We start from the raw sequence: 72,089 nt of genomic DNA on the forward strand, positions 1-72,089 counted from the left end.
TGTATCTTAAATTCCACATATGAGCGAAGTCATATATCTATCACAGAAAAGGGTCCTGTTTCTCTGAATCCTCGCCAACATTTGTTGTTGCCTGCACTGTTAATTTTAGTCATTCTGATGGGTGTGAGGTGGTATCTCATTGTGACTTTGATTTGTATTTCCCCATGATGGGTAATGTTGAACATTTATTCATGTTCAACATGTTAGCCATCTAGATGTCTTTGGAAAAGTGTCTATTCATGTATTTTGCCCATTTCTTCATTGGATTATTTGTTTTTTTGGGGGGAAGGGTGTTGAGTTTGATAACTACTTAATAGATTTTAGATACTAACCCTTTATCTGATATGTCATTTACAAATATCTTCTCCCATTCTGGCAGTTTCATTTTAGTTTTGCTGATTGTTTCCATGCTCATGAATTGGAATAAGAATATTATTAAAAATATCAATACTACCCAAAAAAATCTACATATTCAAAATATGTATCAAAATATCACCAACATTCTTCACAGGGCTAGAACAAACAATCCTAAAATATGTATGGAACCAGAAAAGACCCTGAATAGCCAAAGCAATCCTGAAAAAGAAAACCAAGCCTGGAGGCATCACAATTCTGGACTTCAAGCTGTATTACAAAGCTGTAATCATGAAGATGGTATGGTGCGGGCACAAAAAGAGACACTTAGACCAATGGCACAGATTAGAGAACCCAGAAATGGATTCACAAACGTATGGTAAACTAATCTTTGATGAAGCAGGAAAGAATATCCAATGGAATAAAGACAGTCTCTTCCCCAAATGGTGTTGGGAAAACTGGACAGTGACATGAAAAAGAATGAACTTGGACCACTTTCTTATGCCATACACAAAAATAAACTCAAAATGGATGAAAGACCTAATAAACATAAGACAGGAAACCATCAAAACTCTAGAGGAGAAAGCAAGCAAAAACCACTTTGACCTTGGCCACAGCAACTTCTTACTCGGACATATCTTCAGAGGCAGGGAAACAAAAACAAAAATGAACTATCAGGACCTCATTGACATAAAAAGCAGGCCTACACTTTTAACAAGGTGTACCTCAGGCTTTTGCAGAGCCTCCTGCAGCTGCTGCCACTGCCAAGACCAAGACCCTGCGAAAGGGATGGGTCCAGAGAAGTAGTGCTGGCAAGGTTTGACAGGTCTTCAAGGGAGAGGCCTACAGTGCTGGAACTGAGATGAGCATGACTGGAAAGGGTGAATATGCAGGAGTATGTCCTGGTGTTTTTCAATCTGCTGGTCCTGTGCTGTTATCTGCTCAGGCTGCTGGTCCTTCTGCCTCTTTAAGGGAGGTACCTCAACTTCCAAACATCTTCTGGGTTCTTCCAGATCACAGCAGGCTGATTTTAAGAATTCTAGGCTTTAAATCCTATTAGCTATAAGAACTCAAGAAATCCAGCCCCTCTTGCTTTCAAAGCTAACTGTTATGGGGGTCCAATTTTCCTATGCAGAGTCCCTTGTGTGATCATGAATTTCCCATCCGTCACCTCACTCCTCTTTCTCTCCCTTCTACCAACAGCCATGGTCCCTTTAGGTCTCAAATCATGTCTCTGCCTTTTGATGTGGCCTCTTCTCTACGTTTGGTTGTGGAGTCTTCAGATTTTCTGGGATATTTAAGCTCGGAAATTTAAGCTGATAGTAAGTGTTATGCAGTTGTATTCATGGGAGGAAGCGAGCCTAGAGTTCTCCTACTCTGTCAAATTCCTATTCTGTATTTGCTTGATGTTTTCCCGGGGTTTTCCATGTCATACCAGAAATCAGTACTTCATTCCTTTGTATTTTCAAATAATATTACACTTTGTGGATATATCACATAGTTTCATCCATTCATCAGTTGATGGACATATGAGTTGTTGCCACTTTTGGCTCTTGTGAATAAGGCTGCTATGAATATTCATGTATAATTTTTGGCATGGACATATCTTTTCAATTCTCTCATGCTATCCCAAAGGATGAAATTGCTGGGTTATATGGTAACTCTATATTTAACAATTTACATGTTTCCAAAGTGATTGTAGAATTTTATGTATTGCAGTAAAATATGATATAAGGATTCCAATTTTTCTGGAGATTCAACAACGTGTTATTGCCTCCCTTTCTCTTTTTTAATAACCATCCTAGTGAATGTAAAGTGGTGTTTTATTGTGGTTTTCATTTCCAGTTTCCTGATGGCTAATTATGTTGAACATCTTTTCATACCCTTCTTTGTCATTTTATATATTCTTTCAAAAATGTCTTTTCAAATCCTTTGCCTATTTTTTTAATTTGAATATTTGTCTTTTTATTATTCAGTTGTAGGTTATTTATACATAATGGAGATAAATCACTTATCATATATATGATTTGCAAGTATTTTCTCCTCTGCTTTGTGTTGAAAAGTATTGTTTGATGAAGTATTATTCTTAAGATTTGTAAGGAGGTAATTATAAGGTACCTGATATTTTTATCTGACTCTGAATTCAAATAATCTCTTCTGTCATTGATAATTTGAGAACTTAAGAACTTTGTTTTTTCTTTTTTGAGCAACTGCAGTATTTTTGATAGTCAACTTCAGATTTTGTTTCAAATAAATAATTACCATTCTTTATTAATTTGATAAAAAATCCATTTTATAGGTGGTGACTACAATGCAGAAGTTACAGTTACTAGTATCAATTTCAGTACTATATTCATATTCCACTTGCTCAGAAAATCTGATCTATATCAATAATTCTTAAAATAGAAGCTTGACTTATTCATTGTTATCTTATCCTCTTAAGGACTATAAATATATAAAAGAAAGTTTTTATAAAAATTTGATGAGCATAAGGCTCTTCAGGTCTAGAAAATGTATGTTCAGTAAGCGTATTCAACTAAAATTGAATTATTGACTTGTTAACATCAGCATCAGAAATTAAGTAATTTTTATTTCAGATCTTTATTCTACATTTATTTTGGTAATTTAATAGATCTACTGAAGGATTGCCCTTCCTGGTTTTCACTGCTTCTTTTGACTTTTTTTTTTAAGTTTATTTATTTATTTAATTTGAGAGAAACAGAGAGAGCACAAGTAGTGTAGAGGCAGAGAGAGAGGGAAATTCCAAGCAGCTTTCATATATCAGAGCAGAGCCTGATGTGGGGCTTTATGACCTGAGCCAAAATCAAGAGTCAATTCCTTAACTGTTTGAGCCACCAAGCTGCCCCAACTTCCTTTGACTTTAATCCTCTTCAACCAACCTTCACCCTTAAAATTGGTAAATGATGTATCTGTTTTTCCCACTGGGAAGGATGGGTTTGAGTGAGATACATTGAATAATAAGAGAGGCCAGGGGACATCTTAATAGTCTTAGGATGAGCTTCAGAGAGTGGTTTAGGGAAAGGAATAGGAAAGAAAAGGAAAGAAAGGGGATTGGCAAAAGAACAAAGAAGAGGTAAATTATTTGAGTTACTCAAATCCAATAAAAGACACCACCATGATGAACCCATTTATGACCTACAAGTTAGAAACTAATCTGCCATAAATTTTCAAAGAAAATTTCTTTGAAGCTGCAATAAGATGATAAAATAACATGTATCCACACATTTATAACATTACACTTATGCATCCAATGCTGTTGCAGAAAATAGAGTATATTTTATGTAGGTCTTATTTATTAAGAAAGGTCAAGAGTCAATTGTGATCATAAACTAACTTTGCTCCAAAAGGGAAGATTAACTTTAACAAAATAGATCAATCTTCATTAATATTTCCAAGTGACTTAGTGTATAATCAACTTTGCAAATTTGATAAAATTTTTTACAATTAGAAAGGAAGCTATTTCCCAGGTTTAGGGCATAAAATATTTAAGTCTATTATTTTTTAAAAGTTATCATCAGGGCACCTTGTAACAGTTGGTTAAGCATCCAACATTGGCTCAGGTTATGATCTCGCAGTTTGTGAGGTTGAGCCTACATCAGACTCTGTGATGACAACTCAGAACCTGGAGCCTACGTCAGATTGTGTCTCCCTCTCTCTCTCCCCCTCCCTTGCTCGTATTCTGTCTCTCTCTCTTTTTCTCTCTCTCTCAAAAATAAACATTAAATCTTTAAAATTAGCATCTATTATTGCTGTTAGTAGCATATCTAGACATATTCACTATCAGTTTAATATACTTTCAGTCACCTTCTAAGAAAGCTAAAATGGATTAATAAATGTCTCCTAAATCATCTGTTATTTTTCGTGATTGGAGACAATAGTCATGTGTACAATTATATTAAATGATTTGATAAATGCAGCTAAAAAGCTAATTTGATTGATTGGATTCGCAACACATTGCTTCAAAGTAAGTTGAATAATTTATCATTTACTTTATTAGGGCATTAAACTCAGCCAGTGATTATCATATATATCAACTTTAAACTTCATTAATAAGCTCTCACATACATACATATTTATTTCAAATAAATAAATTAATATAATATAATATGGCTCCTAATTTCCCACCTATTTCTCCTACATGGTGTTTTTCTGGTTTATATTCTGCCAGCGATTTTTCATCATTTATCTAGTTCATCAATCTAAAAACTAGAGACCATAATTGACTCTCCCTAAGTATTCCATCCTGTATAAGATATCACACAATTCTGACAAAATTCTTTTCAAATAATTTAGAATATTTTCATTTATATCTTTCTCCACTAGCACCATTTTAATCAGAATTATTATCATTATTCCTTTAGATAAATGAAATCAACTAATGGCCACCAGCATCCATACTTCCTCCCTCAACCCATTCCCCCACTCCATAGTTGAAGTTAACTTTCAAAATGTGAATCTGATCTTATTACCCCTCTCACTCCTTCAGTGATCATCATTTTTCTTAGAATATGGTCCTTTCCTTTAACTTCACTTTTAAAGCCCATTCATTATTCACTTTCCCTTGTATTCCTTGCTAGCCTCATTTGTGTATGCTTCTTTCAGTTTCACCAAAAGGTCAGGATACCTTCAGTGTTAGATACTAATATGTGGCTCTGCCTGGAGCATTTTTCTCCTTCCTCTTCACATAGTTAAAGCCCTCAGCTTCATATTTCATTTTTTTCCAGAAAGTTTTAAATCAGCACCCACTACAGAGGCTGATATACATAAATTTCCATATTTGATACCTAATGAACTTTCCATTGAACTGTGCAGTTTTCTGTGAACATGCCTGTTTTCTATATCATATCTCTTAGTGCTTACCGGTAGAGTGAACACTTGTTCAAGACTCAAATACTTTTGAATGGATTTATGAAAGAACGAATGTGTACATTTTAGCTTGGATGTATGTTTAAATAGATCTGCTTCTCATTCACTGTCTATTGTGTGTGTGTATGTATGTATGTGGTTGTTTAGCACACAGACTGTCAACAAACTTCAAATTATATGTACCTGCCAACTTCTTACCCTAACAATTTGAAATAGAATAAAAAGCAATTCATCAATTCCTTTTATCATACTATTGAATAAAAACAAGAGATTTCTTTTTTTTTAGTTAACCTTATAAAATTACATGTTAAATCTATGGAACATGAGTACATTTCAATACTAAAACAAGAAGCCAGCTTTAGTTGTAAACATGAGTATTTAGCCATTTCTCTCTTTATCAGTGTCATTAAAAAGATGTACAAGAACATTCAATATTACTGATTTCTTTATAAAAATATGTAGGGGGAAAAGTTACTGCAATATGAAAGAACTAATAAGAACTTATTTTCACTTTCCTTATCATGCAAATGAGATATCAAAATTTTAAATCATAACTTATTCTCTGACAAACAGCAAGTACTAAATTGGAATATGTCAACTCTTTTGAAATATTTTTTTATTGTTTAGCTTCTCCTGTTTCTCTTTGGTGTCAAACAAAGTACACAAAGGGAACACAATTGATAAATCAGTTGTCAATGTTAGATAATTAGTTCCATTATTCCAAATTTAAGTTTTAAAGTTTAATATATCCATTACAAAACTATGAAATAGTAATACTATGAAAATTGATGTTCATAAATATAGTGCTTAAATGAAAGTTATAATAAAAATTTTATGGAATAATTTAGAAGACTTATAATGTCCCAGATGTTTTGGGTAAAGATTTTGATAATTGTTCTTGCATTTTAGAGATTTAACTTAATTTTTAAATTTTAATATTTATTTATATTTTGAAGGAGAGATAGAGAATGAGCAGGGGATGGGCAGAGAGAGAGGGAGACACAGAATCCAAAGCAGGCTCCAGGCTCTGAGCTGTCAAAACAGAGCCCCATGTGGTGCTTGAATCCACGAGCAGCAAGATCATGACCTAAGATGAAGTTTGATGCTCAACCTACTGAGCCACCCAGGCATCCCGCATTTTAGGCATTTTGTTTTTATTTATTTATTTTTTAGCATTTTAATTTTTTTAATTTTTATTTTTTATAGTTTATTGTCAAGATGGTTTACATTTAACACCCAGTGCTAATCCCAACAAGTGCCCTCCTCCATACCCATCACCTGCCTTCCCCACTCCCCCACCCCCCCTCAGCCCTCAGTTTGTTCTCAGCATTCAAGAGTCTCTCATGATTTGCCTCCCTCCTCTCCCCAACTATTTTTCCCCTTCTTCTCCCACTTCATCCTCCGTTAACTTCCTCCTAATCCACTTATATGTGCAAACATATGGTATTTGTCCTTCTCTGCCTGACTTATTTCACTCAGCATAACACCTGCATTTTAGGCATTTTAAAAGAAATTCTCTATAATTTATTCTGAAAATTGTCTTCATAAAAGTATATCTCATATAATGAAAACAGAATTTTACTCTCTCTCTCTCTCTATATATATATATATATATATGTTTTTTTTGAGAGGTAGAGAGTGAGAAAGCAGGGAGAGAGGCAGAAAGGGAGAGAGAGAGAATATCTTAAGCAGGCTCCATGCTCAGTGCAGAGCCTGACATGGGTATCAATCTCAGGATCAAGAGAGGATGACTTAAGCTTAAATTGAGTCAAATGCTTAACCAACTGAGCCACCCAGGCACCCTGGAAACAAACATTTTGATTGAATAATTTTTCAGTGAGTTATTAAACAAAAGGATTAATTATTTTTGAAGTAAAGCATTAAGCAAATAAAAACATTTTCACAGAGCTAACAGAAGTGTTTCTTTAAAATCTAAGCAAGATGTATTGTTTCTGTTTAATTTTTCTTTCAAATGAAATATTTTAAAATTCATTTTAGCATATTTTTATTGTCTTCAGTTCCTTGATTTCTGTGTTTCTTGATATTTTTTTTCTTTTATCTTTATGAACATTAAGAAAGCTACAAAAGGTGGACTCTGCTTCTACATGTACTAACTATATACATGACTTCCAATTGTTGTCTTAGGCAAATGACACTTGGTAATTTATTGTACCTCTCTGTTCTTCATTGTTCATGTCAATGAGATGGGGGCAAAAAATAGTACCTCCCCATATAGTTAATAGCATTAAATAAATTCATACAAGTATAGTTCTTAAACATAATGAAGTTAATTCTTAACATTTAATGGTCTTTTTATTTCATTACATTGGTGAAGGAAATGAAAAATGCAATGAGTGGGATGAGATGGAAAATATAATTGATAACTTTGCAAGTAATTTTTAACCAGTTAGGCTATTTCTCAGTATTGGATACTCATTCTTCAAGAAGCATAACAATAATGAATGCAAAACCAACTAAGTTGTATAATAGCATTAATGTCTTATAAAATACAAACAGGCCATTGCTTTATTCTAAAAATACAATGAACACTTTTATTTTTAATACTATTCTTATGAAAGCCAGTCATTCATTTGGTAACGAATAGGAAGCAGGCATAGGATTTGTAGGCAAATAGGAATAAAGCGTGGGTAAGTGCTTTAGAGTGCTACCTCTAGAATCAAGTGTCTTGAGCTAAGCATCCAATTTCTGCTATTTGCTAGCTGTATGCTTTCTCAACTGTGAATTATGAATAAACAGAGTTTGTACATTATTTTTCAGAAAGTACATTCTTATACTAAGCACAGAATATGCACTATTATTATAATTATTGTATGTTAATGATGAAAACCACAAGATGAGAATCACCACAGTAGACCACCAAAATATAATGGTTTTGATTTCTTAGTTGAAGTGCTTTTAAAATTCTAGAGGTTAATTTGTTTAATATAAATAGGCAAAGTAAACATAATGAATTAAATATTCAGTTATGAAGTGTTCTTACCACAGAACCAAAGCAAAAACAAAGGGGCAGGAATAAACATTTGAAAGTAATGGATATGCTTATTACATTGATTGTCATGATGGTTTCATTGTTTTATGCATCTTTCCAAACTCATCAAATTGTATATATTAAATATGTTCTTTTTTTGGTAATTTATTATACCTCAATAGAGCTGTTTTGAGAAATTTATTTCTCTGACTCGGTAATATTACTTACTTAAGTAAATATAAAATTTCCACTTTGCTTGAGTGTGTATCTCCACACACTATGAATGTATGAAAGAATAATTCTTTATTAGGGCTTACTGTATTCTACTTTGGTAGGATTAATTTAGGTGTAAAATTTTGAATTTTGAATGGAAGATGTTAGCAGGTCTAATGATACTATGGAATCCATTCCATGAATTTGAATTGCCCACCGCACATTTGAAAATAAGTAAATTGAGAAAATTATATGGTGATAACTCAATAAATTAGTGAAAATTACATCAAAGGAACTAATAATGAACTGACTATATTTCCCAAGAGTGGACAGATAGTCATTTGAATTTTGTGTATTTAGAAGAGACTTGTAATAGCATTTTTGTCAGTTGGAGTTGGTAAGAAATAGTCTTTGGTTGTTGAGAGATACTGACATTAACTTTGCTTTTCTAGAGATAATTTATTATTATTACATAAAGGAGGATTAACATTGTGTGATCTTTGTTTTGAGATGAGTGCTTTCTAGATAGAGTAAGGCACCCTCACAGAGGGAACAGTCAAACGTGCACTGCCACATACAGACAACTAAATTTGTGCTACAGATCTGACTATTTGGTTCTGTTATTCAAAATAACCCAGAAGAACAACATTTAAGTAGCACCCTAAAATTTACCCATACCTATTGCTTCTGGGCCTTGTTACTCTTTTCTTGTACAGAAATTTACCATCAGAATAAAGAGCAACTTTTACGTCCAGAGTAATAGGAAGAAATGATGTCCTAAAATGTAACACTGCTTGTCATAGCAGTCTTGTGAAATCAACATTATTACCAAGCAGATGGAAAGTCTGAAGTACAAAGAGGGTAATTGTCTAATGACACAAAATTAATAGCTGAAGAGAAAAAAAGACCATGATCACCTAACTCACTAGACCTCATGACCAATAAATTAAAAAGAACTACTGAGTACTTTCCCTATTTGACATATCTATTGCAATTAATTAGTACTAGTTACCACTATTCTTTCATTTTGCAAGACTTAATGCATTTTTGAAAGTCTTGTCATTTATAAAATTTAGTGTTTGGTATTACTTGAAGATATAGCTTCCAAGAATCTTAGAACAAAATGATCCCCAGCAAATTACTCTTCTATTCCTTGGGGTTACCAATGAGCTGTACATATGAGGTAAAACAATAGATTCAAACAAAAAACAAAAAAAGCAAAACAAAAAACAAACAAAAAAACCAGTCAATTCAAAATACTCCTTTTAAAGTCTTTCTTCAAGGGCCCTTTTTCTTCCATATATTCATAGCTCCACAATAGAAGCCTGATTGCTGTGTGTAGTGTATATTTAAAGCTTAAGGAAAGACTTATATCTACTCACAAATGCAAAATGTCATTTCAGAGGATACATTTTTCCAAGAAAGGAAGTTAACAGAGTGACAAGGCATGTCCAGACCACTTCACCTACTCTTGTTCCATTGAGGAGAAGAGAACAATGATAGATCACTTTTACTCTTCTAGATTTCCTTACCACATGAACTAACAAAAAAAGAAAGTACAAGAGAGGAAAGAAATAACGTGAGGATAAAATATGCATTGAAAATTGATAGGGGGGGCTTATGTCTTTTACTGACATAGGAAAAACAATTAACATGCTAATTCTATTGTCTTAAGAGTCTTTAAAATCACCTGTAGCCTCAATAATCACCTGAAATCATAAGATTCAAAAATGCTATTGTAGTTGCATCTGGATGGCTCAGTCGGTTGAACGTCCAACTCTTGATATGGGCTCAGGTCATGATATCACAGTTCATGGGGTTCAAGCCCCACGTCAGCTCTGCGCTGACAGCATGGAGCCTACTTGGAATTTTCTCTCTCTCTCTCTCTGTCTCTCCCTTTCTCCCTCTCTCTTACTCTCTTTCTCTCAAAATAGATAATAAACATTTTTAAAAATTGCTTTTAATGCTTATTTATTTTTGCATGTGAGAGACAGACAGAGCATAGGCCAGGGAGGGGCAGTGAGAGATGGAGACATAGAATCCCCAGCAGGCTCCAGTCTCTGAGCTGTCAGCACAGAGCCCAACGTGGGGCTTGAACTCAAGAGCCGTGAGATAATGACCAGAACCGAAGTAGGAAGCTTAACCAACTGACCCACCCAGGTGCCTCTAAAGAAACACTTTAAAAATGCTATTATAACCATGGTTATGGTTTATTACACTGAAAGAATACAGATTAAAATCAACAAAGGGAAGAGGTAGCAATATGTGGGTTGAAAGTTAGTGGAGCCAAGATGCAAGCTTTCCGGTGACCTTTCCCAGTGGAGTAACATAGACACGCATTCAGTACTCTATGAACTATGCATGATAAAATGTATGAAGTGATGTCAAGAAGGTAAATTCAGCTGAGCCTAGTTATCCAGGATTTTTTGAGGGATTCAGTCATGAAATTGACAGAAATTAACTACTATTTGTGTCTAAGTCTTCCCTTAGAAGTTGCGTGTCATCAATAGATTCTAGAGTTACAAAATAGTTACTCTATTTTGTCCTTTAGATGGAGAGTATTTTTTTAATAATTTAATTTAATTTAATTATTTTTGAGAGAGAGAGAGAGAGCACGTGCACACATGTGAGCAGGGGACTGGGAGAGGGAGAGAGAGAATCTTAGGCAGGTTACAGCACAGATCCTGATGAGGTGGATAGGGGGCTCAATCTCATGACCTTAAGCTAATACCTGAGCCTAAATCAGAAGTCAGATGTTTAAACTAAGACTGAGCCATCCAAGTGCCCCCCTGGAGAATATTCTTAATGCTTCCTATTTTGCTTTTTTTGCAGAATCCTCTATCTTAATATTTTCACTGAGTCTTTGTCACTTCCTGCAGGTTTGACTCTCCCTTTTACACTGTAATTATTTGTTGGTATGATATCAACTTTTTTTAAATGATGAACATATATTTCAAGAAGATTTTATTCTTCAGAGTTAATTTGCCCTGTTCATTTTTCTTTATAACTCTGTTTTTAAAAATATTCTCTCATTATTGATGCTAGAGAGACTGCTACAGTGTTTGAAGTTTGAAGAAAAACATATTAGAGTGACAAGCAGTGGCACACACAAAAGTGAAGTTGTCAGATAGAAAGTCAAAAGCCAACATTAAGTGAATAGAGACAGAAACAAAGTTATAACCAGCTTCAGATACATCCAAAAAAAGAAGAGACCAAAATCAAAGAGTTGAAAACAATGTTTTTGCTCTTGCTGTTGAAAATGCTATCATCTTCACACAAACATTCAATTAACAGCATGATGACAGCAGTTGAGGGGTATCTAGGTCTGGAAATAGAAACTGAAGTTCTATGTGTTCAGTTTAGTAAGACTTTCAGAGTTTTAAAATAATATTTCAAAGATAATATAGTTAACATAAAAATCAAGTTATTCAAACAGGGCTCACTCTTTGAAATTGAATGTTTTCCCAGTTATTTTTTTCACCTAAAAACTTTAAGTGTACATTGATAGTAATTTTTGCACATGAAAAAGAAAAAAATTACATTAAAAGGAAAGATGATATCAATTATTTCACAATAGTTAACATATTTGCCTTGAACTATACAGAAATCAGTAGGTAAAATTATAGGTTTTGCCTCAAAGTTAAATGATAAAGCAAAGGACATAACATGAGGTTTTAAGTAAGAATCTCTCTCTTTCCCTCTCTACATGTATATATGTATATGTACATAATATATGTTATCAGATATATAACATAATGTAATCAGAACTTTTACATACACTTCTTAGTAGATCATCTGAACTACTGGGTTTTAGATACTGATAGACCTATGTTAAAACATTGCCTTTAACATTTACTATGTGTGTGACATTTGATGATTACTTAAGTTTTAATCTTTTGTCTTCTCTGATGAACAGGAGAAAATAATATTTCAAAGTTACTAAAATATTAAAAATATATAATCTATGTAAAGTGGTTTTTAAAGTACCTAGCTTATGGGAAGTTCTCAAAAAATGGCAGATTTGATAGTAGAACTAATTTCCTGACTCCATATTCTATACTAAACAGTGTTCAAAGTATATCACAGAAATTAACTCACTTAATCATCACAATAACTTAGAACTTCTGACATTTCACTTCTTTTTAAATGTATCTGAAATGAAAATAGCCATCAACTCTTGCACAAAACCAAGGGTATTCATTCATTTCAGCCAACTAGTCAATCATTATTGGCCTTAGCAAGAGAGGTAGTTACAAGTTCTGGAGTCAGTATGCCTCAGTTCAAATTCTGGCATAGATACTCATTCAATGAAGAAGCTTAATTGTTTTAACCTCTTCTTGTCTCATAAATTGCATGTAACAGAGTGATGAGTTAGTAGAGTCACAGTTCTTCAACATTTTCTGATGCATTATAGATACTCAGTAAGTGGTAATTATTATTACCTGTAGATGCTGGGAGTTGAGTTTGTTGATCAACATATTACCATAAGGATATCCAATCTGGTAAAGCAAAGTAAGTATATTAGCAAATAACAGCACAACAAGTTGGTAATGGAAAAGGATGTGTGAGAAACATGGGAGATACACATAAGAGAGTAGGAAGTTTTACTGAAGAGGCCAAGATTAAGAATTGACATATCAGGACAGTTTTTGAAGCAAGAGAAATCACAGGATTTGACAGAATCTGAAGTTGCTAGGGAAATTTATTTAGTTGAGAATAGCAAAATAGAATGCAAATTTAGCAAGATACAAAGCTTGTAGACAAAGAAAAGAGCTAAATCTTGGGAACCCCCATAGGATATATTGAAGAGTATTCTCATAGGCATTTATATGCCATTGATGTGTTTTAATGTAGAAAATTACATAACCAATTTTAATATTTTCAAAAATTTGATTTTCATAGAGAAGATACATTTTCAGAAATGTGAATGGAGGAAGATTAATAATTTAGGAACTGGAAAAGTTTGTATAAAAGATAAGAACCTGGAATTTATCCATGAAACTAGTAATAGATAAAATGGAAAATCTATTTTAAATGGTATGGCAGTAGAATCAAAAGTTCCTGGCCAATAATTGATAGCTGTGTTATGGTGAAGAGGAGTTTTCTAAGATGGTCACAAAGTTTCTGATGTTGATGGGTGAAAGCAAGTTGCATCACACACTAGTTGAGTTATTTGGGAGAAACAGGTTAGAGGATAAACTTGGGCTGAGGCATACAGGTATGGAGGTAGCGGCTTGCAATTGGCTATAGTCTGTAATTCAGGAGAACAGTCTGGGTTGGAAATGCAGGCTTTTAGCCATATACAAATAGAAAAGTCATAAACAAGGATGCAATCTTGTATAAAGATGGGAAGAGAAAGAAGATAATTTACAATAATTGTGTGATGCTGGGATAGTGCTAAAATACCACTGAAGTTCATCCAAATTTAAATTTCCAGAAAGAAGAGTTCCCTCACTTGGGATTATTCTCAATCTTGGATTGTACCTTTCTTAAATCTACCTGGCCTATGAAAAATGCAGCTAATTTTGGAAAAAGAGATGGAATATTTTCTTTTATTTTTAAAAATTTTTCCACTGGCATTTAACATTTTGGCTTTAAATTTGAACTTTTTACAAAAATTGTTTTTGTTTGTATAACATTGCCTTGAAAATGAGATCCATTTTGCTAATTCAATTTCTAAGTATATTTTAAGATTTAAGATGTATCTGAAAAGTATGTGTAACATAACTGTCCCATAACTTTTATGTGGACCTCAGATTGTGAGAATCAACTATTGTAATGAACAGCAGCTAAAAAAAAATTGGGTAGATTGGGATAATCTAAAAATAAATAATGAGAAAAGTATAATCTGCTTGCTTATTTTTTAAAATCAATTTAAATAGAAGCTTCTGGGGTCAGGTCTATTTTCCCCTTGCAAAATGATGAACTTTTAAAATAACACTTCTTATGGTTTAGTTATATTATTACTACATTCATGTTCATAGTTGTTGGGCATTGATCACCTGTATATATATAACAATAAACTTAAGGGTTCCAGGTCTTGAAGATGTCTATCTGCTCTAGGTTACAAACTGCCATCTAATACAGAAATTGTTCCTAAACTGAAGCAAGTATCTTAAAATGCCAACTATATCCTGTTAAGACGTTGATGATAGCTTTCTTTATCATCTATCACTTGTGAAGTCTCTACTATGCCCAGGAATTGTACTATGCATATACCATTCTCGCAAAAATTTTATCACATTTGTTTTAACACATACTACAGAAGTAAAGTATGAAGGTGAAACTAAAGTTGCTTAAGGTTTCCATTTAGTAAGAGCCATACCAAAATAGAAGCCATTTCCAAATTCCAATATATTTCCTTTATGCTTTTTATGTACTTTAAATGAAAATTATTTAAAATAAACTTTGTCCCTCTCAGCAGATGAAATAAAAGATACAGTTATTAGTTATTCACACAGTTATCAACCAGAAATCTGAGACAGTCTAGATACCTGCTTTTTTCTGTACTGTCAAATCCATTTTAATTTTTTTTCTTTTTTCTTTTTGAGTGAGAGAGAAAGAGACAGAGCACATTCTACACCCAGTATGGAGCCCCACACAGGGATCAGTCTCACAACTGTCAGATCATAACCTGATCCTAAATCAAGAGTCAGAGACTTAACTGACCCAGGTGCCCCTCAAATCCACTTTACGAACAAAGTCATGATATTTTACCTTCTAGAACATGAATGGCTTCCTTCCTTCCTTTTTGACATGCTATTTTGGGACTAGAAGAGTTATTATGTCTTCTTTATTTTATTTCTATTTTAATTGCACTTATATTAAAATAATCTTTATAGAAAGTACCACTTCTTTTGTAAAGTCAATTTATCTCTGTTGCTTTGAGTATAAAGTTAAAACACATCACTTATGTGATAGTCAAATTCCACCATTTCTAGTACTCACACATCACTGGTCTTGACCCCCAAACCTGCACGATCCAGTTTCACAAACTACTTCGTTCAAAATATAGTTTTTCATGACTTGAAGATCTTGTTCATGCTGTTTCAACTACCCCAAGCATGATTTCTCCATATTTTATATTTGTACATATCTACTTACATTTCAACTCAGGTTCTATCATCCGTGAAACTTTCCTTGCCTCATCCTTGACTTCAGGTGGAAGTAATCACTCTTATTTGCCTTATAAGTATTCTAACATTTTTAATAAAATATTTATATTTTAGTATCTGTACCCACATAATTTATTATACATTTCTTGAAAAAAAAGTTTCTTTTTCTGACTGCCTTACATAATCTTTGGCTATGGAAACAATTAATTACATGTTCTTGAATGAATGAAAGAAGATATCTTAATTCCAGGTTAATCTCTTTTTCATTGTTCTTTCTAAGGGAAGATTTATCAGTATTATTTCCATGTCTTTGGAAAATGTATACATACAATAATTGAAAAATTATTTTTATATTCTCAGAGGGAATGTCAAGATACATGTATCTTGAATCCTTCTTCAAGAATTTTATAATATAGTTGAAATTTGGATCTGTCTATAGCAAAATATAACAAAACAAAGCTGATATACCTAGTGGATAAATAAAATTATTATCATTAGTAAAAATAATCAATGTAGATCATATGGTACAAACAGATGAAAGTGAAAGTAGATTTGTTACTATGTAAACTGTCTTGAAAAAACAGATTAGTCAGTTGGAGACGTAAAGGGATAATATTAATCTAGGGATAAAGAAAAAAAAATCAGAACCAAGCAAGAAAAAGGAAAAAGAAAAAAAAAAAAAAAAAGAAAAAGAAAAGAAAGGGGAAACGATCTAGTAAGACTGCATAGGTGTCCAGTGAAATGGAAGATAAGTTTAAAAAGTTTTTTTTTTTTTAATGTTTATTTATATATTTTGAGGGGGAAGGTGCAGAGGTGGGAGGGAAATCCCAAGCAGGTTCTATACTTTTAGCACAAATCCTGACGTGGGGTTCAATCTGAAGAAGGCTTAGATTCTGTAACCAAGAATCAGATGCTTAATTGACTGAACCACCCCTGCAACCAAATTTAAATAGTACTTAGGGCTAATTTTGGAAAAGCTTGCATGTACACTGGAAAGTTAGACTTAATTTGAACATGTTTAGAAGCCATCAACAGTATTTCATCAAAACAGTCAAAAGTTTGTGCTTTTGTTTTGAAATTATACTATTTCATAACACTGAGTGGAGAAAATGGAGAGAAGAGAAACAGGAAATTGAGTGATCTATTAGTTAAATATTGCAGTAGATGAGGCAAGGATTATTAGGACTTAAGTGACAAAGTGAAAAATAGTAATAAACAAGCAGAATAATTATAGAAAATTATTGAAATTGAGTTGATATTTTGAATATACATTGAAGATATAAAGTGAGAAAAGTAAAGATGCAGTGATTTTTCAGCCTGTCCAACAATTAGTTATTGATCGTCTATATGCAAGACAGATTGTCAGCTCAGAGATAGATAATGTACACATCAATGCCATACAAATAAAAGAGTGATGAGTTGAAATGAATGATAAACTGAAGTTTTAATATTTTGAATTGTAGTTTCAAATGGGTGCTGATGTCAAGTAAAAAATTTAAAAAAATGAGGTCACAGATAATCAATTTGCATCCAGTACTTTTATCAGCACAACTACCCATTTCCTTAAATTTAATAAAAATTATAAACACATTGTATTTGAAGTTTTGCCAAAGAAAGTAACAGTTAGATTTTATATTATATGTCCTTGATAGTAGATTTTAAGGTAAAATATATAAAAATGTGAATGAAAATAATTATGAGTAACATGAAATCTTTTGTCTAAGAATTCCAAGGTAACTAGTTTAGTAAATATTGGCCTAGAAGAAATGATAAGAAGTTGAAATACCATGGCATAAAAGTTTAAGAACTTTCCACATTGCTTCTTCACAAAGAGTTGAAAATTTTAAGCCTCTATATTCTGTTTCTGTGATAAATCCTATAACCACTATCGTTTGCCAAGAGTTATCTCTGGGCCATCTATTTCTGATAACCAAGTGATCTCCTTCCTCCACACATCTTACTTTACTGTTTTCGTCACCCATTTTGTGACCAAACTAAGTGTCTCTAACATGTAGCATTTCTGCTAAATATTAGAATGTCAAATTTACCCTTTTCCAAATAGTGATAAAGTTTTCTAAGTGTTTGCCTGTTTTCTGGTGGTTTTACTCCATGATCTCCCATAACGGAGTGTTGATAAGGAAATGAGGTACCAGAAGACATATTCTGTGTTTGGGTCGCTTGACTCTGCACTTGAAATACACACATGAAATAACACATAAGGAGCTGAAATTCCATGTGGGTCTTCATATTTTGACATATTAATTGACATTTTGAGGGATTATTCATAAAAGTAATACTGTAGCTCACTATCCATTTGCTCAAATATTATTTCAATGAGAAAGTAACGCAGGGTAGAACTAAAACACAGCACTTTAATTTTGAGTTTTAAAATATAAAGCTTCGTTCTCTTATAGACATAATCGTGTGTAAACTCAAAGCTTTTTTGATTTGCAAGAGCTAAGCTCTAAGTATGGAGGGGATGTCATGATATTAAAAACTTCATCTTGATCCTGCAATATGAAGGGCAAATTTATGATGGGCTACACACGAGTAGGGGCATTTTGACTTAATTTATAATAATAATTCTTATGCTTTATATGGAGAAAAGAAGAGCTAAAAATGGCAAATTTTAATTAAGAGGTTTGAAGTAATATTTGAAATTTTCAAATTGGAAGGCTGGGAGGAAGATACTTCTATTCTTGCTTATAAAATTTTAAAGTTAATTCACATGAGTGAATATCAAAGAATAAAGCAGCAACAAAACAACTCCAAGAAACTCCGTTCTTTAAAAATGTAAGTCTTTGAAGTACTTTGCTATTTTAAGTCAAATAATAAATTGCAAGTCCAGAATAAACTGACTGATGAGATTGCTAAAGCATCTCCCTCTGGTCCAAAAGCCAATCAGAATTATTCCCGCTTCTGTTGGAACCAATGAAAATTCTCAATTGCTGTGTTCTTTAATGGTTATAAGACCTGTTTCAGCACTGAGAGAGGCAGTCTCTTGACCAACAAATTTAATAAATTATGTTTTGATTTAATTAGTTTCATTAACCTTCTTTAAAACATTTTATTTTTAAGTAATGGATGTGAGGGTGATCTGGCTGCAACATCTGTCACCCCATTGATCGCCAGGGTTGATTCGGCTGATCTGGCTGGCTAGGCGGGTGTCCCCTTCCTGCGTCTCTCCCGAAGCTGCGTGCTCTTTCGAAGAGGACGACCTTCCTGGATAGAGGACCGTTTTTGGTCAAGGGTATACGAGTAGCTACGCTCCCCTGCTAGAACCTCCAAACAAGCTTTCAAATAATCTCTATACCCAATGTGGGGCTCAAACTCACAACCCTGAGATCAAGAGTGGCATGTTCCACTGACTGAGCCAGACAGGTGTCCCTAGTTTAATTACCTTTAAGTTGTTTTTTTTTTTTTTTTTTTCTTGAAGTAATCTTGACTCTCTCAGGCAAACTCAGTCATGCATTTCTCTAGATTGGCTATAGCCAACCTACATATTTTAAATGCTTCTGTTAAAGTTACTACATAGTAACCACAGTATCATTGTAATAGTATGATTATATATTATGTCTTTGAGCCTCCATTCAACATAAAAATAATATTAGCATGCATATAAATATAAGCCTATGTCTAACACATTTCTAGACACATATAATAAAGTAGTATTTGTTGAAACATGCATGTACTTATATATGGATGCATTGCAAGGAAAGCAAAGAGACCTGATAACTTTGGAGTGGCATCTCCAATGTAGGAGAAATATGAAAGAAGTAAAACCAAAGAAGAAGAAAAGTCAGTATTGTCACCTAAGTGGAGGAATGAGACAAGAGTATTATGTCATCAAAGATGAAGCAAGTGTCAGGGACCGTGTGGCCAGTCATGGCTGTAAGTCTAAAGATAAATAAACGAGGACCATCTGATTTGGGAAACTATTGGTGGTAATTTTGAGGGAGTGTTTCTTGTAGAGTCATTTGGGAAAAGTGGAAATACAACTGATAGATGAGTAGAGTTAGTCTAGGACAGTAATTTGTGTGTGTGTGTGTGTGTGTGTGTGTGTGTGTGTGTTAGAGAAGAAAGGGAGATTTAAAAAAAGAGTGTAAATGGACTATTTTATTAAAAGATATTGAAAGGGCTTTTTTTTTTTTTTTTATAAATGGGAAAACTAGTAAAGAGGCTAGGAGTACCCAGTTTAATTCAGGAAAACAATTTCTTAAGCAAGAAGCAGAAGCAGAAAACGGCAGGAAGAGGCAATCTTTTTTGTGGTAGATGTGACCATGTGAGTAACTTTTGGCTAATGAGGGAAAAAGATCAGAAGTAGGACTTCAAGGATGTCTCCTTGAAAAGATAGGCCCATAATCATCTCCTCCCTCTTTCCTGTTGATAAACTGAGCTTCTGTCACAAAGGACAAAAGCGAATATTATAATAGGTTAGACAACAAACAGTATCTGCAAGATCGACACCTTTGCTGTTCACATTTCCACATACATCCCTTTTCTGATAAACAGAACTGACTTACAATATCAGTTGAATGAAGAGAATGATTTCCCCAAACATCCCTCACACCAAACTTGGGACAAATGAGTGTCAATGTAATCCGCCCCCATCAGGTATGGATGTGGGATATTGTACATCCTAAGATCAACTATCAACTAAAAGTTCAGTTATGTATCCTCATATACCCAATAGATTAAATCAGAAAAGGAAAATGATAATTAGAATTTTTAAAAAAAAACCCACTTTTGTTTGGAAACAAAGAATTGGAAAATCATAGTGGTCAGAGCTTTTAGCAGTAATAAGACCCTGCCAGCAGGAATGTGGCAACAGAATGAGGTGCTCAGCTTGTCCAGCAGTCTCTGGTTAAGCTCTCCAAGAAGGACTGACTTTTGTCTTTTGTTGCTGGCTTTGTCTTCATGGAAGCTATTCCCTGACTACCTTTCTCTGTGTTGACATCTGAGGTAGACTTTGGGAATTCTATGCTTCCTGGGCATAGTGCTTTGAGCAGAGTGGGGACTGCTTTGTGAGTTGTACAAACTGCATAGAAGTTCCTTTGTTAGTATAGTTACCTCACTACCTCAAAAGCAAAAGAGTGTCTCTTTATTACCTTCAATCCATTCCATGGGGAAGTTACCACACCCAAAGACCTGAACCTTGAATAATCTTGTTTTTTAAATGTTGTCTCTGTGCCCTGCTCCCTTTCCCTCTCTTCAAATGAGTGACAGCTCTCATAAAGCCTTGGAGGGAACATGGCACATTTCATCTGATTTAGTCAGACTGCTAGCTCCTATTGTCTTTCTGCAAACATTTGACAGAAAGCAAGCACAAGCCCAAAAGCAAAATAAAACTGTGCCTCCAGCCTTGATTTCTACTTAAGTGTAGTTCTGCAGCCACTTTTCATTACTGCTTCAGCACTTTACAGTATAGCTGCAATTGGTTTTTAAGGCATAGAATGGTCCAAATCATGTAACTTCTGGGCAACTTGGGCTGCAGTCCTCAGGATGTTTCTAGCCATGTACTTTTTCCATCTCTGCTTAAGAGAAAGCACTTCTAACTTTTTTTGAAACATCCCTTTCTTTGGTATCTTTCTAAAAGCCTCAGGAAACAGCCTAAACATGCCAGTATTATTAATTTTCCATCTATTTCCCTGACTGCCTAAGCACACTGTCTGCCTTCCAGCTTACAGCAGGAAACAATCTGACAATTTTTCCACCCCATGCTGTGCATCAGACATTTTCTACCCATAGTATGTGAACCCTTGCCATCCACCTCCTGCTTACCTTCACCAAGCCAAAGCATTCGTTTTTGTTTTGTTCTTCCATTAATTCATTGGAAATATATCCACTCTTTTAGGTTGCAACTTAAGTGTACATACAGATTATCTGGGGAACCTGTTAAAATTCAAGTTCTGAATCAGAAGTTCTGGTGTGAGACCCAAAACCTATTATTTCTAACAAAATCCAGGTGATAATCGGTACTGCTATTATAAGATCACACTTTTGATTAGCAAGATTAGTGTGCCACACTACTTATATCTAATTACTTTATCAGTATCTCAGTTTAAGATAGCTAAATTTACTCTGGCCAGTTCAAGTAAAAGAGAATGCAAAGTCAGAGCATTCTCCCAGGATCATCTGGAGGACGGTTTCCGCAGATAATCATCTGTGTCTTCAAGAACAAATTCCAAACCTCCATAGCGCTTGGTCATAGAGGGAATTGCTGTCTTTGTAGAAAGATCAGGCAGACTATTGCATTTGGCACCACAAATACTGCTTCCAGCCCTTGTTTGTGCCTCTTCACAAATCAAGAAGCTGCTACCTGAGGTCCTGGCTCCTAAACATCACTTCTGCCATAATCTGTAACAGTAAAATGGGTTTTCCACTCACTGTGCCTCTTAGTGCATGACTAATAATGAATGTCAGTTTTTTGAGTGCATCTGATCGGCAAAACTTAAGTAGGTTGTCCTTCTAGACTAAACAGCCACAGCCCTGATTGCAAAAACAAACAAACAGGATGAAATATAATTTTTACCTTTCTTCTTTCCTCCCACTAGGAGATTGGCATGAAAGTGTGATAGACAGTTCATAATAGTAATCCCTCACAGGCAAGTTTTTCAAGGAATAGATAATATTGTATAGTTGCTTAAATGGTTAATTTAAGAAAAAAATGAGAAAAAGTAAAACGGATTGATATGCAATAATCCATAAATTAATATAAAAAGATAAGCAATTTTACAAGTCAAACTGAGAAATCTATATTTACAAATCAAAAAAATGGAAAAAGCAATCGATTATTTTAATCAAAGAGGTTATTCAAGGCAAAAGTAGTAAATAGATTTATTATCTAAATACAACAGCTTAAAGGATTTTTCCCCTATGACAACATATTGCCAGTTAAGTTTTCAAAACTAAAACATTACCAATTCAATCTCTAGAGTTACAGTTTGTATAAGCTTGGGTTAAATAAATGATCTAGATTCAAATCTTGAGAGCTCTGAAAATATTAAACATTTGTTTTACATACCAGATACTTACAACCAAAATTTGCATGTCTTCACCCAGAGAAGAGGGGCTATGAAAAGCCAATAGTTGCTTTATGATAGTTATTCACGAGCATATGCCATGAGGTTTGGTGCCAAAAAGATTATACATGTAGAACAGAAATGTAACCTAAAATTCAACATTTTGAAGTGTTTTCTTCTAATTTTTTTTTTCTGCTTTTGGTTTACGATTTTACACATATACATTGCTTAATTTGATAAAGAGGATGACACTGTAACTGACAGTAAAACACAACAGTTAATTTTTATGATTTGCTACTAATTAACATATTTATCAAATGATACAGTTGGTGAAAATTTGGACAGCAGTTTTGAGATTTAAACATTTTATAAATTCCCTTTATGTCAGAGTCATATTTTATTTTTATAGAACCAGCTGCATACTGTTTAGTACCTAAGCTGAATACTTCAACTGTTAGGTTTCTGCATGCTTTACTGATTGGAATGAATATATTAGTAGTTGAATTTGCATATACACTGATTGCTCTGATTATTGTGCAAGTGTAAATGTTGTTAAGTACAAAAAAAATTTAAGTAGTTACTTCTATTAAGGGAATTTAAAGCCTATGACATAAAATTGACCAGACATGAAGAACTGGTGAGATTCCTTATTACTGTTCTCTTACTTTGTTATTAATAGGAAAGATTATTCTTTAAAGCCTTTGAGTAGCATTATTGGTCACTTTAAAATGAAACTGTTGTTTTGATTATCTGGTGTTTTTATTTTATTATGAGTGCCTGATTGTTTCAAAGAAAAGAAAGAAAAAACCTCATTAGCAATACATCTTTTGTGATAGTGATATAATGGACATATAAGGTCTATTATTTTACTTTTTTTTTGTTAATGTTTATTTATTTTTGAGAGATAGAGAGAGAGACAGACAGAGTGCAAGCAGGGGAGGAACAGAGAAAGGGAGACAAAGAATCTGAAGCAGGCTTCAGGCTCTGAGCTGTCAGCACAGAGCCCTATGTGGGGCTTGAACTCACAAATGGTGAGATCATGACCTAAGTCAGATGCTCACCCGAGTGAATCACCCAGGTGCCCCAATTTTATCTTTTTTATATAATATAGTTTAACTGAGATGTTTACTAATATAATTTCTATAAACGTATTACATGGAAGGATTGAAATAATATTTAGTTTGTACTATATACCAAATGACCAAAAATATGTTTTGTTTTAATTCTTTCAGCAGCTACCATCATTCATTTCACAGATATAAGACTCTCAGAGATGTTTATATAAAGTCCCTGAAGATTACATACCAACTAAGTAGTAGATCTTGAACTATAATCTGGAACAGTCCAAAATAAAATCCTCTGTTTTTGAGTGTATTATTTATGCCCTAGATTAAAAGAGAGTCTTAGAGTCAAATCTCTATTACTTACTAGGTATATGTTACTGAACAAATCACTTACTATGTGTCTACCTCTGAAATTAAGATAATATTTACCATTCACACCTCACTTAATTTCTTAAGGGGAGTGAAATAGACCAAGGTGATACTTTTTGAAAATCATAAAGCACTCTTATTTTAAGGTATCTTGAATATGTTAACTAGTCAATTAATTTATGTCATAATATAAAAACATGTTTTTAGTGAGGAAATATCTACTAAGAATGAAGAGTACAAGACCTTACCATGTTCTCCAATCTCAATGAATAATTTAAGGACAGGGAAGCAATGATTCACCTGCAGAAAGATGCTCCCATGTTTACCATGATTCTTGGCATTGTTGCCTTCTCATATTCTGTTTCCTTAATTTGAAAGATCTTTTCTGCCTTATGCCTGGCAAACTCCAATAATTCTTTCTGTTTGTGTCCCCTTATGCCCTGAAAAGACTTTTCTGATCAATTCTAAGTCTGTATTACATCCCTATTGATGAAGTGCTTTGGGCATATACTATCATGGCATTTATAAAACTTTCACATGATTGTTATTCTCTCTGTCTGTAAATCTTGCCAGTTAGAGCATCTCTGGTACATTGTAAATGCCAAAAGATATTACTTGAATTAGTGGAAATGTTACTATCTCTACTATAATATGGCTATAATTAGGTTGTGTTTGTTATTGTTTAACTTTATGATACATTTTCTTGTGGCAAAAAACATATAACCTGAAATCTATACTCCTAATATAATTTTTTAGTGTTCAGTATAGTACTGTTAACTATAAGCACAATCTTGTATAGCATATCTCTAGAACTTTGTAGTTATATGTAAATGAATTTTTATACCTTAAAAAGGTTTTGTGAAGAAAATAATTTGAGAGTAAAAAAATGGAACATAATATTGGATAAATCAAATTTTTAAAAATATTTTTCTTTGGAAAAATATTTACGATAGTATTGTGCAATATTACAATTGAATATGTATCATAAATCATTATATATGCATTCATATATATGTGTATATATATATACATGCATACATGTGTATGAATTTTCAATTTAATTTTGATTGGCCAGATACATTATATGATTTTTAAGAATCATAGAAATATATCTTGGGAGTAATAAAATAGAAAAATATTACAAAGATACTTAAATACACTAACTTACTGTATAATTATAATTTTATTTTTGTTTGACAAAGTAATTTTATTTTAAAATTACAAAATAATTTTATTATACAAAGTAATTTAAAAAGTGATATCACAAATTTGGCACTTAAAATTCTCTTTAAATTTTAAATATTAATTAAAGTTAAAATGTGAGTCAATGGGAGTGGGAAATGATAAAATCCAGAGTTAAACATTTAACTTTTGTCAATAAAGACTAAGGCATGATTAATAAATTGTACTACGTTTAGAGCTAAATAATTAAATCAGACAACCTAATCAGAAAATCAAGCTGCACAAGCTATAGTGCAGTTTAAAAGTCAGCAATTGTAACTTCAAAGTGTTTAGCTGTATCAGTGGAATCGGTGGTTGAATCATCAAATATGCAGTGCAATTAGTTGAATATGAAAATCCCACAGTGTTACAATATGGAAATGAATCAGCAAAGCTTCCTGGTGATTGCTAAATACCTGACTACTTCCTCAGTAACTATAGTTCTTGAATAATTCCCTAAATAAATATGGAAATGAAGTTTAATGAAATGAAATAGTGAACATGAGGTAGTCTTTGATAAGTTTGGTAAAATTTGATATAACTTGAAAGTAACTGACTAATTTTCATTTCTTTTATGTATGTCCGTGGATCTGGAGGAAATACAAGTCTTTACTGCACATTATTTGTGTTCTCTTAGGCATCTTTTTTGGTCATTACGTGTTTCTCACCACATTTTGCTCAAAAAGTGAAATTTCCTTCATTGAGAAGAATTGACCCATAGAAATACAGTATTTGCATTCCTCAACAGTTTGATTAACTACTCGAAGTGTTATTTATAATACCCTCCCCTACCAAAAAAAAAAAAAAAAGTTATACACTTTTTAAGATCTTTGTAAATGAAGGATTTACCATTTGACATGTTTTGGAGATTCAAAAAAGAATTACTAAAGTTTGAAAATCTTAGGTATAGAAATTTTTATTAGTGTTTAAGTTGAGAAAAATATTGCATTATTTTTAAATTTTCAGAGAGGAAGAGTGGAGGAGCTGCATTTGTGGATATATGGAAATTCAAAAGCTATATAGTATGAATGATGTTTTATTTTACTTCAAAATTTATGTTTGAAAGCTTAAATTCGGCACTTGAAGAAAAATTTCCCAATATACTTAACAGGATTATTTAGCTACCTGGTGTCATTGTTCTTTAAAATGACACTCATGTCCTGGAAAAAAAAATTATAAAAATCAGCTTCATTTGACCTAAGTTCTAGATAACCATGCATAGTTTGTTTGTTTTTTTAAGAAACTTAACATTTTGAAATAATTAAGCACTTGTTGTTATTGCCACAAATTGTAATTAAACAGTACATATATAGAGTGGAAATTTGGAATGAGAATTTTCAGTCTTCCTTTAGAAGACTGTGGGCACCATTAGACTGTGGGCAACAGATTCAAATGCTTATGGGATCCAGGCAGGTCATAAAAGAGAGTGGAATTGTAAGACACGGTGGGAACTGATGAACTCTCTGAAAAATTATAATTAGTTCTGCCCAAAAGAGGCAAATGACCCTACTCGAGATGAATGTCGCCATTCAGTGTAACAGAAGAAGCAGTTCCATTACTGCCAATTAAAAAAAAATAATGTTTATTCATTTTTGAGAGATGAAGAGAGACAGAGCATGAGTGGGGGAAGGACAGAGAGAGAGGGAGACACAGAATCCGAAGCAGGCTCCAGGCTCTTAGCTATCAGCACAGAGCCCGATGTGAGTCTCAAACCCATGGACCCTGACATCATGACCTGAGCTGAAGTTGGATGCTTTAAGATTGAGCCACCCTGGCATCCCCCATTGCTGCCATTTTTAAAGAAACACCAGAAAATCTTATTTTCTATTTTGAATTCAGTAAGTATTGCCTACTTGTTTGTTTTTTTTTTTCTTTTAAAGAAATATGTATACAGTCTAGGTACATCTGTTTTGTATAAGTTTACAATCTTTTTTATAAATGGAATTTTATTACAGATGTCATCTTCTCTCAACACAGTTACAGGAATTAGGTGTTGATTATTTCATGAGGCAGTTTTCTTAATTAGTAGTCAACTTTGTTAGAAGCTTTTTTCTTACCAAGGACTAAGAGTTTTAAAGTAGAAAGGTCAAAAGATGATTCAATTAATCCTATCCTTTAAATGGAACAACTGAGGACTCAAATGTGCAAATCATTCACACAGTCATATAATGGTTTAATAAGAGATCCAGAAAAGAAAACAAGTAAAACACTCATCATGTGAGAAATTTCATGGTGGATGCCCTCATATTTGTTAAATATTAAATATTTAAAAATTAAAAATTAAATATTATTTAATCTTCCAACAATTCTTGTGATACAGAGACTCTTAGCCACATTTTACAAATGAATAATTTGAATTATATATATATATTATATTCATATTATATATGAATTATATATATATTATAACTGTCCATTACTACACGGTCACTAAGTAGTGGACTAATGATCCGAACCACATTTCCTAGTTCCCAGGCTAACTCTCCATATTATGCTGTCAATTGTATTTAAAAACAAAATGCCCTGGGGCACCTGCGACTGACTCTTAATTTTGGCCATGGTCATGATCTCATGGTTTGTGATTTTAAGCCCCACATCAGGCTCTCCTCTGATGGTGCAGGGCTTGCTTGGGATTCTGTCTCCCTCTCTCTCTGCCCATCTCCCACTCTCTCTCTTTCTCTGTCTCTCAAAATAAAGAAATAAACATTAAAAAAAATGAAATACCCTAAGGATTTTTTCCTATGAGGAATTTAAAAAAATCTCTTTGAAAAAGTTTAAGATTAGGGGTCATCATACTATTTCTCCTTCACTACTAATCTTGATTATAATTTATAGTAGACACAGCTGATTTGATGTAAATTGTGGAGGGCTTTTATGTATTTCAATCATTAGAGACATAGACAAAAGGCTACAGCACCGATGGTTGGTGAAACCTGAAGACATACTACTGCTATTTCCTGCTGGGCACAGAGGAGCAAGCAAGATAGTCATTTAAACCTACTTTCTCCAAAATACATGTCAGCAGTTATTGCCGCCAAATGTCATTCTAGTCACTACAGTACATCCTAGCCGGGATGCACACTAAAGAGCCTCAGCAGACAACAGACATCCAGTGGGAACACGTCTTGTGGGGTGGAGTCATCCATGTTCCCTGCATTCAGGAACTGCACATTGATATGACAGAAGACACCCAGAGTGAACTGTTTTTTAACACAATATTTAAGGTTTCAACCTTCAGGCTAAATACACTTTACAAACCTTCAGTGTTAATATGTATTCTTAGTAATGGTGCCTATCATCCATTAAATTAAGCAGATGCCAGGTGGAACCAAAATAAATATAATAGAACCAGCATTAAAAATGTATTTATCGAACTCAGATTTATGACATACTTAGAAGAAGAGTTAAGAATAGAATAAATATGCTAGTGGTGTCCACTGTGCTAAAATTAACTTTAGCCCATTTCAATAAATAAATTTATGAAAAACTTATCTAAATTTGGCTAGCCTTCTTGATCACACCTTATTTTTATTTACTTCCTTAACATAACAGTTTGCAATGTTATTTATTTCAATACATGTAAATAGTTTATCTTTAATATTAGAATCCAAATGAGATGAAGGCAGGGGCGCCTGGGTGGCTCAGTGGGTTGGGCGTCCGACTTCAGCTCAGGCCATGATCTCACGGTTAGTGGGTTTGAGCCCCGCTTCGGGCTCTGTGCTGACAGCTAGCTCAGAGCCTGGAGCCTGCTTCGGATTCTTTGTCTCCCTTTCTCTCTGACCTTTCCCTGCTCATGCTTCCTCTCTCTCTCTCTCTCTCAGAAATAAATAAAAAATATTAAAAGAAAACAAAACCAAAAACAAATGAGATGAAGGCAGAGGCCTTGTCTGATTTGTTGATCATAAAGCTTGGAAACAAAGTTTAATAAAAAATGATGAATTCATTAATGATGAAAAATAAAACTTGGAAGTTGCAAGAAGATAAAGGGATGTTAAGTAATCATTTGTCTCTCAGAGGAGAGTTTAGATAGTAATGAATATATCAAAACCGATAAAAAATTAAAGTTATCCACTAGGGAAAATAAAATAATATTTGGAATTTTCCAATACAGTAAGACCTTGGATTGTGAGTAACTTGTTCTGCAAGTGTTCCCAAACACAAGCAAACACTTCTAATAAATTTTAGTTGATAAATGAGTGATGTCTTGCAATACTCATAGTAAATGATACCAAATATCACGAGACCAAAACTGAGCCAATAGTTTTTGAAATTTGCTTTGGAAATCCAAGTGCTTGGTATTACAAACGTGTTTCCAGAATGAATTATGTTAAAAACCAAGGTTTTACTGTAGATGAAGGAAAAAACAAACAAAGAAACAATTCAGGAAAGTAAAAAGGCAAAGGAAAAGCAGGAAACTTGTTATAAAATTAATTTATTTAAACCCTAAATTGCTTGGGGTATTAATAAAGAACACAGAGAAAATACTCCATTGAGCAAGAATAACTGGGGAATCAAGACAAGCTATAGTAATAATAAATAGACAATGGGTTAAATGTCAGACACCTAATCTCTCATATATTATGAATCTTAAAAAGTACCTAGTGTACAAGTAAGATAAATCACTTTTGTCTAAGTGAGAGGAAAATTTAGAATTTCTCTTTAAGAACAGCAAATATATGTTTGCATATTCTAGATTTTAACCTCTCTTTTTGTAAGTCTTAAATGGCTATATACACAACCAACTATTTTAACATCTGCCTTCTTAAAATTCTAGGGTGAATTCTAATTAGATCATGGTACTTCACTGTAAAAACTCTTTACCTGGTGTAATATACTCTTCTCCAATGTTCTCTAGCTTAGTTTTTTCCATCTTTGTTCTAAGATAATCTTAGGAAAAATTTAAGCAAAAATAAAAACAATTTGAATCGTCAGGCTCCCATCCTAGTTTATTTATTTTTTCTATCTTTCACAGTGCTCTAAATATAGTTTTATTTATTTATTTTTTTTAATGTTTTATTTTATTTATTTCTAGGAGAGAGAGGGAGACAGCGTGAACAGGGGAGGGTCAGAGAGAGAGGGAGTCACAGACTGAAACAGGCCCCAGGCTCTGAGCTGGCAGTCAGCACAGAGCCCGACGCGGGGCTCGAACCCACGAACCGTGAGATCGTGACCTGAGCGAAAGTCAGACGCTTAACCGACTAAGCCACCCAGGCGCCCCTAAATATAGTTTTATATCCAAACCATTCAAATTTCTCAGCAATGTTTCTGTGCCTGAACACATTGGTCTTCATTATCTCCCTCCCAGAGCTTCTCCATCTAATCAATATCTATTCATCCTTTTGTAGAAGTAAAACCTTCTTTACCTAAGAGCTCCTTGGCTTGAGGCAGGAAACCAGCTATAAGCTCTTGTTATATTCAGTTCTTAAGAAGTCTGGCACAAAGTCCTTTAGATAAATTCATATTTATTTTCTCCATTGTAAATCCATGCTTAAAAGAAAAAAAATGAAGCAATAAAATATTCTATGTAGTAGCACTTTTATTGATTCATGCATTATGCACAGATTTTTATATACAGAAAATGAACATCTAATAGATTATTGTTGGCTATGGTGGCATGAAAATGCACCTCTCAGACCTCCAGCTGCAGGAACTGTAACTGCAGCTATCGCATTCTGAAATTCATTGCCAAGTTTATACCAGGGCAGTGCTTCTCATGGGCTGCTTCCAGCCAAGCCTTCATACAGCAGTGATACTAAATGAGGCCCATTCCTAGGAGATGATTAATCCCCCAGAAGGACAACAGTGCTCAAGGAAGCCCCATTATCCTTGCCAAAGTTTTAGAACGGCAACACAGTCTAGGATTCTCCCACTTAACCATTCTTTCCTCTCTCCTTCAAAAGGTCAGACCTCCATCATGCACTTGACTCTTCTCCCAGCTATATTGGTGTTCTCCATTTTGCCTCACAATCCTTTTCATAAATCTCTTGAATGTATAATCCCACTTGGCATTCACTCTTTAGGAGCTTGGACTCTAACACTGGACTTAACCCCTTTGTATTGTCAGCAATAATGGCTGTATTAGACAGCAAGTAAATAAAATGTAGAAATTGTGTATAATTTTTCTCATGTGAAAAATGCTTTGCAGATTTCTTCTTAAACATGGTAGATGTATGGGTGTATTTCTGCTCTCTACTGAAATTGTTCTATGATGGTGGCGAATAGAATTAAAGATAGTCATACACAAGCTCTGGGTGAATAACAAGGTAAAAATAGATGAAATATGTCAGTTAAACTTGGGTGAATAGAAGGCAAGTGGGGGAATGGTATATTAATTAACAGAGTGAAGAAAGCATCACAAGTGAAGCCAATGAAAAAGTAGTCTCTAATTTACATTTGCATATGTGACATGGAGTTATTAATATTAAGTATCAACTTCTTTATATTATTTTAAGGAGGAATTGAGCTAATGCATGTCAGTCACTTAGAAGTTAAAGAATTTAGCTCACAGTAAATAATAAATATTAACTGCCATTAAACTATTATCATTCTATCAAATTTAAAAAAATATTTAGTTTCTGTGCTAGAGTAACTGCCACCTAAATAAAATACATAAAGTTTCATAAGATGATGTGGGAAGCACTAGGGAATAGGGGTGCATAAATTCTTAGAAGACAAGGGACCGCATAAGGCAATGATTTAAAACTTGGTACTTCTGCAAATTTTATGTATATCTATATTTGAATTATGTAACAACTATTGAATCATAAAAATTGACTATAAGTCAGAATGATATTTAATTTTCTTTACAAATGAGATATTTTCAGTAATTAAAAAAAAAAAGAAAAAAAAAACCCTGAAAGTTACTACTTCTTTCAAAGATGCTTGTGTGCAGTGAGGAAGGCAACATCTGCAACTCAGTGTGAGAGAGGTTGCAGCCCATGAAAGCATGTTGGGAAAATGTCAAATTTTTCTCGTCAACACAGAATTCCATTTTCAGGTCTAGGAAATCTTTTCTCCTCTCTACATAATTTACTCCAAACTTCTTCCAAAACGGTTACTCTTATTACCCTAAAATTACCTTTACTTCACCATTGCCTCTGCTGATTATATTACCAGTGATTCCTTATAGAAGCCTCTCATCTGCTAGATTTGAAGGACAAGATAAGGGGAACAGTGCTTCATAACTGCTTGACAAAGTCAAGGAGAGGTCATAGGCTACGTTTGGAGATATGTTGACTGGCGGGGGTGAGGGCGGTAGGCTAAGGGCGGTGCTGCAGCAGTAATGCCCATTATCAAGACCATGCTTCAGTTCTCATGCAGGCGCAAGTGAGCTGGCAAGTGTGAAATGGAAAGATCCTTTCTAAAGTTTATGATTGGTTACTTTACTTGACAACTAACCACTTCTAAAACCATTTAAAGTAATAAAATAAAAACTCATAAATTTTCTGAATTGGAAGAAACAAAAACAAGAACTGTTATTAGTAATATATGATCTGTACCCAATTATTTGAAAGCAATGAATATATCTGACTTCTCAAGGTAAAAATGTTTATTCCCCAATTGTGAAAACCAAATGGCTACATATATATAATCCCTACCAACACCCAAACTGTATTGTTTTATTATCCCCGAATACCTTATCTAATCTAACCTATTATTTGTGTATAACCTCTTTGGACTTGTGGATTGGTGGCTCGGCCAGAAGTCTCTGCAGAGCTTCTTTATAAAGCTCTCCTTCTCTCCTTTCACCTGTGATCAGGCACAGACTCCTACTGTTCCTGCTTTCATCGGCCTCAGTTCATCCTCTTCTCCACTGTTTGGCTCCTCATGAGTCCTAGAATGCATCAATAAAATAGCCGTGCAAGCGTTTCCTTGTGAGGCCGTAGGTCATAGTAAGAGATCTGAGAGCTAATAAGCTGTAAAGATTTTGAAAAACTACCTATCTCTCTGGGAGACTAGCGACACATATGTGATATCCAGTACAGATGTTGGCACATATCTGATGTTCAGTATGTTTAAGTGAACAAATTAACAAGCTTAAAATTGGCCTCCCTCGATTTGGCTTCCATTCTCTACAATGTAATCTGTGTTGCTGCTCAAATAGTTTCTAAAACACAAGTCTGACTATGTCTCTTCCATGCTTGAAAGCATTCATAACCTCCCTCCTGCCTTATTGACCATCTACGGCACTGTTTCTCAAACAATGGTATGTCTTAAAATATCTTGCAAGGCCTGGTAAAAATTCAGAATCCTAGGTTTTAATCAGACCTGCTAAATCAGATTTTTTGGGTTGTGGGATCCAGGATATGCATTTAAAAAATCCTCCAAGGTTATGTTTGCATGCAGAATTTTGAGAACCATGGACTCTCAGGAAAAAATTAAGCTTGTTGATGTGTTATGTGAGGAATGTCATTGTTTGGCCCTTAAATTTCTCACGTCCTGTATTACTGACCTGCTTTATTGACTTTCCACCAATAGCACTCTACAGTTTTTATTTTCTCCAAGCAAATGACACTTTCTTCTTTTAAATTTTTCTTCCACCCAGACTATCTATTCCCTCTTATACTCTTAAAAACTCAAATTTTATATTTTATAATCCCCTATTAGGTATAATCTCTTTCAGAGAGCTCATCTACTGTCCCATAAACCCTGATAGCATTGATCAGTCCCACTTATGATACCCTTGTATGCTATTACAGCTGCCTGCATCTCTCACAGGGTCTTAGAATTTGTTTATATATCCCTTTCTGGACTTTGAATGCCTTAGGTCTACTGCCTATGTTGTATTCTTTTCTTTAACATAAATCCTTACTAGAACCACAGTGGGTTAGTGCATTTTTCATAGATATTTTGTAGATGACTACATGCAAACAATGTGTATTTGGTTATTCATGCAGTGTGTTTCTTTCTTTTCTTTTTCTGTCAAAATTATCTGGCAAACAAATCTGTTCATGGAGAACTCTTCTAAAATGCTTCTTAAGCGACATCTCATTAGAAACATAGAATATACTGAAGAAGATACTGAGTCTTATGCACTAATTCACTACTGCTAACAAATTAAAGATTAAATTAGAAATAATTAACATAGAGAAGCAAATCAAGCTGTGCTAGTCACGTATTTTGTATTTGTTAAGAGGAAAGCTGCTTAAACTGGTTCTAAGATTTAATTTTTAATATGTTCCTTATTAAAAAAACAGTTTAAGGTTAATAAGGGAAAGTAATGTGTTTGTTTATTCATTTATTCTCTTAAACTCTTGTACAAAGTACTTCTAACTTCTCTTTACAGAAAAAATAAGCCAAATGTCTCAGCAGTTTAAGTACCAGATTAGCACCTGCTTTAAGAATTTAGGAGGCACTAATTGACCTGAAAACGGCCCAACATGAGCAGCAGGCATGGCGCTATGTTTGCTTCAAAATCTAAATCTTGTTGCCAGCGTTTACCTAATGTAAATATAAGAAAAGCAAATTGAACAGTACCATTGCTTGTGTACTAAAGCCACCTCTCTTTGAGCCAAATTCTCCCTTGGAGCACACCGTTCCTTGGAACATACATAAGCATCCAGTGAGATGGATTAACACTTTGAAGTCACCAGGGTATCATCAAGACTTTTTTGTTGATGATACTGTGTCTTTGGCATTGGGGAAAATCTGGCTCATCTTGTTAGTGGCAGAAAAAATGCAATTTAAGTGAGCTGCCAAGATAATTAGAGCAGGTGAACAGTAGACAGAAATAATGCCCTGAAGAGATGAAAGAAAATGCTTAGATTCTTTTTCACTTTATAACAGTTCTGCTAAATGCTATTGGTATCTGTTTGCTCCTGTATCTCTGTCAATCCTGGGTAGAAAATTAGGTATTTAGGGAGACATTAACTCTTCCAAGCCACTTGGAGACTATTTAGTGCACGTCTGAGCAGTGCTAATTGACAGAGTTGTAAATGAAAACATCACAAAAATGTGATATTTATCTATACTGATTTAAGAATGTTAGAAAATCACAGGAGAATGACTCATTGTCATCCTTTTTAAAAAGAAATAAAATTCCAGAATTCTGTCAGTATTTAATTATATGAGAACAATGAGTCAGTGGGTTGTTATATTTGGGGAATTTACACTAACTCTATGTTATAGGTTTTGTAGGCTAGAGTTTACTTTCCGAAAACTTAATAGCTCCCGAATCCATAAGAATAAAATTTAAAGGTATTTGGTTGGTTTTTCAAGAGAATTTTACTACAGCCCATTTGATCAGTATTATTTCAAATACTCCTTCTGTGTAAAATGACCCAAGTGCTTCACAAAGTTTATCGAATCCTCCCTGAATACAGTGTATGGATTTATGCTATTGTATATTTTTGTGTCTATTGCTTTAACTAGAAAGTTCATTTCCTGGGGCGCCTGGGTGGCTTAGTCGGTTAAGCGTCCGACTTTCGCTTAGGTCATGATCTCGCGGTTCGTGGGTTCGAGCCCCGCGTCGGGCTCTATGCTGACTGCCAGCTCAGAGCCTGCAGCCTGATTCGAAGTCTGTGTCTCCCTCTCTCTCTGACCCTCCCCTGCTCACGCTCTCTCTCTGTCTCCTAGAAATAAATAAAAATATTAAAAAAAAAAAGAAAGTTCATTTCTTATTTCCTAATTAAGATTGAGCTTCATACTATCTCTCCTGTTTTGCTTATGGTGACCAGACTAAAAAGTCATTTGAACAATGAAGCATAGGAAAATTTTCAGGTCAGTGAAACTATTCTGTAAAGTATAGTAATAGTATATAAATAATGCTATGCATTTGTCAAAACCCATAAAACTTTACAGCAAAAAAGAGTAAACGTTAATACTGGAAAATTAAAAGAAAAACTCGTTAAGGAGCAGGAGGATTCTCTTCCAGAATGTGACAAAAAATTAAATCTATTATAATTGTATGAAATAACCACTCTGAAAGAGTCAAGGAAAGGTGCCTAAGTAACTTTGGGAATGAATAGAATGTGTAAGATTAAAGGTTCAATTAACTTTATACAAGCACCATATTCTGGTTGATAAAGTCGTTTGCATTGGCAGTATTGGTTAACAATTCTGGTATTACTATCCATATTTACTAAAATTGAACAGTTAAATAAATGGAAGACAGATTGTAGAAGCTAGATTTCTTACTGATAGAGTAGAAAGTTATAGATAATCAAGAGAAAAAGGCTAGATCCATGCAATAATGGACAAGGGTTGGATATATTAGTTTGAACCCATATTTAGCTCAATGTATGGATAATTAAATATTGAAATATATACACATTGATTAGTATACACTAATATATTCTGTCAGCTAAAAAGGACTAGAAGCAGTGATATCCCAGTCATAATGAACACATCTAGGGCCCAGATTTTGTTTACTAATATCATTCTCCAATAAAAGGAACTAAGACTCTTTGGTAAAATGGTGGACTGTAGGATAGGGGCAGGAAAATAAAAGAAGAGAATGCAATATTTTGAATTGACAGAAAGTAAAGAAGTGTTTAAAACAATACCAAACACACAAAGATGGTGATGTGTGAAAGAGTTTTGGAGCCAACTGATAGAACCTCCAATAGCCAGAATTGAAACAACTTGTTCACAGAATAAGTAAAAGTGTATTGGGTTATAACCCAAAGTGTAAAATGATTGATTTTAGTTGATGATATAATATGATCCCATACTGATATAAATCAATGATATAAAAATCAATACATGGTGGGGAAAAGACAAATCTAAGCCAGAAAAAATAGTTTTTAAATGGAGATTCCTTAATTTCAATGAAGGGACACATAACTTCCCATTCTTTAATTGTGGACTGCACATAGTGTCTTCCTTCATTAGGGTACAAATGCAAAATGGTGAAATAAAAAAGAATTTTAGAGTGGAGAACCTTGGAAAGCACCATATCAACAAAAGGATCAAAGTCAATATCAGCAGTCATCATACTAACAGTATGTACTCTAAGGAGGAAATGATGAAAATAATAATTTTATTGAGATTGTCCTCTCAAAAGCCCTTAACCATAGTCTAAACAAGACTTAAACATTACACAAATAAGAGAGAGATATCTTATAAAATACCTGATCAGTACTCTTCAAAGCTGTCAAAGTTTTAAAATAAGAAAAATATAAACTTTCACACTGTCACAACTAAAAGGAACCTAAAGAAATGACAACTGAATGCATGAGGTATCCTGGGTGAGATTCTGGTATCCTGGGTGAGATTCTGGGACAGTAAAAATCACATTAGAGAAAAATTAAGGAAAATGAAGTATTGTCTTACCTATTCAGATTACAGCAGAATACCATACACTGGGTGGCTTATAAAACAGCAGAAATTTATTTCTTACAATCTGGAGTCTATGCAGTCCAAGATCAAGGTCCAGAATATTCTGTGTCAGGAGAGAACCCCCTTCTGGTTCATTAACAGCCACCTTTTTTTCTGTGGCCTCCCATGGTGGAAGACAAGCTAGCTCTCTGGGATCTCTTTTTTTTTTTTTTTTTACAAATAGTTTATTGTCAAATTAGTTTCCACATAACACTCAGTGCTCATCCCCAAAGTGCCCTCCTCCATGCCCATCCCCCCCTTCCCCCCACATCCATCAGTCCTCAGTTTTTGTCAGCATTCAAGAGTCTCTCATGGTTTGCCTCTCTCCCTTTCCCCCACCATTTCCGCCCTTCTTCTCCCCCTTGTTCCTCCGTCAAGTTCCTCCTAATCCTCCTATACGTGCAAACATATGATATTTGTCCTTCTCTGCCTGACTTATTTCACTCAGCATAACACCCTCAAGGTCCATCCATGTTGCTACACATGGCCAGATTTCATTCTTTCTCATTGCCATGTAGTATTCCATAGTATAGATAAACCACATCTTCTTGATCCATTCATCTGTTGATGGACACTTAGGCTCTTTCCATGTTTAAGCTATTGTGGAGAGTGCTGCTATGAACATTGGGGTACATGTGCTCCTATGCCTCAGCATTTCTGTATCCCTTGGGTAAATTCCTAGCAGTGCTATTGCTGGGTCATAGGGGAGTTCTATTGTTAGTTTCCTTAAGAACCTCCACACTGTTTTCCAGAGGGGCTGTACCAGTTTACATTCCCACCAACAGTGTAGGAGGGTGCCCGTTTCTCCACATCCTCGCCAGCATCTAGAGTTCTCTGATTTGCTCATTTTAGCCACTCTGACTGGCGTGAGGTGGTATCTCAGTGTGGTTTTGATTTGTATTTCCCTGATGAGGAGAGATGCTGAGCATCGTTTCATGTGTCTGTTGGCCATCTGCATGTCCTCTTTGGAGAAGTGTCTGTTCATGTTTTCTGCCCATTTCTTCACTGGGTTGTTTGTTTTTCGGGCGTGGAGTTTGGTGAGTTCCTTATAGATTCTGGATATTAACCCTTTATCTGATATGTCATTTGCAACTATCTTTTCCCATTCCGTTGGTTGCCTATTAATTTTCTGGGTTGTTTCCTTGGCTGTGCAGAAGCTTTTAATCTTGATGAGGTCCCAACAGTTTATTTTTGCTCTTGATTCCCTTGCTTTTGGGGATGTGTCAAGTAAGAAGTTGCTGCGGTGGAGGTCAAGGAGGTTGTTTCCTGCTTTCTCCTCTAGGGTGTTGATAGTTTCCTGTCTCACGTTCAGGTCCTTTATCCATTTTGAGTTGATTTTTGTGCATGGTGTGAGAAAATGATCTAGTTTCATTCTTCTGCATGTTGCTGTCCAGTTCTCCCAACACCATCTGTTAAAAAGGCTGTCTTTTTTCCATTGGATATTCTTTCCTGCTTTGTCAAAGATCAGTTGGCTGTATACTTTTGGGTCCACTTCTGAGTTCTCAATTCTGTTCCATTGGTCTATGTGTCTGTTTTTGTGCCAATACCATACTGTCTTGAAGATGACAGCTTTGTAGTAGAGGCTGAAGTCTGGGATGGTGATACCTCCCGTTTTGGTTTTATTTTTCAGTATTACTTTGGCTATTCGGGGTCTTTTGTGGTTCCATACAAATTTTTGGATAGTTTGTTCTAGTTTTGAGAAGTATGCTGGTGCAATTTTGATTGGAATTGCATTGAATGTGTAGAGTGCTTTAGGTAGTAATGACATCTTAACTATATTTATTCTTCCTATCCATGAACATGGAATGTTTTTCCATTTCTTTGTGTCTTCTTCAATTTCCTTCATAAGTTTTCTATAGTTTTCATCCTACAGATCTCTTGTATCCTTGGTTAGGTTTTATCTGAGGTATTTTATGGTTTTTTGTGCAATGGTGAATGGGATCAGTTTCTTGCTTTCCCTTTCTGTTGCTTCATTGTTGGTGTATAAAAATGCAACCAATTTCTGTACAATGATTTTGTACCCTGCAACTTGGCTGAATTCTTGGATCAGTTCTAGTAGGCTTCTGGTGGAGTCTGTCGGGATCTCTTTTAAAAGGGCACTAATCCAGGACGCCTGGGTGGCTCTATCAGTTAAGCATCTGCCTTCAGCTAAGGTCATGATCTCACAATCAGTGAGTTCCATACCCACATCAGGTTCTGTGCTAAAGGCTCAGAGCCTGGAGTGTGCTTCAGACCCCATATTTCCCTCTCTGTATAATCCTCCCCTGCTCGCTCTCTGTCTCTCAAAAGTGAATAAATATTATTTTTTTCAAAAAGGGCACTATTCCCAATCATGAGAACCCCAGCTTTATGACTTAATCACTTTCCAAAGGCCCTGTCTCCTAATACCATCATATTGGAGTTAGGTTTCACCAATGAATTTTGGAGGAATGCAAACCTGTAGTCCCTAGGAAATATGTACTTTATATAATAAAATATATTAACACTTTCAATAACTGTAACAAACACAGCATAAGATGCTAATAATAGAGGAAACTGGATGTGAGGTCTTTGGGAATTCAGTGCACCGTGTACATTTTTTTAATAAATCTAAAACTTTTTAAAAAATAAAGTCTATTTAAAAAAAAAAATAAGTTGCCTAGGGGTGAACAGGCATCCCAGGCAGTTAAGCATCGGACTTCAGCTCAGGACATGATTTCATGGTTCGTGGGTTTGAGCCCCATTTCATGCTCCGTGATGACTGCTCGGAGCCTGGAGCCTGTTTCGGATTCTGTGTCTCCCATTCTTTTTGCCCCTCCCCTGTTTATACTCTGTCTCTCAAAACTAAACCTTTAAAAACAAACTTTTTAAAAAAAATAGTTGGCCAAAAGCAATTAGCAAGAAGGAATGCTGCAGACGCTATTTGGTTGAATCAGTTTGGTCAATAGAACAACTTAGAGTAAACATCTTACTTGAATATGAACCAGTGAATCACCATTATATTTGTCAGTAAGTATTATCATTTCTCCTATACAACCATATTATTTTCTAAACAGTTATTATCCTATTGATTTATTCATTCTTTAATTTAAAAATGACTGACAAATAATACTTTTGAAAGTTAATATTAATTTTTAAAATTCCAAATCCAGTTAAATATTTTATGTAAAACTAAAATTTCCACTTACTAGACACACACGTTTCACTATGCACATTCTATTCTGTTTCACAGTTTTGAATGGTATACACAAAATCTTTAACTGGTCCCATCATGTGATAGAATTAAAGTAGCTTAAGTTCTGTTGTTTTGATTTTATGAAAGCTGCACTTTCATAGGGTCTTTCAAATCTGCTATTTCAACTCAGGCGTGTGCAGTACACAGAGGCTGGAGATACCAAGTGAGACTGAGAAGAACTCAAATCATTCTTGTCTCTTATGAATTTGCTCTTAAAATGAGTCTCTGTAGATGAGTCTGTACCTGTCAGGGGACAAATTTATAACTGGAATTTCTCCAACTTAAACTCCATGTAGAAATCAATGTCTATTAAAGAAGTAATAAAAATACACTGTTATACATAATTTTATATGCATAATTAAAATCAATGTATCTACATATATTTTTTTAGCACTTAGGACAACAAATGTTTGTTTTCCCACTGACAGGAATATTTTATAATTTAAGTTATTTAGCATTGCTAGTGCATCATGGTTATAGAAAACAAACCATTTTTAATAGAAAAAAGACAACTGTTTAATCAGTTTTATTATTTACTATTTAATTAATTTTGTTAACTATATTTTTTGAAAACTTCTGTACAGATAGTACCTGCTTTTCTTGCGAGAACCTGGGGTACTTCATTCCCAACACCTGCCTCTTTATATACCACAGATATGAACATTGTTTTTTCCCATCCCTTTAAGAATTTTATTTTTGTTCTATTTTTAAATTACTAATTTATATTCTGTCAGTAAATACTGCTCTGCACAGTGATAGTAAATACTTAAAAAAATACTAAATTAAAAAAAAACTAAATAGTTTTAACAAAAGATATGTGATCATACCACAAAAATTTCTTTTACTCTATTGCAAATTATGTAATCAGTAACATCATTGTTAGACAGTTTCTTGTTACCAACAGCACAGAACAGGAATGACAAAAACTGAATTGGAAATTAAAATTAAATCATTATAAAAACATTGTAGATAAAGCAGTTTAGAAGATTCACTCTTCCCAAATAAAAGGTTGTAAAGTATCTTCATTTTTCATATGATTTATCAATTATCAGAAACATTTAACTTATTATATGTGTCCATTAACATTAATTATTATTTTAAACACATTTTTATTTTGACTAGCTTATATTCTATCAATTTGTATTTTGTTCAACCACTTTCAGTCAAATGCAGTTTTCATTTTTTTAAATGTTTTACAAAATAATGTTTTACATAGTGAGACTTATAGCTCTTAAGTATGTGTTCATTCTTTCACTCCTTAATAAGTCCTTAATGAATTTGTTATATAAGAGAGATTCTTATTTTAATTTCCTATTTCTTGGTATCTCTCCCAATGTTGTCACAACAACTGGGACTTTGAAACTCTGTAAATGAGCAGATTCATTGCTTTACATTAAAATTGCACTTTAGTATATTTAGTGATATGTTTTCTTCAGGTGAGAGAAATAATGTTTATGTTTACAATTTCTAGAAAATGATTTACACTACTAGGGAAGTTAATAGTGTTAAATATCTACGTTAAAAAAGAAGAATATTTCAAGTAAGTGGCTTAACTTTACACCTCAAGGGACAAGGAAGGAAGGAAGGAAGGAAGGAAGAAAAAGATAGAAAGAAAGAAAGAAAGAAAGAAAGAAAGAAAGAAAGAAAGAAAGAAAGAAAGAAAGAAAGAAAGAAAGAAAGAAAGAAACACCCTACATCTAAAATGAATAGAAAAAAGGAAATATTAAAGATTAGAGAAGAAATAATAAGAATATAAAATGGATAAGCAATAGAAAAATATCAGTGAAACCAAGGGTTACTTTTTTGAAAAGATATGCAAACTTGAAAGACTGTTAGTCAGACTAAGTGAAACCAGAGAGAAAACTCAAATAAAGAAAATTATAAATGAAAGAGGAGACATTACAACTGATAAACAGAAACAAAAATATTATTAAACTCTACTGAGGACAAATCTCTACTAACAAACTGGATAATCTGGAAGAAATAGATATATTCCTAGAATGGTATCTAATCAGATATAATAATGAATAGACAATCTGAATGAACAGTAAGGAATTGAATCAGTAATCAAAAACGTACCAACAATGATAAGTACTGAAGATACTAGATAGTTTTATCAGAGAATCCTACCAAACATTTAATGAACCAATGCCTCTAACTAATAATTCTTCTCAAACTCTACAAAAAACTGAATAGAAATATGCATTCCTAAATGCTTTCTATGAGGCCAGCATTACATTGATACCAAAGATGGACAGACACTACAAGAAAACTAGCCCAGTAACCCTTATGAGCACTGATGAAAAAATCCTCAACAAAATACTAGCAAACCAGTATAATTAACAACACATTGAAGTAATCTTAAACATTAACCAAGCAAGATTTATTATCCCTAAAATACAAAAATGGCTTAACAGCCCCAAATCAGATATGATATATTACATTTACCAAATGAAGGACAAAAATCACATGATCATCCCGATACATTAAAAGCATATGACAAAGTTCAATATCCTTTCAATAGTCTGTGTATAGGAGGAACTTACCTCGTCGTAATAAAGACCATATAATAAAGCCTACAGCTAATATCATACTTGATAACCGGGAAGCTTTTCTCTTTAAGATCAAGAACAAAACAAAGATGTCCATTCTCACACTCCTATTTTATACAATCTCAAAATCCTATCCAGAGCAAAAATGGAAAGTAAAAGAAACAAAAGTCCTGCAAATAAAAAAGGAAGAAATGTATTTTTTTCTCTGTTTGAAAGTGACATCATCTTATATGTGGAAACCCTAGAGACTCTATCATGCCTACGCACGCGCGCACGCACACACACACACACACACACACACCAAAATTGTTAGCATGATAAATGAATTCAATAATGTTGCAGGATACAAAATCAACATAAAAAATAAGTTATAGTGATGCCTGGGTGGCTCCGTCAGTTAGAGATCTGATTTCAGCTCAGGTCCTGATCTCACTGTTTGTGAGTTCAAGCCCCATGTTGGGCTATGTACTGACAGCTCAGAGCCTGGAGCCTGCTTCGGATTCTGTATCTCCCCCTCTCTCTCTGCCCCTGCCCAGCACTCTCTGTCTCTGTCTCTCAAAAATCATAAACATTTAAAAAAATTTTAAAAATGTTACATGTCTATACATTAAGAATGAACTATGTGAAAAGGAAATTAAGAGTGCAATCCCATTTACAATGGTTTTGCAAATAATAAAATACTTAGAAATAAATATGACCTAAGGAGTTGAAAAACGTGTATGCTGAAACCTATAATGCAGTGATGAGAGAAACTGGAGAAGACACAAATAAGTAGGAAGACACCTTGTATTCGTAGACTGGAAGATTTAGCATTGTTAGTGTCTACAATACTCAAAAGCTATCTTCTGTATAGATTCAGTACTTCCTCCATTAAAATCCCAGTGGCATTTTACGCAGAAATTTTTAAAAATCTTAAAATTCATATAGAATTACAAACAGACCTAAAGAGCCAAAGCAGTTATGGGAAAGAAGAACAGAGCTGGAAGCCTCACACTTCCTGATTTAAAGATACATTTCAGGGGCGCCGGGTGGCTCAGTCGGTTGAGCTTCTGACTTCCGCTCAAGTCATGATCTCACGGCTTGTGGGTCCAGTCCCGCTTTGGGCTCTGTGCTAACATCTAGCTCAGAGCCTGGAGCCACTTCACATTCTGTATCTACCCCCCCCAGACCCTCCCATCTCATGCCCTCTCTCTCTCTCTCTCTCTCTCAGAAATAAAACGTTAAAAAATACATTTCAAAACTATAGTGACTAAAACAGTGTGGTACCAGCGTAAAGACATCTGTCTTTATATAGACCAATAGACCAGAATAGAGATCACCAAAAATAAACTCACACATATAGTCATCTGATCTTCAACAAGGGTAAAAAGGGTGCTAAGAATACACAATGAACAAAAGACAGTCTCTTTAAGAAATGGTGTTGGGGAAACATTATCCACATACAAAAGAATGAAATTGGACAATCATACCACCCAGAAAAATCAACTCTAAATGGATTATAAATACATAAATGAAAGACCTAAAAGTATAAAATTCCTGCACAAAAACATAGTGGAAAAGCTTGTTGACATTAGTCTTAATGATTTGTTTGACATGACACCAAAAGCACAAAAAAGAAAAAAAAAAAGTATAACCACATCAAACTAAAATTAGCTTCTGCAAAGCAAAATGAGGCAATCAACAGAGTAAAAAAGGCAACCTACAGAATTGGTAAAAATATTTACAAACCATATATCTAATGAGGCAGTTTTACATAAAATATGTAAGGAACACTTACTGCCTAATAGCAAAAATACTAATAACCTAATTAAAATCGAGCCAAGGACTAAATAGCACTCTCCAAAGAAGATATACATATGGGCAAAGGGTATATGAAAATATGTTCAGCATCACATATTATCAGGGAAATGAAAATCAAAACCACAGTGAGATATAACCATCATGTTAGGATGGCTAACATTATATATAACTTACATGTATATATGTATAGGTATACATAGTATAGGTATACATAGTATACCTATGGTATAGGTCTGGCAGCAGGAGTACGCTAAAATATATATATATACGAGTTTTAGGGAGAATGTGGAGAAATTAGAATGCTTGTACATTGTTGGTGAGAATGTAAATGGCACATTCTTTTTCTTGGTGATGATATACTTAAAGGACTTACTAGGGTATTTAGGTATGAACTGTTTTTAGATTCACAAAACTTCTGTAACAAAAATAGGTAATACCAATTTATAATTCTTTCATTATTGCTTCTTATAAATGTCAACAATGATCTTTTTATTCCCAAATACAAAAGCTATTTCCCATTCTTACCTTAATTTAAATTCTTAGAACACTTCAAACAATATCTTTGGAAACATGATCTTCACTGTTTCAGTGATGTTACGTGATCCTACTTTTTCTCAAACAATAAAGACAGTTGTTTTTTTTGTCTGCTGACCTGAATGTTCCCCACCCTCTACCTGACCTTAAAATATTAAAGTGCCTCCATGATCTCTTCATGACTCTCCACCGATTATCCTGAATTTTGTATAGTTATATGCTTCTAACTTTTGAATGTACTCCTGCTGCCAGACCTATACTGTAAATTCCAAACTCACATTCCAAATTTACTTGATTTATCTACTTTGATATCTCTGAGCTATTTCTAATTTAATATCTCTAAAATGAAGTCCTCATTTTTACTTTAAATTGTTTCTCACTATTTTTTTTCCTAGTGAAGAGCAATAAAATCCTCCCAAAGACCAAAGTCAGGAATAACAGTCATACTTTATTCCAGCATCTCACCTTCATGTCTAATTCAATGTCAAACTCTGTCCTTTATGACTCTGTACCATATTCTGATTTATTTTACTTCTCTCATCTCTGCTGATACCACTCTTGGCCAAGCCACAATCAATTCTTGGACAACTGCCGTAGCCTCTCAACTGCTTTCTCCAGTGACTTTCTAATACATTCTTTGCTGGAGAGTAATTTTCAAAAAAAAAAAATGTAATTTACATCATGTTGGTCACCTTCTTAAAATCTTGTAATAGCTTTCCATTAGATTTTGAATACAATCCAAATTCCTTAACATGGCCCAGTGACCCAGCTCCAGCTTCTTTCTCAAACTTCATCTCTGACAGCTCACCCTTTCTTATTCTGCTTCAGCTATAGCACTGTCAGTTCCTAGAACCCGCCAATCCCCACCCAGCACCAAGGTCTTGCCCTGACTATTCATTCTCTTTACCTGAAATAGCCTTCTGGATTTAGGCCCATTTGCTTCTTACCTTGTGGAGCTAACCGTAATAATCCCAGTGATAGCATAGATTCCTGTTACTCTCTGGATTTCCAGGTAGCACTTGTTTCCTTATACTTAATACAATTTACCATGGTTCTATCGAATTTTGCACTTGTTGATTTGTTTGTTTGTTTCATTTCATGTTGTCTTAATTCACACAAATTTTTGCTTTTTCTTTTACTACAACATAGGGTCATAAGACAAGAGATTGTATCTACCTAGTTTCTAATTGTGAACAAGTATTTGCTATTTATTATGTTGTATGGCAGAAAATACACACTTAAATTATTAAATAAAATAATTATAGGAGAGATTTTTGTGGACATTAACCAACAATGAATACTTGAAAAAATATGTCTTAGAAATCCCACTGTAAAAATTCTTGTAAGTATGAGGGAATAAAAATATCTATTTTGGGGCCCATTGGGTGGCTCAGTCGGTTAAGGGTCTGACTCTAGATTTTGGCTCAGGTCAAATATTCTCCCCTTCTAGTTAACTAACACTCCCATGACATCACATATTGTCTTTTTTTCACTGAGAAAATTTAAGTTTTACTCTCCTAGAAAATTTCAATTATACAATATAGTGTTGTCAACTATAGTCACCTTATTATATACTAGATCCTCAGACCTTATTCATCCTCTAAATGAAAGTTATAACTCCTTCCCTATTTTCTCATGTCCTTTGACAATTGCTTTTTAATCTTTCTTTCTATGAGTTTGACATTATTTAGATACCTCATATAAGTGATAGTATGCCATATTTGTTTTCTACATCTGGCTTACTTTACTTAGCATAATGCCTTCAAGTTCCATCCATGTTGTTGTAAATGGCAGGAATTCCTGCTTTCTCATGGCTGAATGGTATTCTATTGTGTTCATATATACCAACTCTTCTTTATCATTCATTTGTTGACAGACACTTAAGATTTTCCCTATGTTGGCTATTGTGAAAAATGCTGCTAAGAACAGGAGACTGTAGACATCTTTTAGATATCCTGTTTTTATTTTCCTAGTATATATACCCAGAAGTGAATTGCTGATCATATAGTGGTTCTATTTTTAATTTTTGAGGTACCTCAATACTGTTTTTTATAGTGACTGCACCAAATAACATTTTCACCTACAGTGGATATAGTTCCCCTTTCTCCACATCCTCACCAACAATTATTATTTCTAGTCATCTAGATAGTAACCATTCCAACAAGAGTGAGGTGATACCTCATTGTGATTTTGATTTGTATTTTTCTGATGACAGTGATGTTGAGCACATTTTTATGTACCAGTTTGCCATTTGTATGTCTTCTTTGGAAAAAATGTCTGCTCATGTCCTCTGTCCATTTTTAAATCATATTGCTTGTTTTATTCATTATTTTAAATTTTTTTAAACGTTTTATTTATTTATTTCTGAGAGAGAGAGAGAGACAGTGTGAGCAGGGCAGGGTCAGAAAGAGAGATCCAGAATCCAAAAAAGGCTCCAGGCTCTGAGCTAGCTGTCAGCACAGAGCCTGACACAGGGCTCGAATCCATGAACTGTGAGATCATGACCTGAGCTGAAGTTGGATGCTTAATGACTGAGCCACCCAGGCACCCCTGTTTTATTCATTATTGAATTGTATAGATAGATAGAGATATAAATTCCTTATCAGATATATGATTTCCACAAACTGCTAGAGGTATTTTCTATTTTCCTCACAATTAGGGAAGACCATCACAATGTTTCCCAAACTTAAGTTGTGAGAGGAAGTGATATTAATCACCTATGAATGTGGTTGTTAAGAGCATTCTCCGGATAGTTGTTGGCCACATCTGTGAATCCAGAACTGAGGAAGAAGGCTTACAGGTCTGTGAAACTGCTGGTCTAAAAGATCTGCAGTCCCTGATTGTTGGCATGTAATGGAGAGCCCTCTACTTCCTATATTCTGCCTACTTTGAACAGATAAGAATAGAATAAACTCATTACTTGAGCCACCAAGTTTCTGGGATCATTTATTTTGGAAGATAACCCTCTCTCACTAGTAGTTTACAAGTAGCATTTTCTCTTAGGGTTTCTGTGTACCTTTACATTTTGTTCAAGTTGATTGAAATATACAAATTATTTCTAGTTATATAAAAAAGTTTTCCACTATGATTTCTTTTGATTTATGTTTAAAAATATTTTCTTTCCTAATATCAGATAGTCATTTTATTCATTTCCCCCAGTTTAATTTTTATGTCTTTAAGCAGTTTAATATTAAGTTTCAAATTATTTGAAATAAAATCACAACTTTTAAAAAATAGTTAAAACATTTGTCTTCAGACCATATTTTAATAATTTTTCAATATCCATAGCTTTAAATGTTACTCTTATGGAAAACAAAGTTCTTTAATATCTTTGTTTTTTTATTTTAATCCATTGATCTGTGTGTAATTCTTACATCAATATTAATTTTATTTAACATACTTCCCTTATATACTTTCTTTATTCATCATTTTTTAAAAAGTGGGCAGTCTAATTCTCTTTTTCTATATGAAGTTTAACTATGTTTATTGCCATTTCAAAATCAAGTGGGAAGGTCCAGGAATTTTATTTAACTTAAGTGATCTAAAAAACAAAATTAAAGATCTTAATCTGTATCATTCTTTTCTTTTTGCAAATATTCCTTAAAAAATGGTATAACTCCCTTAGTATGAATCCTGCTAATTGCTTATTAAATGTTTTTTTAGCTATTTATACTATTGTTTCTACTGCATATTTTTTAGTTTGAGTTTCACTTACAAATTAATAATTTAATAACTCCTAATATAATGTCTTCATAGCCAGTGTAATTATACTTTGTTTTCCGAAATCTTCAATTCATTTCCTGAGAGTTTGCATGAAAACAACTGTATTAACTGCAAATTGTATTTCTTTTTTCCAGAAGTACTTCATCTTCTAATGCTTACATTTCTGGCAATATCTGTGCCATGTCTTGCAGGTGATTGTCTTCGTCGGGAAATAATAGTTTACAGAAATTTTCTCTGAAAGCTCCATAAATGGTGCTTCATTGTTTTCTTGCTTAAATATTTTAAAATTGATTTCTGAGGTCAAACTCTTTTGAGCATATACAGATTTTATTTCTACCTAGTACTACAGATTTTTTCCTTATCATTAAAATTCAAACTTTGCACCAAAATATGTTTAGGAATGTTGGTAACTTATTTTTTTGGTAATACTTGATGAGCATTTACAAGTGTGCTTATTCAGATTTCTTCAGCTTAAGAATGTTTGACTTCCTTTTTGTTATATTATTGATCATTGTTTATATTCCCATCTCCCCCACTTCAAATTCTGAAATCCTTTCATGCTTATACTGATGTCTACTTTTCATCACTTTTTCTTTCCTTTTTCATTTTATTTCTTTATACATGTGTATAAATTCTGGATATTTTCATCCTCTCCTTTACTGATTCTAATTTTGAAATATTTAAATCATTGGCTCTTTTCTGATTTTTAAAATTTATTTATATTCAAGTTAGTTAAACACAGTGTTGTCTTGGCTTCAAGAGTAGAATCCAGTGATTTATCTCTTATATATGACACCCAGTGCTCATCCTGAAAAGTGGCCTCCTTAATGCCTATCCTCCATTTAACCCACCCCCCTGGCTCTTTTCTGATTTTAATTTAGCATTGATATTTTTCACCTCTAAGTACTTTATCCTGAGTTCAGATACTATGTGATTTATGACTGCCCAATTGTATATGAAATATTTTAACCTTAAATTTTAGCCCATATATATTACTAATTGGTATAACTGTTTATGTTTTTAAAAAGTAGTCTGATTCCTGACCATATCTTCTTTAAAAATTAGCACTTAAGCATGTATCTGTTGCTTTTCCTGTCTTTATTCACTTTCAAAAGAAATTTTATTTTTGTTATGCACCAAATTTGATTTGATCTAAATCACTAATGTAAAGGTTCTACAATCAAAACTTTTAGGTCATATAGAGCTATTAAATTTTGATATATATTTCCATTTCTATTTCAGAATTCCAGAAACCTTTAGGAAACTAGATGAACAATAGAGCTATATTCAGTCGCAACAAGAAATGGGTCCTGAATCTTGATGAGTTGAATCCATTTAATATATATCATATTTAGATTTCTGCTTCCCCATTGGGTTACATGCTATGATGCTGCCTCTAGCGTGTTTTCAGAAGCCAAATAAGTTGAGGGATGGATTCTTGTCCTTTCAAACTCAAAATCCAATTCTAGGTAAGAGATAATTTTCAAAATATAATTGATGACAATTTTTACTCCATCACCCTGTCATGTCACCAATAGACTTGATAATGTAGGAGATCCAAAATATATATTAAAAAATAAATCAAGAAGTGGTTAGGCTTTTGTGAAGTAGCTTTGCTTCCTATTTACCCCAATGGCAGGCTTACCTTCAAACTGTACCCCTTTTCCCACTGGAAAGCTAAAAGAGAATTCAGTCAGTATCACTGTGACTTAGTCAAAGTGGCTGGACTTTCCAGAAATACTGAAGAGGGAACAGAATTACTTTGAAGAGAGGAATCAATTATTCTACAGCAGTCATAAAGTTGTAATGAGGGGACTCTGTAACAAAAAGTAGAGTACTTAAGGGTACTTAAGACAGCAGTATATTTTATCCACAAACTTGAGTGATTTAGAATACAACAGTACCATTAGTAATTAAGCCATTTCAACAAGCATATACTATCCCATGGAAGCCAAGATATATGATTACTCTACCTAGACTCTACAAGTAGAGAACTAGTAGGAATACAGATTATTCAGTAGGGACAGATTGCTAAATCTACAAGTAAAGTACAATGAAACCTCTCCACTCACCACAGTTGGATATAAGACTGAGATGTTAATCTGGTCTTTTGCTAGTCAAAGTCTGGTCCTCCCCACTAGTCATTTGCAGCTGGCTTTTTTAGAAATGCAAAATCTCACGTCCCATCCCAGACCCACTAAATAAGACTTTGCTTTGTACTAATTCTAGGTGATTTAAGTATACATTGATGTTTGAGAAGTACTTGTCTACATACTATTCTCTCATTTCTCAAGGCCTCGATGTAAACTTTGTTCCTTACATTCAACCAAAGGAAGAGAACAGGAAAAGACTATGTTTCAACTGACTAAAGGTTTCCAAAAATTATTTGTTTACCTGAGTAAGGAAGGTTAGCCTAGTTCAAATACAGTGTTAAAATACTAGTAAGATTCAGTCACAGAAAAAGAAATTGGCTTGATCATCTCAGGAACTTTAATCTTATGGTCATCATGTTAGATATGGTAGCTGAGAATGAGCTAGGACAGTATCCTCACTTTTTCCATAATGGAACTAGTTATCTTGTACCTAGTCCTTCATATGGTATGGATAGCAGGGTCAAATGTAATTTAGGAAAATCTATACTCTTGCTGAAGATACTTGCTCTTTGGATTTGCAGCTGGACTAGTGAAGGTGTATTGGAATGGATGTCTTCTACCTAAGTCCTAAGCAAGTCTGTTTTTAATTATTGGCAGTGGTGGGTCCCTTGATTCATCCATTAATTTCCTTGTAGCTCAGCTATATCACTATACTGACATCAGAAGAAATTCCTCAAAAGTTTCACTGCATGGATGCCCTTTCTTCTCTCAGCAGTGCCATGCCACTTTTGTCTCCAGTTTTGTTTGTGTTTTTATATTCATCTCAGGCTTAAAAGAAGGGTAACATGGACTAATCATTTCTCCTCATAACCCAGAAGTCCTCATAAATACTGCTTGACAAGATACTCCAAATCAAACTGAAATACAATTGAGTTTCCAAATCTTCCCTTCATCAACACAAAGGAAATCAGCCAGGCAGGAGCACCCTGAGGACAGATGTAGATTCTGGAAGGGGAAAGGGCACCGATGTATAACAGGCATGACAAAGATACTTTGTCTGAGCTGTATTTTTGTTGAGCTATCTATTATCTGGCCAACTCAGATGCCAGAGAGGTTTTGTGATGATTTTTCCCCAGCATTTATTTATAGAGGCCTTGGTGTACTGCCATACTGAATCTTAGTGAAACTGTGCTTGAATATAGCTGGCCACATAAAGGCAATTTAGGGGAAAATGTCACAGATTTCTTCTAAGTATCAAGGAATATATTTCTTATTGGAGATATTTTATAGTAATATTGTGATCCATTTTGTTACATCAGAAGGTAAGGTGTCTTCCAAATATAAAAGACCTCCTTATAATGAACCACATGCTATGTAATGTATTTTGATATTACATTAAGAAGGCCTGTCTGCTGCTGTCAAGAAATCTAATATTACTGAAAAAGAATGCTTACAGGAATTATGAGCTTGGATATTAAGTGCTAAGAACACTTCAGTGTAATGAGTAAAAGAAATTATCTTGTCACTAAGAGGATAAATTCAAGCCAATAACCACAATGTAATGTAGGTCTGAGTGAAAATAATTATTTCCTTTGAGAAAAATTAAAATAGATCCTTTTAAATTGTAACCTGCACTGGATATTTTTTTTCTAAATCACACATAGGTTTTTAAATATCCTCCCAAAGTAGTCTGCAATTTACTTTTAATAAAGTTATACCACACATCATTGCATTAACCATCATTTCTGATGACACATTAATTCAGCAAACTGAATTGAATGTTTTTTTTTTTTTTGTCCCTGCCTATCCTAAAGAAAATAAATGCTCTTTTGGATTTTTAAAAAATTTTTAAACAAATTAATCAGGGGATGTCTGAGGTTTAATTTCTTCAGAAATTATAATCAGAGGAATGGAAACTGTATGTATGAGATACTAGGCTCTGTTTATAAGGTTATAGTTGTTTTCTGTCATGAGCCATTATGGGAGATATATTATCAGGAAGATATTCTAAAAATCTAGGTATAAATGTAACTGCTGAAGGAGATGAGATTAGTCATAAATTAGTGGTACTTTAGTAACTTGATGCTTAGATTTAGCAAAGACTATCTTGTGTGAGCCTGTTCTCCCAGATATGCACCAAAGTGCAGAAGGATCTCAAGGAACCCACCAGGGCATTGTAGAAAAAACACAATTGCCTAAATTAATTGGATTCCTATGTTTATATTAGCAGGTAATACAAAATGTATATTTTTGTTATATTAAAAAGTGGACTGCTGTTATTGGTGTGTGTCTCACTCACTTTTGAAATGTCAAAAGACAGCAGATATTTCAGAACAGAGGTTGACCCATGTATGTGAGAATGTCTTGATATAGGCTCCTGGATTTCCACCTACCCAACTATTCAACGATTTAGTGCAGTGGGGTCTACGGAAAATTCCTTTCAGTTGTGGAAGATTTGGTTAATGGATGCATGAAGAGATGTAAAATGAAAGTTGTGTCTTTGCTGTGGTGCCCAAGTGGTTCAGTCAGTTGAGTGACCGACAGGCTTAGGTCATGGTTCCATGGTTCATGGATTCAAGTCCTTTATTGGGCTCTGTGCTGACAGCTCAGAGTTTGGAGCCTGCTTTGGATTCTGCATGCTCCTCTCACTCTGCACCTCTCTCTCTCTCAAAAATAAATAAACATGAAAAAAGTATATTTGGTTCATGTGTCAGGCTTAAGAGAAAGACCAAAGCCATGGAGAAAAGACAGATTGCCTTTATTAGACATAAAAGTTAGATATAAGAGGACATATGAGAGCCTACCTTACATATACATTAATTAGGAGAGTAATGGGGCGCCTGGGTGGCTTAGTCGGTTAAGTGTCCGACTTTCTCTTAGGTCATGATCTCGCGGTTCGTGGGTTCAAGCCCTGCGTCGGGCTCTGTGCTGACTGCCAGCTCAGAGCCTGGAGCCTGTTTCAGAGTCTGTGACTCCCTCTCTCTCTGACCCTCCCCTGCTCACGATGTCTCTCTCTCTCTCTCTCCTAAAAGAAAAAAAAAAAAAGGAGAGTAAATAAAAAGAACCTGAATTGGGTAAAAGTAATTGGATAAAGTAGAGGCTTCAGTTAAAAAGAATGAGGATAGAACTTAGAAATGTCCTAAATTTCACTGACCTACATCTTCTGGTAGAAATGGCTAAAGATAGAACTTATTTTAAATATGTTTTTGAAAAACTTATTAAAGTTTTTTTTTTTTTCATTTCTGCATAAGAGACAGCATGACACATTGGTGGGCATCATGTGATTCAGAAGTAGCCTGGTAAGGCGGTATGCCCCATTTTGCCTCTAAATGATCATGTAGCCTCAGGCAATTTACTTACTCCTTTGTGCCTCATTTACTCAACTGTAAAATAAAGATAATTATGCTATCTAGCTCAGAGAGTTGTTGGAACCAAGCAAATTATTTAATCTAAAATGCTTAGAACAATGTGTGGCACTTAGGAACCATACAAATAATAATTGGAAATATTAGCTATTATGTTCATTGAATGCAGTTAATTTTAACTGTAATTATTTTAATATTTAAAGCTAATATTCAGGTAGTGCTAATTGATATTATATCAAAGAAATGAAGAAGAGAGAAAATACTGGTATGTTTGTAGGCTTTATTTTTATCTCTTTTAGAACACTTTATAAAAAGGTGACTTTTGAAAAGACATATGAAAGGAATAGCATTGCAGGCCTACACAAATTGAAGAATATTCAAAAGAGAGGATTCAGTATAAACAATGAGGGGAAAATGTGCTTGGTAAACTTGAGGAACAGAGCCAATCAGAAAAATGATGATAGAAGATAAGATTTGAGAGTGAGCTAGATCATGTCCAGTCATTTAGTTCAGAATAAAGAGATGATATTGTATTCTAATTATGAAAGGAAGCCATTGGGTTCACAGCAACATAATATTTTAAGAAGGCATTCTGAGCTATTGTGTGGAATATAAGTTGTGATGGGAAATAATAGCAATAGGAAGATGTGTCAGGCAGTGCTTTAAGTAATCCAGACAAACAGTCATCTATGAAGGTGGAAGAGGGAAATTGTGAGCTTTGATCCCTATTGGCAAAGGAAGGTTGACCAGTTAACTCATTATCAAAATAATTATATTTTAAAATAGGAGAGTATCTGTAGCTTTTTGTGTGTGTGTGTTCCCAGGACACCATGAGCCTCCATGTGGCTGGGATACAGCATATGAGGATGCTCTGTAGGAAAGGGGAATTGTGAATAGCTATGCCTATGACTTGGGAAAATTTCAAACTTGACATTTGAGCAGGTTATGACTCCGGCTTACCTACTATACATAAAATAGTGCTGTAGAACAATAGTGGAAACACTGGTGAAATGCAAATAAATCGAGGATCCTAGTTAAGAGCAATACTGCTATATTAACTTTTTAGCTTTGACAATGATAGCATCGTACTATTGGTAGGCATAATAACATCCTCCACCCTCCCAGAAGTCTCCATTCTTCTCTCTGGCACCTGTGTTTATGTGATGTTATATGGGATGAGGGGAATGGGGTAGCAGGTGGCATTGGGATTTGCAAATAAAATGACTTTAAATTAGAGGGAGTGGCCTGGAGTAACCTGGCGGACCCAGGTGGACCCAATGTAATCTCAGGATCCTTAAATGTGGAAAAGGAAGGCAGAGGAGCCAGTATGGGAATAATGCAATGTAAGAAAGACATTTCTGGCTACTGCTCTCTTTGAAGGTGGAGGGTAGCCACAAACCAAGGAATACAGGAGGATACCAAAAGCTGAACGAGGCCAGGAAATGCATCTCTCCTAGAGACTCCAGAAAGGATAGAAACATTGCTGGCACGTTGACATCTATTTTAGGCTTCTGACCTTCAGAACTGTAAGTTGATAAAGTTGTGTTGGTTTAAGATCCTTATTGTGTGGAAATTTGTTACAAAAGTTATAAGAAACCAATTCAATTACATGAAATGCTCATATGAAGAGAAGTTGGGTGAACAAAATTTGTAAATTCTCTGTAATATCCTTGTGACTTTTTTCCAAATTCAGTATTATTGTGCAATAAAATGTTTGAAAAATTAATACTCCAATTGCTCCCCTTTTGCTCTCCCTCGCCTCCACTTGCCCCCTTCATCTTCTTCTCATCCCTACTGGTTCTTAGATAATGGGTTTTTTTTTTACTTTATATCTTCTATTATACCCCTCTATCTCATGGCTATTCCAATGCAACATATCATATGCTTTTATTCTCATACTCTCATATTCTTATCTTTATTGCATTCCCAAACTGCATGCTCTCTCTTGCACTCTGATATTTTCAAAAAATATAATTATTTCCCTAAATTCCACTTTATACATTATTCCTTCAAAATTATAATTTAGAACAAGTTCTAGGCCTATTGAACTGTACAATATTTTATCACATGTCCTATCACAATCTTAACAACTGTTCTAAAAACTATCATATCAATTGACTTTTCTCCATCCTTACCCTATACCTCATATTACTGGAGACCTTTTACTTGCTTTCACTAATTAAGCATAACTATATTCTCTTTTTCACTGACATTGTTGTACTTTTAAAATATGTTACAGTTCAGGATATTCTATCAATGGCAATATATGCTTTCAGCATCTCATTCTAGCTTTTCATCTCTTTTTTTCCCTTCACATACCCAAGCTCAAGGCACACTGAGCTGCTTTCTTCTCCTCGAACAGTCCATACCTTTGATACTGGATTTACATCTTCCTAGCCTATTTCACCAATCTTTTCTTGTGTTGTTAGTGAAGTGATAATGGTTGTTATGATGCTGATAAAGAATCAACCTATACATGTTTTCAACAGTTTCTTATTTTGTGACCTTACACAAAAAATATCAGATCATTTATCCAGTTAGATTTGTTGGCATGTAGGTGACAGTACAGGTCACATTGCATTATGATTGTTTTTGTATACTCCCCATTTCTGTATTCCTCTTAAGTAGATACCATGTCTCATCACTGCATATATAAGGACTACAATCTTGTCAGCTGTGGAGGAGGGATCACAAAAGGGAGAAAAACTGGCCCAAAAGAGACACATTTGAAGCTTGTTACAGACTCAGATGGATTCTCTTTGTTGATTTACACGTGTTAGCTTCATCACTGACAAGCTGTTTAGGATATGAGACAGAAGCTAGATCTCATAACAATCCCTGGTACTCTCCAAACCCTAAAGGTCTTTCAACCAAAGACAAATGAAGGTTTCACGTTTCTCTGCTCTTGCATTGTTTCTATTCAAGGCCCAAATGGTATTTATCATATTAGGACACATCTGAACACATTTAATTAAATGGAAAGCTGATTCAACTTCATAGGATGCACACTTAACTAATAGGATAATCATCACCCTAACAATGCATCTGTAACGTATTTAACTTGGTTATACATTTTGATACCTTTTCTGGTGTGAATTTCAACTGCAGAGGCTGATGTTATAACAGTGGAATAGAGAAGCAATGTGAGTGAAATGAAAGCAACAGGAATTGAAAGGTGGTGGGAACTGATTGGATTGCTGTTGGCACTATAATAGAAGGGAAAAACTTGAGTTCGAACAGCGAGAATAAAGAAATCATTTGCAACTTCCAGCTTGAATGGTTAAGAGAATATTCTAATTATTGCCAAAGAGTATTAGTCATTAATACATCCAAGTGTTGTTTGGCTCTGTCTTTTGTTGTACTCAAAACTCTACTTTGTGCTCATATAGGAAAAAAAACTGAGAGATACTTAAAAATACTCTAAGATTGTTCATTTCATTGTAAAGTAGATGAGGTGTAATGAGGCAACAAATGTACTGAAAAGAAAAATGCATGCAAAAAGAGTGGGATTTAATTTTGTTTTCCAATTAGAATCTGTATAATTTGGGGAAAGCATCTTTGCAGTCGATATTTATCATTTCATGTAAGAATTAAGTTGTATATTAACATCAAAGTTAGGAACTTGTATTCATTAATATATATCCCTAAATGTAAACAGTCTCTAAATTGCAATGATCATTTATGATTTGGCATTACTACTAAGAGATTTTTTTAAATGTTTTATTTATTTCTAGGAGACAGAGAGAGACAGCGTGGACAGGGGAAGGTCAGAGAGAGAGGGAGTCACAGACTGAAACAGGCTCTAGGCTCTGAGCTGGCAGTCAGCACAGAGCCTGACGCGGGGCTCGAACCCACGAACCGCGAGATCATGACCTAAGCGAAAGTCGGATGCCCAACCGACTAAGCCACCCAGGCGCCCCACTAATAAGAGATTTAAAAATCTTTCTTGTATATACAGACTCTTAATTTTTTTTATGTTTTTTATTTCTGAGAGAGAGAGAGAGAGAGAATAAACATGGGAGGGTCAGAGATAGAGAGAGAATGGAGATGGGAGGGTCAGAGAGAGAGAGAATGAACCGGGAGGGTCAGAGAGAGAGAGAGAGAGAGAGAGAGAGAATCCGAAGCAGGCTCCAGGCTCTGAGCTTGCTGTCAGCACAGAGCCTGAAGTGAGGCTCAAACCCAAGAACCATGAGATGGTGACCTGAGCTGAAGTCGGATGCTTAACCAACTGAGCCACCCAGGCGCCCCAATATATACAGAGTCTTAAAAGTGGTTTACATACTGATTCCCTTTCTTTTTGACTTGACCAATTAAGAATCATTATTATATAAACTATAATGACAGGAAAATTTAATTTTTAACAAAATTTACCTACCAAATCTATGATTCTATAATAAAAAGTCATGCCTCTATATCATGTAAAAAACAAAACAAACAAAAAAAACAATGCACACATAGAAGCCAAAAACATAAATTCTGGACTGCTTTTTATATACAAAGATTGTATTTACTTTAAAGAAGTAATCATTACTTGATTTTTCAGTTCACAGAACAGCTTAAAATATTACTTTGGAAACAGTAGTTTATTAAATTGAAGATTAAACAGACATTCTTCTTTTGGAACAAAAATCTAGAACATCAATTTCATGGAGGCACACACACAGGGTATAAAAGGTATTAGCCTTTGGGGTGGCTTGGTCAGGTATACATCTGACTTTTGATTTTTTTGACTCAGGTCAAGATCTCACAGACATGAGATCATGAGATCAAGCCTTACGTCAGGTTCCATGGTGACCTTTGAGCCTGCTTAAGATTCTCTGCCCCTTCATGCATGTACGCATGCACATTCTCTCTCTCTCTCTCTCTCTCTGTCTCCCTCCCTCCAAATTAAACAAGCACACAAATAAAATATAAAAGTATTAGCCTCAAATCTTTTTATCTTGAGATTGTGTTCATAGAACACAAAGAAAATTTTCATGCCCAAAGAAAATTAAGGGGAAAGTAGACCTCATTCTAGGGTTATTGAATTTTGTGTGCCAATCATTTTAAGGTGGATTCTTTAACAAAACACACTTGGGAAGGAGAGGAAGATGATTTTTTTTTTTAAAAACAGAAGAAAATTCAAAAATGAGAACAAAAACAAACCAATAATAAGAGTATATTGAATCCAAAGAGTGTTTTGATCACATTTACATAAGTACAACTATCTAGCTTCAACTGAGAGATTTGGATTAGAATACCATTAAATTCCTTTCCTTCTTTGTTCCTGATTCTGTACTTTTATATGTCCTTTATAAAATTATAACTTGCTTGTTCCTGCTCTGCCTATATCCTTTAATGGTTGACATGAGATCATGTGGGGAACGAGTAAAGAAAAGACCTTGAGTACTTCTGTTCTAATTTTTCTTAATATTGATTCTTAGGAGAGACAGGAATGAGCTGGTAAGGGGGCAGAGAGAGAGAGGGAGACACAGAACCCGAAGCAGGCTCCAAGCTCTGAGCTGTCAGCATAAAGCCTGACACAGAGCTCAAACTCACAGACTGTGAGATCATGACCTGAGCCACCCAGGTACCTCACATAAGTTTATCCTAAACAACAAGTAGTATTTGTCAGTTGCTCACCTTCTTCAGATCCATGTACCATGAAAACAGTGGGTTTGGGTCAGGTTAGGAATTTCATCCATGGTTATATAATTAATGTCTCTTTATGCAGAGTTAGCTCTTTTGTATGAAACTGTGGTGGTCTCCTAACTGCTAAATTTCTTTTTTTCCTTTAGCTCCTAAGATAACTAAAAGCAGTGCATGGCTAACCATATCTAGGAATAAAGGATGATTTGTAAGTTTCAAAAGCAATACCACTTTACAAAACAGTTGCATTGAACAGATATCTATTTAGAGGCATTCTTCCTTACGTTCAGAGGATTGCATGAGATATTTTATGGCAGAGTTGATGAGTTCCATTAAAATCATTTTAGAGCAGAGGATAATCTCAAATATGTACAGTAGTCAGTTTAAAATTCTAGTCATCTTCTTGTTAGCCATATTTGTCTTATTAATATAAAATTTTAACTTTTTAAGTACATAAGATAACAACCCAAAAAAGGAAATCAATGACTTAGTTTCACAGTTTAACCATAAATATGCTTAGTGACTATATGTGAATACGATTATAAGTTTAATGCCTACATTATACTTTAGAGCATCTAAGATTAGTAAATGGAATAGTCCATGACTACATGGATTGTAAGAGAACTGAGAATTACAATAGGAGATTTACATTTCATTATCTTCTTACAGACCCTAACATAGTTAGCAAAGCAAGTAAAATAATTTGTACTAATTGTTTTTCAATACTTTTAAATGCTTAGGCAAAATAAGGTTCATAGTTACTCATAGTTTGTTATATATGTATCTTTGAGTCCTGTTATTAATACAATGTTAACACTTCCAACTGAGGGCAATAAAACAAATCCTCTATTCCTAGGATCCCTGCTTTGGAAGGACTCCATGAAAATGAAACAAAGTAAATGAGGTACAAATATCTGTGTGGCAAGATGTTCTACATGATTGCCATTTTAAAACTGTGATGCATTTTATGGGGCGCCTGGGTGGCTTAGTCGGTTAAGTGTCAGACTTTCGCTTAGGTCATGATCTCGAGGTTCGTAGGTTCGAGCCCCGCGTCGGGCTCTGTGTTGACTGCCAGCTCAGAGCCTGGAGCCTGTTTCAGTCTGTGACTCCCTCTCTCTCTCTGACCCTCCCCTGCTCACGCTGTCTCTCTCTCTCTCCTAGAAATAAATAAAACATTAAAAAAAATTAAAATTATGATGCATTTTAATATGCATAACATAAAATGGTATCTATTATAAAAATGATTAACCATAATGCACAAAGTATATCCCTTCAGAGGTTTGCTTCATGGCAAAGGAAATGTGTTTAAAAATGAGGCATAATTTCTTAGTTAAGCCTAGGGATGTAAACAAAACAAAAGAGAAATAAAAAGAAAAGGATAGATCATCTAGGGCAAGCTCCAAAAGGGAATAAAGTATGTCTTAATTGCTAGCATCTAAGAGTTCCTGTGAGTCTTAAGTTAAAGTAGTCTTCCCAAGACAAGCATTTAAGAGTATGTGTTTTATGTTAGGATAGTTTGCCTATTTGACACCAAATGAAACCTAAACTTTCCTCAGAGTCTCTCATGTTCTCCCTCTTCTTCCCCCCCCCCCTTCCCCCTGTCCCTTTCTCACATTGTCTGACTGCCATCCTACTGTACCCACTTATGCTTCTGGGGATTTTCAAATGTGATTCCTCTCCAAAGGACCTCTATTCATCCCAGAAAATTCTTACATAACCTACTCCCTTTAAAAAAGAAACAAACAAACAAAAAACCAAAAAACTGTCTCTTTCCAGAAGCCTTCCTTAATTTCCTTGTACTAGATTGGAAGCTCAACTAGGAAGAGTAGGTGTCCCTAATCCTCCTGAACTTCTGTGGTAGCCCTCATAGACTTTACTGTTGTTTCATGTTTAAGAGTCTTTCCTCCCCAGCCAAGTCCTACATTATAAAGCTGCCTATCGCTCTTGAATAGAGCCAACCAGTCACTTAGACATTACTGATATCTGTGGAGAAAGAGTAGAGAAAAGTCCTGGATGGGGGATTTTATTGGAGAGAAAAAGAGAAAGACCTTTTTTGGTTTTTTTCATTCCCCATATGTCATTGACTCAAAGTAAGTCTGGAGAGTTGACTCCATTTTTTTCTAGACTGAGGCTTCATTTGAGCCTTGAAGTGTTGGCAGAAGGTATTCACGTGGAGTGGGCTTCTTAGGGGAGGGTCTGGAAGACAGGTATGCTCCCAAAAATCCTTGGGAAATAAATAATAGATGGGTAAGTTACAGGGGGGAAAAAACCCAAAAAACTAGATTATTTTTAATCTGTAATTTTATTTCTCATACAAGTTCTCCAAAATATTAAATATACTGAATCTGATTCTCATTTTTGACATAGTTTAACATAGTTTAACCAGCACAAGTTATTTATAAAAGTCATTAGATAGGGGCACCTGGGTAGTTAAGTGTCTGACTTTGGCCCAGGTCATGATCTCCTGGTTCAGGTGTTTGAGTTCTGCATCGGGCTCTGTGCTGACAGCTCAAAGCCTGCATCCTGCTTCATATTCTGTGTCCCCCTCTTCTCTGCCCCTCACTGCTCGTGCTCTCAAAAATCAATTTTTAAGTTATTAGGTAAAATTGGTGCTAAAATTCCATTCTCCTTATACTCTACTTCCCCCATTTTTTCATGGTCAAAACATAGTGACAGTTTTAGACTATTGTTATTGCATGAATCATCTGAGTCAACCATTTGTATTAATTTAAATAATTTAGTACGAATATAAGTTTTATTTTGAGAAATTATCAAAGATCATCCTTCCTTGCAAGATTTTTTAGACTGTTCTTTAGTTTGAGAGAAACACAAAATCTATCAAACTACTGAGGCCACATAGTTATGAAAACAGTCTATTTCTGAGACTACCACAGGATAACTGTGACATATAAATAGATTATATATGTGAAAAATAAAGTCCAGGGTTCCTAGTTGGTGAACACAAGTTCTTATAGCTAAAGACATGATTGTTACAAACATGCTTGTTACAAAGCTAGACTTCTTGATTGGCTCTCCAACACTTGTTTCTTTTTTGTTTAACTCTTGTTTCTTTATAGCACACTTTTTCCTATGTTAGAAATGTGCCCATTGTATCTGTGTCAATGTGCCCATTGTATATGTGTCAAAACATTGTTCATATAGATAAAGTTGTTTATAGAAAGTGCTTGATATACAAAGATATATTATATATATATGAGCAAGAGTGTACAAACTCTTTTCCCTTTCAAACCTGATATCTACTATATATTTTAGTAAAGAAATCAAAGATTTTCGAAGTGTCTATTAAAAACACTAGTTAAGGGGCACCTGGGTGGCTCAGTCTGTTAAGGGTCCGTCTTTGGCTCAGGTCATGATCTTGCAGTTGGTGAGTTCAAGCCCCGCATCAGGCTCTGTGTTGACAGCTAGCTCAGAGCCTGGAGCCTGCTTCGGATTCTGTTACTCTCTCTCTCTCTCTCTTTCTCTCTCAAAAATAAATAAAACATTAAAAATAAAACAGTTAAAAACACGGCACAATCTTAAATATTTTGTTTTATTATCTAATTGATATTCAAACAAATCAAAGAATTTTAACTTTTAAAGAAATTCCTCATTAAAATGCTCCCCTCTACTGGTTTGGAATGACTGCAGACATAAATAGAATTTCTTATGTTGGGATGAGGTCTTCGCTGGAAAGAGTAGAGACCTCAGGATCATCCCTGCCTCCCTACCATATATCGCTACTGGTTGTTCATATATCAGACAGCATAAAGGTCTGTATTAATTCCATAAAATTATGACAAGGGTCCATTTATATTCCGTATCCTGCCAGTCCCCAAATACTTAGGTTTGTATTTTGTCATGAGGATAAATGATCTACATTTATATATATGAGAAATAAAATATGTATTTTTACCTCACTTTATTTTTTTCCTGTGGACCCTTTATAGGGTTTCATTTCCTCTATAGAAATGAATATATATATATATGGATATACATATAAATATATACGGATAATAAAGTTTACATTAGAATGGAGAAGTGAATCAGCTGCAGAGAATTGTACTCATTATGACCATAGTATGTATGTGTGCATGTGTGTATATGTATATTTCTTTTCTTATTAAACAAATTTATTTTCTTATTAAATTTGTTTTCAAGTTTTCATTTAAAATTCCAATTAGTTAACATCCAGTATAATATTAGTTTTTAATTAATATAATTAAACTTATGAGTAGAATTTAATGATTCATCACTCACAATGCCCAGTGCTCCTCATAAGTGCCCTCCTTAATACTCATTACCCGTTTAACCCATTCCCCACACCCACCCCTCTAGTAACCATCAGTTTCTTCTCTGTAGGAAGATTCAGTTTTTTGGCTTGCCTCTTTTTTTCCCCTCCATTTTCCTTCATTTTGTTTTCTAAATTACACACATGAGTGAAATCACCAGGTATTTGTCTTTCTCTGACTTAGCTTACCATAATACTCCTTAGCTCCATCCACATCTTTGCAAGTGGCAAGTTTTCATTATTTTTGATGGTTGAATAATATTCCACTCTGTATATATATCACATCTTTTTTATACATTCATCAGTTGATAAACATTTGGGCTCTTTTCATAATTTAGCTATTGTTGATAATGCTGCTATGAACAATCAGGTGCCTGTTTTCCTTTGAAATAGTATTTTTGTATTTTGTGTAAATACTTAATTGCACAATTGCTGGATTTTAGGGTAGCTCTATTGTTTTATCTCCCTGAGGAAACTCCCCACTGTTTTACAGAGTGACTACACTGTTGCATTCATACCAACAGTTTAAGGGTGTACCCCTTTCTCCACATCCTCACTAACATCTGTTGATTACTGTGTTGTTAATTTTAGCTATTCTAACAGGTATGAAGTACTACCTCATTGTAGTTTTGATTTGTATTTCCCTGATGAGTGATGTTGAACATCATTTGTCTGTTGGTCATCTGAATGTCTTCTTTGGAAAATGCCTATTCATATCTTCCCATTTTATTAACTGGATTATTTGTTTTTAGGGTGTTGAGTTCTTTATATATTTTAGATACTAACCCTTTATTGGATATATCATTTGCAAATATCTTCCCCTATTATAAAGATTGTTTTTTAATTTTGTTGATTGCTTCCTTTGTGGTACAGAAACTTTTTATCTTGGTGAATGGTTTATTATTGCTTCTGTTTCCCTTGTCTCAGGAAATGTGTCTAGTAAGACATTGAGACAGCTGTTCTCAAAAGAGGTTCCTGCCTGTGCTCTCCTCTACAATCTTAGTGATTTCCTGTCTCACATTTAGGCCTTTCATCTATTTTTGTGTATGATGTAAGGATGTGGTCCAGTTTCATTCTTCTGCATGTTGCCGTCCAGTTTTCACAACACCATTTGTTGAAGATCCTGTCTTTTCCTTATTGAATAATATTTCCTGCTTTGTCAAAGATTATTTAAACATATAGTTGTGAATCTACTTATAGGTTTTCTATTCTTTTCCATTAATCTATGTGTCTGTTTTTGTGCCAGTGCCATACTGTCTTGATCACTACAATTTTGTAATATATCTTGAAATCCACAACTATGATGCCTCCAGCTTTCTTTTTCAAGATTGTTTTGGCTATTCAGGTTATTTAGTGGGGTTCCATATAAATTTTAGGATTATTTGTTCTAGCTCAGTGAAGAATGCTGGTGGTATTTTGATATGGATAGTATAAATGTGTAAATTGCTTTGGGTAGTATAGGCATTTGAACACTGTTCTAATTCATGACCATGGAATGGTTTTCCATTTCTTTGTGTATTTTCAACTTCTTTCATCAGTTTTTAGTTTCAGAGTACAGATCTTTTAAATCTTAGGTTTAATCTTAGGTATCTTATGTTTTTTGGTACAATTGTAAATGAGATTGATTACTTGATTCTCCCTCTCTACTGTTTCATAATTAGTATAGAGAAATGAAACACTTTCCTGTACTTATTTCATATCTTACAACTTTATTAATTTTTTTTTTCAATGTTTCATCTATCTCTAGGAGAGAGAGACAGCGCGAGCAGGGGAGGGCCAGAGAGAGAGGGAGTCACAGACTGAAACAGGCTCCAGGCTCCGAGCTGGCAGTCAGCACAGGGCCCGACGCAGGGCTCGAACCCACGAACCGCGAGATCATGACCCAAGCGAAAGTCGGACGCTCAACCGACTAAGCCACCCAGGCGCCCCACAACTTTATTGAATTCATGTATCAGTTCTAGCAATTCTTGGTGGAATCATTTGGCTTTTCTATAGATTATCGTGTAGTCTGTAAATAGTGAAAGTTTGACTTCCTCCTTGCTAATTGGATGCATTTCTTTTTACTGTCTGATAGCTGAAGCCAGGACTTCCAGTACTGGATGATATTAGCTGTGGGTTTTTCATATGGCCTTTATTATGTTCAGGTACATTCTCTCTAACACTACTTTATTAAGGGTTTTTATCATGAATGAATGCTGTACTTCGATGCTTTTTCTGCAGCAAATGAAAGAATCGTATGGTTCTTATACTAAATTAATGAAAAAGAATATCATGTTGATTTATTTGCAAATGATGAACTTATCCTTGCAGCTCATGAATAAATTCCACTTTACTACAGTGAATGATTCTCTTAAAGTACTGTTGGGTTTGATTTGCTAGAATTTTGAGAATTTTTGCATCCATCTTCATCTGAGATTTTCACCTTTTAAGTTCTCTTTTTGTGCAATCTTTGTCTGGTTTTGGTATTAGGATGATGCTGGCCTCCTAGAATGACTTTGGAAGTTTTCCTTCCATTTCTATATTTTGGAATAGTTTGAGAGGAATAAGTATTAACTCTTCTTTAAATGTTTGGTATAATCTTTCTTCTTGAGGTAGACCTGTAGTGCTATATACTTTCCTCTTATGACCACTTTTGCTGTATTCCAAAGGTATTGGAGTATTTTCATTTTTATGTTTCCTGGTATTTATTGCTTCATTGATTTCTTGGTTGACCCATATATTCTTTAGTAGCATTGTTGTCTAACTGTCATGTATTTGTACTCTTCCCGGATTTTTTCTTGTGGTTGATTCTAAGTTTCATAGCCTTGTGATAAGAAAATAAGAGATTACAATCTTTTTGTATTCGTTGAGGATGATTTGTGACCTAGTATGTGATCTATTCTGGAGAATGTTTCATGTGTACCTGAAAAGAATTTGTGTTCTGCTATTTTGGTATGAAATGTTCTGAAAATCTCTGTTAAGTCCATCTGGTCCAGTGTGTCATTCAAAGCTGTTGTTTCCTTTTTTTTTCTATTTAGATGATCTGTCCAATGCTGTAAATGGAGTGTTAAAGTCCTCTATTTTATTTTTATCAATGAGTTCCTTTATGTATGTTTCTTATTCTATATATTTGTATGCTCCCATGCTGGCATAATTATTTACAATTATCCTGATTGTGGAACCTGCTAAAGATTCTTTCTCCCTCTTTTCCTCTCCCCTGCTTGTGCATGTGCTTGTGTGTGCGCGCTCTCTCTCTCTCTCTCTTCCCCTCTCTCTCAACAACAACAACAACAACAACAAACAAAACAAAAAAAGAAAAGAGCACTTTGAATCTAGTTTGTCTGATATAAATATTGCTACTTGAGCTTTCTTTTAATGTCCATATGCATGAGAAATGTGTCTCCATCCCCTCACTTTCAGTCTTCAGGTGTCTTCTAAGCAGCATATAGATGGATCTTGGTTTTTTTTTTTTTTTTTAATCCATTCTTATACCATACATTTTTTTTTTTACAAATAGTTTATTGTCAAATTAGTTTCCACATAACACCCAGTGCTCATCCCCACAAGTGCCCTCCTCCATGCCCATCCCTCCTCCCCCCCACATCCATCAGTCCTCAGTTTTTGTCAGCATTCAAGAGTCTCTCATGGTTTGCCTCTCTCCCTTTCCCCCACCATTTCTCCCCTTCTTCTCCCGGTTGGTCCTCTGTTAAGTTCCTCCTAGTCCTCCTATACGTGCACACATATGATATTTGTCCTTCTCTGCCTGACTTATTTCGCTCAGCATAACACCCTCAAGGTCCATCCATGTTGCTACACAATATACATTTTTTTTTTAATTCAACTTTTATTTAAACTCTACTTAGTTAATGCATATGGTGAAATTGGTTTCAGGTATAGAATTTAATGGTTCATCACTGAATATAACAACCAATGCTTGTCACAAGTGCCGTCCTTAATACCCATTATTCATTTAGCTCATCTCCCATTCACCTTCGACCATCAACCCTCTGTTTGTTCTTTATAGTTAAGTGTCTCTTCTGGTTTGCTTCTCTCTTTTTCCCCCCTTTCCCCTCTGTTCATATGTATTGTTTATTAAACTCCACAAATGAATGAAATCAAATGGTATTTGTCTTTCTCTGACTTCTTTCACATAGCATATACACTCTAGCTTCATTCACTTTGTTGCAATTAGCATGATTTCATTCTTTTTGATGGCTGAGTAAAACTTTACACACATACAAAGATACATGTATATATACATACCACATTTTCTTTACACATTCATCAGATAATGGACATTTGGACTCTTTTCATAATTTAACTATTGTTGATAATGATGCTCTAACCATTGGGGTGCAAGTGCCCCTTTTAAATCAGTATTTTGGTATCCTTTGTGTAAATATCTAGTAATGTAATGGTGACCCATAGGGTAGTTCTGTTTTTAACTTTTTGAGGAACCTCCCAGAAATAGACCCACAAATATATGGCCAACTAAACTTTGACAAAGTAGGAAAGAATGTCCAATGGACCATCTCCTTAACAAATTGTGGGAAATTGGATGGCAAGATGCAGAAGAATGAATCTGGGCCATTTTCTTACATCATACACAAAAGTAAACTCAAAATGGATGAAAAACCTAAATGTGACACAGGAATCCATCAAAATCCTAGAGAAGAACACAGGCTGAAACCTCTTTGACACTGGCCATAAGAACATAGAATGTCTCCAGAGGTAAGGGAAGCAAAGGCAAAAATGACTTTGAGGGCTTCATAAGATAAGTGTCTGTGCAGTGAAGAAACAATCAACAAAACTGAAAGACAGCCTAATGAATTGCAGAAGATACTTATAAATGACATATGTGAGTAAGAGTAAATATACAAAATACATAAATAATGTATCAAACTCCATACCTACGTTTTTTGATTGGAGTGTGTAGTTCATTTACATTCAGTGTAATTCATAGGTATGTATTTAATGCCATTTTATTAATTGTGTGTGTTTTTTTTTTCATTGTTTCTGGAGACTTTTCTGTTCCTTTTTTGTCTTTGTCAATTTAGGTCTTTCCTTTCGACTTCAAAAGCCCCCTTGAATATTTTGCAGGGCTGGTTTAGTGGTCACAAACTTTTAATTTTTATTTTTGTGGGAAATTCCTCTTATTTTCTGAATGATAGTCTTGCTAGATTGGGTGTTCTTGGCTGCACAAATTTTCACATTCAGCATGTCAAATATATCCTGCACTCCCTTCTGCCTTGCCAAGTTTCTGTTGAGAGATCTGCAGCTAGCTATATAGGTCTTCCCTTGTAAATTAAGGACTTCTTTTGTCTTGCTGCTTTTAGGACTTTTCTTTACCACTATGTTTTGCAAATTATATCTTGGTGTTGGCCTGCTTTTGTTGACTTTTATGGGAGTTCTCTCTGCCTCCTGGATCTGGATGTCTGTTTCCTTCACAAGATTAGGTAAATTTTCAGCTATTATCTCACATTTTCTGCCCCCTTTTGTCTCTCTTCTTATTATGGGACTCCTATAACAGAATGTTATTGCATTTGGTGAAGTTCCTGAGTTCACTAAGTCCATTCTCATGTTCTATAATTTCTTCTCTTTTGTTCAGCTTCATTATTTTCCATTATTTTATTATCTATATCACTTATTCATTCCTTTACTTCATCCATCCTTGTGCTCATTATATTCAGTCTATTTCGAATCTTGATTATTATATTTTTCATTTCTGACTTTTTTTTAAATGCTTTTATGTCTCTAGTGAGGGACCTCCCTGAAGTCTTCCATTCTTTTTCTTCAAACCCAATGAGTATCCTTATGATTGTTTTAAATTCTCCATTAGACATATAGCTTACATATGTTTCCAGTAGATTTCTGGTTATGGCCTTTTGTTTCATTTGGGATGAATTCCTCTGTATTGGTATTTTGTCTGTTTCTGTATACAATCCCCCCCCCCTGTATACTTTAGGCATTTATCTAATTGGACTGTCTGTCCCTGGATTATTTGTCCACCTTATTTCCAGGAATAGGGCTGCATCCTCAGAGTCTCTCCTGGTCAAGCCCAGGGAATAGGTTAAATGGGTGATGGATATTAAGACATTTGTTGTGATGTGTAATGGGTGTTATATGTAAGTGAAAAATCACTAAATTATACTCCTTAAATATTACATTAAATGTTAAGTAACTGGAATTTAAAGTAAAAATAAAACTTGAAGCAGATAAGCAAATGTTGATTATCCAAAAACAAACAAACAACAAACAAAAGAAACTTCAGTCTTCAAACCATGCTGGTGTTCTGGTTACAAAGACTCCTGAAAATCAGTCCCTCTCATTTTCCTGGCCAATGGCTTTGGGGAGGTATTTTCCTTGTGTGTTTGCCTGTGTTCTCTTCTCTTTTGCCCTCTTTACAACTACATTTCCCTCCCCTCCACAGCACCTGCTATCCATTTCTCCACCAAACCACATCTTTGCACTCCTTACCTTCCTCAGTGTGGCCTCTTCTCTCCCTCTAGTTATGCAGTTTGTTCTGTCAGTCTTCGGGTCAATTTCTTGTATATTCAGAATGATTGGATAGTTACCTAGTTGTGTTTGAGGGATGAGACACCCCTAAGATCCTTGTACAAGTCACCATCTGAGCTTCTCCTATTTTGACCATGATATTTACTTTGGAAAGTACAAATATTTGTATATATAACATAAGTTTTACTCTAGTATTATGTATAAATACTTTTCTTGTCCTTTGTCATCACATTAGAATACAGTGTGGGAGTGTTATGGGTGAGAATGTTTACATTGTGTGAATGGAGCTCCTGGTACCTGGATTCCCCACAAGAAGATTTATGTGGAGATCTGTGCTAGAATAAAGAGGGCCAGAAGGAAAGTAGCAAGCAATTTATTAAAGCAAAAGTACAGTCTCAAAGTGGGAGAATGGGTAGGCTCTGCAAGGTGGATCAGCCCCTAAATTGTTTTGGGTATTGGATAGTATTAGGTCTCTGTGCTGGTAAGAGCTGTAATGTGCAGTGGAATGGTCTCTAATAGAGCCTGCTTCCAGTCACTTGAGGAAACTCCTCCCACAAGTTGAGAAGGAGAGTTTTTGACCCTACAAGATTTGTACCAGAACCCTCATGGCAGCCTTTCCCAATGGGGGATGGGGCTATAATACAATGCAAATGCATTATCATGAGATAATGTTTATTATCCAGCTATATGATGCTAAAAAGCCAACTTCCCTACCTAATCACTATACTGAACAAGGTTTTAAGATATTTTAAGGTAAAAATACTGGAACTTTTGAGACTCTTTTGAGTCTAGTTGATTTCAGGCAGTCTGTGCCCAGAAGCAATCTGTTTAAGCATTACATTTGC

The 72,089-nt window shown here is 34.5% G+C and overlaps 1 long non-coding RNA gene across 2 annotated transcripts; it reads right to left on the minus strand.

Moving 5' to 3' along the window:
• Positions 1-12,883: 12,883 nt before the first annotated feature.
• Positions 12,884-37,707, minus strand: LOC120224831. 2 transcript variants are annotated; one of them, XR_005526675.1, is made up of 6 exons: positions 37,508-37,707; positions 32,886-33,068; positions 23,886-23,965; positions 22,594-22,837; positions 21,340-21,450; positions 12,884-12,942 (listed from the first exon to the last, which is right to left on the minus strand). It is a non-coding gene; the product is annotated as an uncharacterized LOC120224831 (long non-coding RNA). The 2 variants fall into 2 exon arrangements; XR_005526674.1 differs by lacking the exon at positions 12,884-12,942 and adding an exon at positions 18,715-18,780.
• Between the last annotated feature and the right edge of the window lie 34,382 nt (positions 37,708-72,089).

The sequence above is a fragment of the Hyaena hyaena genome, unplaced genomic scaffold (genome assembly GCF_003009895.1).
Source record: "Hyaena hyaena isolate Hyena2069 unplaced genomic scaffold, ASM300989v1 scaffold_1266, whole genome shotgun sequence".
Taxonomy (NCBI): Eukaryota; Metazoa; Chordata; class Mammalia; order Carnivora; family Hyaenidae; genus Hyaena; species Hyaena hyaena.